We start from the raw sequence: 64,482 nt of genomic DNA on the forward strand, positions 1-64,482 counted from the left end.
AGATAAAGAAATATAAGGGGACAAAGAGGTTGGAGGGAGAATATGTTGGCATTAGAAAGGAATTCTTTAAAAAGAACAGAAAGGCGTTAAGAAAAAATGAATGCTAAACAATCAAAAGTAATGCTGATCGGAAGAAAATATCTAGAGTTAAGAAAATAATAGAGCAATAAAAATACATACTAGAGAAGAAATGATGCAAGAAAGAACGTCAAAGCTCTTATTCATCACTGAGCCCTCCGTCGCTCAACCGTCCGCTTCCGTCTGTCACCTCAAACACTTCTTCTATTGGGACAATTCACCTTTTGGCCTCACCGTGTGGCTGTGTCTCTGGGGGGGGGTCCTCTGGGGGGGGTTCTGGAGAGATCTTTGGAGGTCTCTGGAGGGTTTCTGATGGGTCTTGAGGGGTTCTTTGGAGGAGTCACTGGAAGGTCTCTGGAGGGCCTCCTGGGATTCTCTGAATGGTCTCTGGGGTGTCTTTGGAGGAGGTCTCTGGGGAGGACTGGGGAGTCTCTGGGGGATCTCTAGGGGTTCATCTGGGGTGTCCTTGGAGGAAGTCTCTGGGCAGGACTGTGGAGTCTCTGGAGGATCTCTAGGGGTTCTCTGGATGGTCTCTGGGGTGTCCTTGGAGGAGGTCTCTGGGGAGGACTGTGGGGGTCTCTGGTGGTTTTGTTGTGGGGTCTCTGGAGGGTCTCTAGGGGTTCTCTGGAGAGTCTCTGGGGTGTCCTTGGAGGAGGTCTCTGGGGAGGACTGTGGGGGTCTCTGGTGGTTTTGTTGTGGGGTCTCTGGAGGGTCTCTAGGGGTTCTCTGGATGGTCTCTGGGGTGTCCTTGGAGGAGGTCTCTGGGGAGAACTGTGGGGGTCTCTGGTGGTTTTGTTGTGGGGTCTCTGGAGGGTCTCTAGGGGTTCTCTGGAGAGTCTTTGGAGAGTCTCTGTGGGGTCACTAGAAGGTCTCCGCTGTGGGTCTTCGGGGGGTTGGGTCTTTGGAGAGGTGGTCCGAATTGTCCATCCTGAATGTTTCTGCTGGCTGATGTCAAATCAATCCCTGAGTTGTGTCGTCCAGAGGGCAGACGGATCCTCGCCCTCCAGTTTGTCTTTGCATAAACTTTATACAGTGAAAGAAGACGGTGAAGCGTGGTGGGGCGACCAGGGCGACCAGGGTGACTAGGGTGACCAGGGCGACCATAGCAACCAGGGTGACCAGGGCGACTAGGGCGACCATGGTGACCAGGGCGACCAGGGCGACCATGGTGACCAGGGCGACCAGGGTGAACAGGGTAACCAGGGTGACCAGGGCGACCAGGGTGACCAGGGTGACCAGGGCGACCAGGGCGACCAGGGCGACCAGGGCGACCAGGGTAACCAGGGTGACCAGGGTGACCAGGGCGACCAGGGTGACCAGGGCGACCAGGGTAACCAGGGCGACCAGGGTAACCAGGGTGACCAGGGTGACCAGGGCGACCAGGGTAACCAGGGTAACCAGGGTGACCAGGGTAACCAGGGAGACCAGGGTGAGAGGAAATAGAAAAGAGTGGTAGAAACCAGGGCGTAAAAGTGCTTCTAGAAAGAGAACATTGTGTGTATTTACAGTGAGGAGGAAGGAGAGCTGTAAACAAGAGCAGGAAACTCTTTCACAAAGTGCTGCATTGTCTTCACACACCATCACCTCCCACAAGACTGCTGGGACTTCCTGAGAGAACACCAAGGCCCCGCCCACTCCCTTATGGGACCCGCCCACTACCAGGTCCCACTCATTTATAGGCCCCGCCCACAAACAGGCCCTGTACCCTTGTTTAACAGTCCTGCTGACTGTGCAACAGCACCAGTCTGCCTCCACTGACCCACAATCTGTCCCATGTGTGCGTATACTGCCCCGCAGGGGGGCAGCAGGGTGTGGGGCAGTGGGGTGGTTGGGAACCGTGAGAGGGGCAGATCACAGCCCCTCCCTAAACGGCAGGGTGGGGGGAAGTTTGGGGCGGTTTGTGGGAGTTTGGGACAATTTGTGGGTAGTATGGGGCAGTTTGTGGGCAGTATGGGGCAGTTTGTGGGCAGTATGGGGCAGTTTGTGGGCAGTATGGGGCAGTTTGTGGGTAGTTTGAGGGCAGTTTGTGGGCAGTTTGTAGGTAGTATGGGGCAGTTTGTGGGCAGTTTGTAGGTAGTTTGTGGGTAGTGTGGGGCAGTTTGTGGGCAGTTTGTGGGTAGTTTGAGGGTAGTTTGAGGGTAGTTTGAGGGCAGTTTGTGGGCAGTATGGGGCAATTTGTGGGTAGTTTGTGGGTAGTGTGGGGCAGTTTGTGGGCAGTTTGTGGGTAGTTTGAGGGTAGTTTGTGGGCAGTTTGTGGGCAGTATGGGGCAATTTGTGGGTAGTTTGTGGGTAGTATGCGGCAGTTCGTGGGCAGTTTGTGGGTAGTGTAGGGCAGCATGGGGCAATTTGTGGGTAGTTTGTGGGTAGTATGGGGCAGTTCGTGGGCAGTTTGTGGGTAGTTTGTGGGTAGTGTGGGGCAGTTTGTGGGCAGTTTGTGGGTAGTATGCGGCAGTTCGTGGGCAGTTTGTGGGTAGTGTAGGGCAGCATGGGGCAATTTGTGGGTAGTTTGTGGGTAGTATGGGGCAGTTCGTGGGCAGTTTGTGGGTAGTTTGTGGGTAGTGTGGGGCAGTTTGTGGGCAGTTTGTGGGTAGTATGGGGCAGTTTGTGGGTAGTTTGTGGGTAGTATGGGGCAGTTTGTGGGTAGTTTGTGGGTAGTGTGGGGCAGTTTGTGGGTAGTTTGTGGGGAGTGTGGGGCAGTTTGTGGACAGTTTGTGGGCAGTTTGTGGGTAGTATGGGGCAGTTTGTGGGTAGTTTGTGGGCAGTTTGAGGGCAGTTTGTGGGTAGTTTGTGGGCAGTTTGTGGGTAGTTTGTGGGTAGTTTGTGGGCAGTATGGGGTAGTTTGTGGGTAGTTTGTGGGTAGTTTGTGGGCAGTTTGAGGGCAGTTTGTGGGTAGTTTGTGGGTAGTATGGGGTAGTTTGTGGGTAGTTTGTGGGCAGTATGGGGTAGTTTGTGAGTAGTTTGTGGGTAGTTGGTGGGTAGTTTGTGGGTAGTTTGTGGGCAGTTTGAGGGCAGTTTGTGGGTAGTTTGTGGGTAGTATGGGGTAGTTTGTGGGTAGTTTGTGGGCAGTTTGTGGGTAGTGTGTGGGCAGTATGGGGTAGTTTGTGGGTAGTTTGTGGGTAGTGTGGGGTAGTTTGTGGGCAGTTTGTGGGCAGTATGGGGCAATTTGTGGGTAGTTTGTGGGTAGTATGGGGTAGTTTGTGGGTAGTGTGTGGGCAGTATGGGGTAGTTTGTGGGTAGTGTGTGGGCAGTATGGGGTAGTTTGTGGGTAGTTTGTGGGCAGTTTGCACGTAGCAAGTGTTCTAGGAGCTGGCGGGCGGAGGTCCTGGCTCGGTGTGTCCGTGGTCCTGGGAGGAGAAGCAGTCGTCGGAGTGGACGAAGTGCAGCGCGCTCTGGTTGTAGGTGAGCAGCGCCTGCTGGCGCTCCTCGGGGCTGAAGTCCAGGGAGTGGGGGTGCACCTGCTGGATGTGCCTCTTGATGGTGCTCACCTTCAGCGTGGCCAGCGTGGCGCTGCACACCATGCAGATCAGGCCGTGCCTGCGGCAGTCGTAGTCCATCAAGTAGTCCAGCCTCCAGCGCACCTGGTAGTTCCGACGCTGGTCCTTCCCGGGGTAGTGGCCCTGTCGGGGGGGTGCGAACGCCCCGCTTCCTTCCCCCCACTTGCCCCACCCGCCACCTCCACCTTCATCCTTCTTCAGCTGACTGCTGCCCGTCATGTCGTCGGGGGAGGCATCACCAGCGTCAGTGGGGAGGGTTTCTGTCGGGAGAAGATCTGAACCTCAGCACAGGTTTTAATGTTTCTCCAGGAACTGTGACTCACATGTGTGGGGCAGTTTGTGGGCAATATGCACATTGTATTCTGTGTCCTGATTGGCTAGGGACTGTAGCCTCTTGTCAATCAACCTCCGTGCCTCATGTCTCATGGACGTCAATGCGTTGGACTTGCATATTTAAATTTACATACATTTACATAAAACATTTACATAACGCCCCCTGTGTATGCCTCAGAAGCATTTATCTCATTACGCCAATCCTGATTGGCTGGTGAGTGCGACGCCCACGTCAGGGTGGAGCCACCAACCCTTAAGTAGCTCACGCTTACTGCGCAGCGTCACCCCCAAACGCCTCTTCAAGCGCTAGCTAGCTTAACTGTTCACAGACCAGAGCTAACCCGGCTCGGTCGCCAAGCACTAGCTGCCACACTGCAACCCTCCATCCTTCACCATAGCTTGGAGAGTCGCGCCTGACCACACCACGGGAAGGTTACACGGTTTAGCACACCAGCTAACACCACCCTGAGCAATTAGCACACCAGCTAATTCACGGCACCTCTGGATTAGCACCACAGCTAACCATCATGGATGCCCACGCTCCTCACCCCAGAGGAGATGGAGGCTCCGGGGCCCGGCTCTGTACCTCGAGACTCCCGGCTCACGCGTGCGCTGCGCCTGGTTCATCATGAAAAGTCTCTGACGACGACTAGCACGCCAAGCTAGCTCGTCCTGCCAGGACCCGTTCTTGTCCTTCAGTGACACACCAGTTACCAGCGAGGCCAAGGACGGGAATGACGTGGACAGCGGAGCGAGACAGAGTTGCAGCTCTGCCTCTGCCCACGTGGAAGACGTGCTGGAAGTGGATGATGAGGAGTGCGAGGATTACACCTCAGAGCTCCTCATATCTGACGATGAGAGTGAGGATGATATCCTCATTCCATCACCTCAGTTCGCCACACCAGACACTGTGGCTGTCCTCGGTGATGAGGAGGGACGCGCCACGCTTCCCCCTCCATCAGGATGGACATGCAGTCGGTGTACAAACGCGCTGCACACCAGCTGGCCTGAAGTAATAACGGAGACCGCCTGGTCCCGTTATGAAGGGAAGAAATGACCCCAGGCTACGAGGACGGCGAAACAGCAGCTCCCTGTCCTCGACGAGCTGCCGTCCTCATGGAGGGACGGCCCATTCAGCGGCAGAAGCCCGGTACACGGAGCTTCCTCCCTGGACTGTGAGGGCATGGAGAAGCTTGGTATTCTCCGTATGCCCCCCATGGAGCCGTTAGTCGCCGCACACCTGCACCTGCGACTGACCGCCTCCTCTAGGACCCCCGCACTGCCGTCCAAAGCAGACCGCTTCCTGTCCAACATGACGGAGCGCGCTTACAAGGCGACGGCGCTGGCCGTCAGGTCTCTTAACATGTCCTCTATGCTCACCGCTTAGCAAGTGGAGCTATGTGAGGACATGACGAGCAGACCTGAGCCAGCGGTGTGGGACGAGATTACCGTGATAACCCACATCTGCCTGCGTGTGCAGCGCTGTGCGGTCCAAGCCACGGGAAAATCTCTCGGGATGATGGTACTGCAGGAAAGAGCCAGATGGCTCAACCTGACCCGCCTGTTGAACAGGGAGAAGGAGGACGTTTTGGACATGCCGGTCACACCAGACAGCGTCTTCGGCTCGGCCCTCGCGTCAATGCAGCAGCGATGTGAAGCCAGGAAGAAGGAGGACGAAGCTCTCAAGCTTGCTTCCCTCCCTTGCAAAGCCGAGTGTGGGATTACATCCCAACTCCGGACCCGGCAATCCACCAAAGCTGTCAATGCACTAACATCCAGCGCATGCGCAATGTCGCACAAGGGTCAGGACCGTATCCCTCCACTCAGGAACCCCATAACACAGTTATTGGAGGCTCCAATAACAGGGAGCGTGTCAGATGCTGGCTGGCTCAGCCTGGGTTTTCAGAACGATATCACGAGGTTACAGTTTGCCGCCATTCCCCCTCGTTTCTCTGGCGTAGGGCATTCTCAAGTGCACAGAGAGTCAGTTCGTGTTCTTCAGGAAGAGATTCACTCACTGTTGATAAAGACAGCAATATGCGTAGTGCCTCCCGAACAACGTCAGAGCGGCTTTTACTCCAGGTATTTCCTGGTCCCCAAACAAGGAGGGACCGGGATTCGCGCAATCCGGGCAAATACCTCAGAACATACAAATTCAAGATGCTCACACCTGCATTGCTGCTGCGTATGTTGCGTCAGAACGACTGGTTCACGTCAGTCGACCTGAAGGACGCATATTTTCATATCCCGATATATCTTCCACACCGGAAATATCTGAGGTTCACATTTCAGGGTGTTTGTTACGAGTACAGAGTCGTCCTCTTCGGCCTATCTCTGAGCCTGAGGGTATTTGTGTGCTATACCAAGGCAGCCGTTGTGTTGCTACGGCGACAGGGCATCAGGCTGGTCACGTATTTGGATGACTGGCTCCTCCTGGTGCGGTCCAGAGAGGAAGCCATAGTGCAAACCCATACTCTCATAAAACACCTGGTCGACTTGGGTTTCATGATAAACTGTGTTATCCTCAGAACAGAAAATAATCTTGGGTTTACCACTGGACTCGGTGTCTCTCACAGCTCGTCACTCAGCCGCGAGGGTGAACGCTTTCAGAGCCTGTCTCTCACGCTTCAGCCTGCACAGCCTGGTCCCCTTCAGATTGTGCCTCCAGCTACTGGGGCTGATGGCCTCAGCCACCCTGGTAGTCTGGTAGCTGATGGCCTCAGCCATCCTGGGAGTCTGGTAGCTGATGGCCTCAGCCATCCTGGGAGTCTGGTAGCTGATGGCCTCAGCCATCCTGGTAGTCTGGTAGCTGATGGCCTCAGCCATCCTGGTAGTCTGGTAGCTGATGGCCTCAGCCATCCTGGGAGTCTGGTAGCTGGTGGCCTCAGCCATCCTGGGAGTCCGGCTCGGCCGTCTGTACATGAGGGATTTTCAGCGTTGGGTGTCGTCCCTCCGGCTGGACCCCGTGTGTCATGGCACATGGAGAGTTATGGTCAGTGTGCAATGCGTAATGGGGCTGTACTGCTGGCGCCACCCGGCTTTCCTGGTGAAGGGGGTCCTGATGGGAGCTGTTCTGTCCCGGAAGGTGGTCACAACAGACGTGAGCATGTCAGGCTGGGGCGGCATATATGAGACCCGATGTGTGAGACCCATATAAACTATCTGGAGCTCCTCGTGGTGTTTCTCATTCTGAGACGCTTCCTCCCATTTCTCAACGGACATCATGTCCTGGTGAGAACGGACAATACAATGACGGTGGCATATATCAACCATCAGGGGGTCTGCGCTCACAGCAATTACACATGCTGGCAGCACAGCACCTCCGGTCTCTGATGGCCACTCATGTCCCAGGCAGGGGAAGCAGTACTACACCCACACCCGGAGCGTCTGGCCCTATGGGCCTGGCCCGTGAGTGGGGTAACTTAAATACTACAGGGCTCCCTCAAAGTGTGATTACCACTATACAGAGCGCTCGGGCGTCCTCCACTCAGTCTCTTTAGGACTGTAAGTGGAGGGTGTTTGAGGTGTCAGCAGAGAGGACACACCTCCTTTCAGGGCACAGTTGGTGTCATTTAGTCGTTCCTGCAGAGCTTGACTGACAAACAGAAAGCCTTCTCCACAGTTAAGGTGTACCTGGCTGCCATTGCGGCATGCCATGTGGAATTTGAAGGAATAACAGCCAGCCAGCATCCTTTGGTCTGCCGTTTCATGAAAGGGGCCTGCAGGCTGCTTCCTGTTTCCAGACCGCTGGCCCCCCCATGGGACTTGGCAGTGGTTTTGGATGGGCTCTCTGGGGCTCTATTGGAACCACTGGAGGAGGTCAGCAGCTGCTGGCTTTGGCCTCTGCCGGGCATGTCAGTGACATCCAGTCACTCTCAGGGTGTCACTGAAGCCCCACCTTGCTTTTTGCCCAAGATGATTGGCTCCAACTCCCCCATTGTTCTTACAGCATTTTCTCCACTGCCATTTTCTTCTTGTGGAGAACAGCAGTTGCACATGCTGTGTCCAGTCCAGGCCTTACGGATTTATATGGCCAGAACAAAGGGATTTCAGAAGAGTGACCAGCTCTTTGTGTCCTGGGCCAGCTCCTGCAGGGGCCCGTCACAATGCAGCGGCTCTCCCACTGGATTGTGGGAGCCATTGCTCTGGCCTCCACGTCTCAGGGCCAGCAGGCACCAGTGGGCCTATGAGCTCATTCTACACGGGGCCTGGCTGCATCCTGGGCCCTCTGTAAAGGGGTCTCAACTCAGGAGATTTGTGCAGCAGCAAGCTGGTCTTCACCTCTCACCTTCTATAAGCTGGAGGTCTCTGCTCTGAGCCTCATGCAGTACTGCCTGCTGGGCCCGCTTAAAGCAGAGGGCCACTCCTGGAGTGTTGGTGGTTGACTTGAGATAAGCTTGTCTGGCAATACGGGAGCGTCCATATCCCACAGTGAGACATCGAAACCAATGCTATGAATGAGAACTCTAGGCTACTTACCGTCACCCCGGTTCTCAGAGTAGCATGAGTGAGACGTCTCACCAGACGCCCTTCTTGTTGGGCGAAGCCAGAAGACGTGCTAATTTTGAGTGACGCTGCGTCGTAAGCACGAGCTACTTAAGGGTGGTGGCTCCACCCTGATGTGGGCGTCGCGATCACCAGCCAATCAGGATTGGCGTAATGAGATAGATGCTTCTGAGGCATACACAGGACGCGTATCCCAGAGTGAGACGTCTCACTCATGCTACTCTGAGAACCGGGGTTACGTTAAGTAACCTATCCATTTCGCTTATTGCGGGTTATTTTTAGAACGTAACCTCTGCGATAAACAAGGGACCACTGTATTTCTAGTTTCTATTATAAGCATGATATATTATATATTTCTAGTTTATATTATAAGTATGATATATTATATATTTCTAGTTGATATAATTAGTATATAATGCAAGCGTCCTCCTGAAACCGGGCAGATGTTTATATGTCGGCTGCAACATGAAGGGTTTTGCAATGAATGAATTTTATAATTCATCTTCAGTAATAAAAACTATGTCTTTTAATAGAATAATAAAGTTTTCATCGTTTTTAAGTATATCTAAATACTTTTTTTAATGCCTTTTTTTACCGGTTGCTAAGCAACGACATTTGGTTGCCAGTTCCTCACTGTGTGATGTCCTGCAATGACAATAAAGAAAGTCCAATCTCTTTGAAATCCTACCGAATAGTGCTCCCACTGAGGCTGCGTGGTGTCCCCATGGAGGGGCCCGCTCCACATGTTGAGAACCACAACGTTAACCTGAGGGTCTTATTTACTTTATTTCGCCCTTTTTAAAACAACCTGTACTCCCTCTAGAGTCTAGCGCTCCTTCATGGTGTGGAGAGTTTCTCCTGCCAGTGGCGGGGCACTCACCGTCCCTGGGGGAGTCTTTGGTCCAGGCTGCAGCCATGGCCTCCCGGTCCTCCCGGCTCAGGGTGGTGGTCTCGGGGTGACACTCCTGAATGTGGCGCCGGAAGCTGCTCACCTTGGTCTGGGGCAGAACCTGAGAACACACCATGCAGAAGGTGCCCTGCGCTCGGGGCCCATAGGCCACCAGGTAGTCCAGGCGGAGCCGCCACGGGTCGCCCCCCCGCAGACGCCTCTTCTTGGGCTGGTGGGGGGCCGGGGGACCCAGCTGGAAGGCCCCCACCCCTCCGTCCTCCCCAATGAGGCAAGTGTCCTGAGTTACAGTGTTGTCCCCCTCTGAGAACAGCTGGGTGTCCACTTGTAGAGTCTTCACGTCCTCACTGAAGGGGTCTGTCTGGGTTTCTTTGGTGTTGGGCTCTGATTGGACAGAGTTCTCCGACTCTTCTGTCACAACACACAGAGACAGAGACAACATCAGAGACATCAACATCAGAGACATCAACATTAGAGACTTCAACAACATTAGAGACTTCAACAACACCAGAGACATCAACATCAGAGACATCAACAACACCAGAGACATCAACATTAAAGACATCAACAACATTATCCAACAACTCAGCCTTAAGGTCCCTGCAGACTTTCTGAACCCAGAAGAACAAGAACCTTCAGCAGTGACGTCAGCCAGCGGCCGAAATTAATGCTTTTTCTGCAGGACTGTTCATACTCTGATAAGAAGCTGTCAAACTCACAGGCCACGCCCCTCACAGCAGGACACTCCCCCTCACAGCAGGACACTCCCCCTCACAGCAGGACACTCCCCTCACAGCAGGACATGCCCCCTCACAGCAGGACACTCCCCCCCACATCAGGACACGCCCCTCACCACAGGACACTCCCCCTCACAGCAGGACACTCCCCCTCACAGCAGGACACGCCCCTCACATCAGGACACTCCCCTCACAGCAGGACACTCCCCCTCACATCAGGACACTCCCCCTCACAGCAGGCCACGCCCCCCACAACAGGCCACGCCCCTCACAGCAGGACACGCCCCCTCACCTCAGGACACGCCCCTCACCACAGGACACGCCCCCTCACAGCAGCCACACGTCTGAGAAGTGGCGTTTTAACTTCAACTGCAGTTTCTGTCTCTCCTCCAGAACTGACAGAAACATTCCTCTGAACTGTTTCAGTAATAAAAGAGTTTGTGTCCGAGCCGCCATGTTGGTCTGGTTTGAACTGCAGGAGCTGACAGCTTTGAGTGATGCGTTCAGGTGCATCAGGACATTTTAACGAGCTGAGAGGCTCAGACAGTAGCGATGCTACAAGCTAAATATGACTGATAGTGATTAGAGAGCTGGAACACGTCAGAGCAGAAGTTTCAGCAGAGCAGCTCCGACACAGTTCCACCAGGACACTTGGAACAGTCCAGACTAATTGCAGGTCATTTTGTTGGGCAGGACTCTGTAGTACTGCCAGGCCTTCTTCCTGTTCTGATGGAGGATGAATCGGCCTGCGGTCTGCTCTACTGGAGCTGTGAAGGCCTGAAACTGGCTTCTCAGAGGTTCTCAGACTGGGTACACTGCTTTGCTCACTGAGTGTAAGACTTTCTTCAAACTGATTTCTCATTGACTGTTAGAGTTTGTTTCTACTGGCCTCTTACTGGTTCCTGGACTTTGTTTGGAGTCATGTGGTTCTATTCTGGTTTTTAGAACCTTTTTTAATGGTAAAAAAACAAAAAATATACATTTCAAGGAGTATTGGTTATTATTATTATTATTATTAGGCCCTGGGATGGGTCAATGACTGGCAGCGATATTGAATTTGGTGCATATTTACTTTTATTGCAGTGTCAGATTTAAGGAAAACATCCCTTATTTGCCCCTTTGGCCAAAAAACGTCACTCTCGCAAAAACTGCTCTAAAAATATCGTACATTCATATTTTTTTCCACTTTAAACGCTTCAGTCTTCTAAAACTACTTCAGCCTGTAAAATACTTATCAAATATGAATTTTTTGTATTTTTAACCCTTTAAATGCCAGCATGTTTACATAAATCTGCTCACATAAAACCGATTACCCCAACCCTAACAGTGAAGGAGAGACAGAGTGTCTGGGCGTCAGAGTCCAGCTCAGGTGGAGCAGAGGCTGCAGGTGGAGAGAGACTGCAGGTGGAGCAGAGGCTGCAGGTGGAGCAGAAGCTGCAGGAGGAGCAGAGGCTGCAGGTGGAGCAGAAGCTGCAGGAGGAGCAGAGGCAGCAGGTGGAGCAGAGGCAGCAGGAGGAGCAGAGGCAGCAGGTGGAGCAGAGGCTGCAGGAGGAGCAGAAGCTGCAGGAGGAGCAGAGGCAGCAGGTGGAGCAGAGGCTGCAGGAGGAGCAGAGGCTGCAGGTGGAGCAGAAGCTGCAGGAGGAGCAGAGGCAGCAGGTGGAGCAGAGGCAGCAGGTGGAGCAGAAGCTGCAGGAGGAGCAGAGGCAGCAGGTGGAGCAGAGGCTGCAGGAGGAGCAGAGGCTGCAGGTGGAGCAGAGACTGCAGGAGGAGCAGAGGCAGCAGGAGGAGCAGAGGCAGCAGGTGGAGCAGAGGCAGCAGGAGGAGCAGAGGCAGCAGGAGGAGCAGAGGCTGCAGATGGAGCAGAGACTGCAGGTGGAGCAGAGACTGCAGATGGAGCAGAGACTGCAGGTGGAGCAGAGGCTGCAGGTGGAGCAGAGACTGCAGGAGGAGCAGAGGCTGCAGATGGAGCAGAGGCTGCAGGTGGAGCAGAGACTGCAGGTGGAGCAGAGGCAGCAGGAGGAGCAGAGGCAGCAGGAGGAGCAGAGACTGCAGGTGGAGCAGAGGCTGCAGATGGAGCAGAGACTGCAGATGGAGCAGAGACTGCAGGTGGAGCAGAGGCTGCAGGTGGAGCAGAAGCTGCAGGAGGAGCAGAGGCTGCAGGAGGAGCAGAGGCTGCAGGTGGAGCAGAAGCTGCAGGAGGAGCAGAGGCTGCAGGAGGAGCAGAGGCTGCAGGAGGAGCAGAGGCAGCAGGTGGAGCAGAGGCAGCAGGAGGAGCAGAGACTGCAGGAGGAGCAGAGGCTGCAGGTGGAGCAGAGGCAGCAGGAGGAGCAGAGGCTGCAGGTGGAGCAGAGGCTGCAGGTGGAGCAGAGGCAGCAGGAGGAGCAGAGGCAGCAGGAGGAGCAGAGGCAGCAGGTGGAGCAGAAGCTGCAGGAGGAGCAGAGGCTGCAGGTGGAGCAGAGGCTGCAGGTGGAGCAGAGGCTGCAGGTGGAGCAGAGGCAGCAGGAGGAGCAGAGGCAGCAGGAGGAGCAGAGGCAGCAGGTGGAGCAGAAGCTGCAGGAGGAGCAGAGGCTGCAGGAGGAGCAGAGGCTGCAGGTGGAGCAGAGGCTGCAGGTGGAGCAGAGGCAGCAGGAGGAGCAGAGGCAGCAGGAGGAGCAGAGGCTGCAGGTGGAGCAGAGGCTGCAGGTGGAGCAGAGGCAGCAGGTGGAGCAGAGGCTGCAGGTGGAGCAGAGGCAGCAGGAGGAGCAGAGGCTGCAGGTGGAGCAGAGGCAGCAGGAGGACAGACTATGGTCCTTGCAGATTTGCAGCAGTGCTCCCAGTTCTTCTCTTTGTCTCTACAAAGGTCCCACTGCCTCCTGCACTAACTTTTAGCGATGCCAACAGGACCTGCAGATGTGTGACTGATGTGGCTGATGAGTGAGGAAGACGCCTTCTCTTCTGGATGTGTGGGTCACCAGCATTTCTCCCTCCTCTTGTGTGGTTTCTGCTGGTTTGAGCTTGACGTCCACAGGACCAAGGCGTTGTAGAGTGACACCTCACCAGGTTGAGGAAGAGGGCCAGTGGCCCCCGACTGGTTCTCCTCCTGCAGGAGGAGGTGCTAACAGCCTAACACACCTGCAGTCTCCAGGCGTGTTCTGACATCACAGGTTGCCCATATCTTTATTCCATATGTCGCCGGCCTGTACTGCCTGAAGCAGCCTTTGATGGGGACGAGGTGTTCCTCCACCCAGACGTCCTGGGGACGAGGTGTTCCTCCACCCAGGTGTCCTGGGGACGAGGTGTTCCTCCACCCAGGTGTCCTGGGGACGAGGTGTTCCTCCACCCAGACGTCCTGGGGACGAGGTGTTCCTCCACCCAGACGTCCTGGGGACGAGGTGTTCCTCCACCCAGACGTCCTGGGGACGAGGTGTTCCTCCACCCAGGTGTCCTGGGGACGAGGTGTTCCTCCACCCAGACGTCCTGGGGACGAGGTGTTCCTCCACCCAGACGTCCTGGGGACGAAGTGTTCCTCCACCCAGGTGTCCTGGGGACGAGGTGTTCTCCACCCAGACGTCCTGGTCTGGACTGAACATCGTCAGCAGGCGGTTCCTCCTCTTTTCCCAGACTGTGTGGAAAACAGCCAATTTGTCATCATGTCATCGGGGTCAGGATAGTTTGTCATCAAACCACACTGTTTGGCTGATTTGGTGAAGTCTCTTGTGGGACATCGTAGCTCGGTCCAGATGTCTCACTCCAGATGTCTCACTCCAGATGTCTCACTCCAGATGTCTCACTCCAGATGTCTCACTCCAGAGGCTGAGGGCAGATTCATGTTTGACCTGTAAACGCCGGCCAAAATGAGCAACCCTGTGTAAGTCTACAGTTCCTCTGTCCACGTCTCTCCAGTCTGGAGACATGTAAGTGTGTCGTGTCCACAATATGCTGCAGGAGTTCCTCGGTCAACAGGAATACACAGCTGGACGTGGGGTCACTGATTGGGGCAGCAGCATAGTGTGTCGGTCCGGGAATCAAACCTGCGGCTGTACCGGAGTGTCACACTATTTGTTGGAGACCAAAATGTTTTTCCATTTTTTGAAGTCTGTTCCTGCTCATCTGCTTCATACATCTCCCCTTTGTTCTCATCTTCACATGAGTCTTTACATGAGTCTTCAGATGAGTCTTCACATGAGTCTTCAGATGAGTCTTCACATGCGTCTTCAGATGAGTCTTTACATGAGTCTTCACATGAGTCTTCAGATGAGTCTTCACATGAGTCTTCACATGCGTCTTCACATGAGTCTTCAGATGAGTCTTCAGATGAGTCTTTACATGAGTCTTCAGATGAGTCTTCACATGCGTCTTCACATGAGTCTTCAGATGAGTCTTTACATGAGTCTTCATATGAGTCTTCACATGAGTCTTCACATGCGTCTTCAGATGAGTCTTCAGATGAGTCTTTACATGAGTCTTCATATGAGTCTTCACATGCGTCTTCACATGAGTCTTCAGATGAGTCTGCAGATGAGTCTTTACATGAGTCTTCATATGAGTCTTCACATGCGTCTTCACATGCGTCTTCAGATGAGTCTTCAGATGAGTCTTTACATGAGTCTTCATATGAGTCTTCACATGAGTCTTCACATGAGTCTTTACATGATTCTTCACATGAGTCTTCAGATGATTCAGTGGCTGGTCTGTTTCTACCTCTGAGACTTCCTCCATGTCAGCCTTGGAGTCTTCAGTGTCCTGGGAGGAGGAGGAGGAGGAGGAAGAGGAGGAAGAGGAGGAAGAGGAGGAGGAGGAAGAGGAGGAGGAGGAGGAACCATCCTTGCACTCAGATTGCATGATGATGTCCAGATCCTCCTGTGTGCAGAAACATCCTGCATCTCTAAAACGATGCTCCTCCTCCACTGGTCACATTTAGAACCTTGGACTCAGTGCAGCTGCAGGAACAACCGGAGAACGTCCAAACAAAGACCCATTTTGCACACACACACACACACACACACACACACACACACACACACACACACACACACACACACACACACACACACACACACACACACACACACACACACACACACACACACACACACACACACACACACACACACACACACACACACACACACACACACACACCAATAGTGACACACACATTTCATTTGCAAGGCACCCTTGAAGAAAAACGTAAAAAAATGGACAATTTGCTGCATGGTTTGAAGAGGAAAAAGTAGCACCACATCAAGTGAGCAAATATAAAAATTTAAAGATGAAAGACAGGAGGACAAAATTAAATCTTAAGAAAAAGGAATGCACTAGTTTATGTCAAAATAAACGGGGGAGTCAAAAATGGCATTTTCAATGGTTTTCAATGGTTTTCAGTAGTTTTCAATGGTTTTCAGTGGTTTTCAATGGTTTTCAGTGGTTTTCAGTGGTTTTCAATGGTTTTCAGTGGTTTTCAATGGTTTTCAATGGTTTTCAGTGGTTTTCAATGGTTTTCAGTGGTTTTCAGTGGTTTTCAATGGTTTTCAGTGGTTTTCAATGGTTTTCAATGGTTTTCAGTGGTTTTCAGTGGTTTTCAATGGTTTTCAATGGTTTTCAGTGGTTTTCAATGGTTTTCAGTGGTTTTCAGTGGTTTTCAATGGTTTTCAGTGGTTTTCAATGGTTTTCAGTGGTTTTCAATGGTTTTCAATGGTTTTCAGTAGTTTTCAATGGTTTTCAGTGGTTTTCAATGGTTTTCAGTGGTTTTCAATGGTTTTCAGTAGTTTTCAATGGTTTTCAGTGGTTTTCAATGGTTTTCAATGGTTTTCAGTGGTTTTCAATGGTTTTCAGTAGTTTTCAATGGTTTTCAGTAGTTTTCAATGGTTTTCAATGGTTTTCAATGGGGCACGTTTGGCCGAAGAGACGAATAAGGCGGTTTTTGCTCAGCCATTTTAGGCTAATTTAAGGAACTGACACCAATATTCTTAAGTTCTTAGAAAATGGATATCTTATACCAAAATGGTTTGAAAATAAAAACTGGAATGGCACAAAATGTTCCTAAGAGCGTATAAGTGTTAAATGAAGGGTTTTATTAATGAGGAAGAAAACATCCAAAGCTCCGCCGCCCCGTAACAACTGGTTGATCAACGCTTCGCAGCAACTACCTCAGTCAACTCTTTTAAAAGCTGTGGAGGAACTTGGACCACTCAGCGTCACAGGATTGTTGTAGTTCAGCCACATTGGAGGGTCTTTAACGTCCTGCCACAGCGTCTCAGGAGGACGGAGGTCAGGACTTGGACTTTCCACTCCAAAGTCTTCATTTCGTTTTTCTCAAGCCGTCCAGATGAGGAGCTGCTGGTGTTCTGGACCAGTGTCCTGCTGTAGAACCAGGTTCTCTTCAGCTTGAGGTCAGGAACAGACTGGACATTGTCCTTCAGGATGTTTTGGTGGACGGCAGGATTCATGCTTCCATTGATCACAGGAAGTCTTCAGGTCCTGGAGCAGCAGGACGGCCCCAGACCGTCACACTGCCACCGCCAGGTTTTACTGTTGGTGTGAGCTTCTTTTTCCTGACACGTTCTGGAACTTTACTCCAGATGGAGTCCAAAAAGTTCAGTTTTTGTCTCGTCAGTCCTCAGAACATTTTCCCAAAAGTCTTCATCAAGATGTTTTCTGGCAGAAATGAGACGAGTCTTAAAGTCCTAGTGAAATGAAGGTTCCACCTCCAAAACTCTCTGGTGTCTCTTCTAGAACATTTTCCTGCTAACTGGCTGAAGGGTCAAATGTTAAAACACGACAATCTGCGGGAAAATAGCTGATAAACGGCGCTATTTCCTCTGCTGGGTGGAGCTTCTGACAATAACAGAGTGACATCACGAGTTGTGCACACGCCCAAGTTGTGTTTACATTATGGAGGATCAGAGTTTTGACCACGAAGAGGCGGAATTGAACCATATTTCATCATCATGGTCATTTCAAACCCAGTGATTGATGAAGAAGACACAGAAGGTGGTTCTGCCATCGGTGACCCCGTCTGGAACATGTTTGAGGAAGCAGAAGACGCTTCGTCCTCATTCGTCCTCGTCTCCTCGCCTCAGCAGCCGCCACTTTTCACCTTTGAGGCTTTGAGGCTCCTGACTTTTAGCAGAACGACCGGCTTCCTGGATCCAACATGTCCAAGAGCTAGAAGACTGAATCACTGAAGATGAGTCCAGGTGTTACTTGATCGTCTACTAGCCACCCGAGCTAGTGGCTCCCACTAGCAACTAGCTTCCCGAGCTAGCCGCTCCCGCCGCCCGTGCTCCTTTTCTCCTCTCTGGTCTCTTCCAGGCTCAATCTTTCATCAAGGCTCATAAAACTCCGACTAGAACTTCAAAACACTGTAAAAACGTTGATATTTAAGAGGAAACAAGCCGATATAAACACAACAGATGGAGATCTGCACAACTCTTGACGTCACGCATAGGCTCCGCCCACAACGCTCATGAAGGAGAAGGATTCCCCCGACTTCCTCGGCTGGAGATTCAAAATTCCAATAACTTTGTTATGCGACAACAGTGGTGGGGCAGAGTCGGAGGAACCTTAGAAGTAGAACCCCAACTATCGTTTTTTGCAAAGTAGTGGTTTACATTTCACTAGGCCTCTAATGTTCTTGTTACTCAGCAGTAGTTTTGTTTCCCCGTCTCTTTCTCCTGGTGGAGTAGTGAGCCCTGACCTGACCTGAGGTCAGTGACGCCTGCAGGTCTTCACAGGTTCTTGTGGGTCTTCGGTCCCCTCTTGGACAGTCGTCACTGCTCTTGGGGTGATTGAGGTCGGCCGGCCACTCCGGGGAAACTTCACCACTGTGATAAAGGTTCTCACTGCGGTTCTATAGAGTCCCAAAGCTTCAGAAACGGCTCTAGAACCTTTTCCAGACTCATAGATTTCAATGACTTTTTTTCTCATTTGTTCTTGAATTTCCTTGGACGTCAGCAGGACATCTAGAGCTTCTAGGGATCTTCTGGTCTCGGTCACTCTGTCAGGCCGGTCCGACAGGTGTGTATTGATCAGGTGTGTAGTGATCAGGTGTGTAGTGATCAGGTGTGTATTGATCCGGTGTGTATTGATCCGGTGTGTATTGATCAGGTGTGTAGTCACCAGGTGTGTAGTGACCAGGTGTGTAGTGATCAGGTGTATATTGATCAGGTGTGTAGTGATCCGTCCTGGGAGTGGCTGCAGACGCTGGACTCAGACCAAGTGTACAATCACCTGGTATGTGAATAAACGGTGATATTTCCCTGCGTTTGGGTTCATTTACACATAAACAGCTCCGACTCTCCACAAACCATGATTCCTGAAAACTCCGTCCTCAGAGGACATCTGGACAAAAACGGTCTCTGTTTGCATCTAAAGGAGGGGAGGTGGAGATTTACGTCACAATTCATAACGTCCTGTTTTTTTTCCAGGATTCTGATTGGCTATCAAGGCTTCATGCTTCTCGCTGCCCCCTACAGGGCTGGCTGCTCATAGCAGCTCTGAACCAGGTGGACATGTCCCACGTATCCAGCTGGTGGAAATGAAGAGGGTTTTTTCCAACGTAGTGAGGGAAATATCTGCTTCTTTTTTTTTAAACTGTGTAGGTGGAAACATGGCCTCAGGTGTGACCAACCAGTTATGTTTCAACAGGAGCTGAGGGCAAACACCTTTTCACACAGGGCCATGGAGCTTTGGATCGTTTTCTTATTATTATTAATATAATCCTGCATTTTGTGTTTACTTGTGTTGTCTTTGACTAATGTTTACATTTGTTTGATGATCAGAAACCTTTAAGTGTGGAAACATGCAAAAAAGTGAAAAATCAGGAAGGAAGCGAACACTTTTTTACACCAGTTATTTTCAATGCATTTGGACCAATTCTGAACTGGTATTAATCTGGTCTCACTGGTGTTCAGACTGAGATTAATCTGGTCTCACTGGTGTTCAGACTGGTATTAATCTGGTCTCACTGGTGTTCAGACTGAGATTAATCTGGTCTCACTGGTGTTCAGACTGAGATTAATCTGGTCTCACTGGTGTTCAGACTGGTATTAATCTGGTCTCACTGGTGTTCAGACTGGTATTAATCTGGTCTCACTGGTGTTCAGACTGAGTTTAATCTGGTCTCACTGGTGTTCAGACTGAGATTAATCTGGTCTCACTGGTGTTCAGACTGAGTTTAATCTGGTCTCACTGGTGTTCAGACTGAGATTAATCTGGTCTCACTGGTGTTCAGACTGAGATTAATCTGGTCTCACTGGTGTTCAGACTGAGATTAATCTGGTCTCACTGGTGTTCAGACTGAGTTTAATCTGGTCTCACTGGTGTTCAGACTGGTATTAATCTGGTCTCACTGGTGTTCAGACTGAGATTAATCTGGTCTCACTGGTGTTCAGACTGAGATTAATCTGGTCTCACTGGTGTTCAGACTGGTATTAATCTGGTCTCACTGGTGTTCAGACTGAGATTAATCTGGTCTCACTGGTGTTCAGACTGAGATTAATCTGGTCTCACTGGTGTTCAGACTGAGATTAATCTGGTCTCACTGGTGTTCAGACTGGTATTAATCTGGTCTCACTGGTGTTCAGACTGGTATTAATCTGGTCTCACTGGTGTTCAGACTGAGATTAATCTGGTCTCACTGGTGTTCAGACTGGTATTAATCTGGTCTCACTGGTGTTCAGACTGAGATTAATCTGGTCTCACTGGTGTTCAGACTGAGATTAATCTGGTCTCACTGGTGTTCAGACTGAGATTAATCTGGTCTCACTGGTGTTCAGACTGAGTTTAATCTGGTCTCACTGGTGTTCAGACTGAGATTAATCTGGTCTCACTGGTGTTCAGACTGAGATTAATCTGGTCTCACTGGTGTTCAGACTGAGATTAATCTGGTCTCACTGGTGTTCAGACTGAGATTAATCTGGTCTCACTGGTGTTCAGACTGAGATTAATCTGGTCTCACTGGTGTTCAGACTGAGTTTAATCTGGTCTCACTGGTGTTCAGACTGAGTTTAATCTGGTCTCACTGGTGTTCAGACTGAGATTAATCTGGTCTCACTGGTGTTCAGACTGAGATTAATCTGGTCTCACTGGTGTTCAGACTGAGATTAATCTGGTCTCACTGGTGTTCAGACTGAGATTAATCTGGTCTCACTGGTGTTCAGACTGAGTTTAATCTGGTCTCACTGGTGTTCAGACTGAGATTAATCTGGTCTCACTGGTGTTCAGACTGAGATTAATCTGGTCTCACTGGTGTTCAGACTGAGATTAATCTGGTCTCACTGGTGTTCAGACTGAGTTTAATCTGGTCTCACTGGTGTTCAGACTGAGATTAATCTGGTCTCACTGGTGTTCAGACTGAGATTAATCTGGTCTCACTGGTGTTCAGACTGAGTTTAATCTGGTCTCACTGGTGTTCAGACTGAGTTTAATCTGGTCTCACTGGTGTTCAGACTGAGATTAATCTGGTCTCACTGGTGTTCAGACTGAGATTAATCTGGTCTCACTGGTGTTCAGACTGAGATTAATCTGGTCTCACTGGTGTTCAGACTGAGATTAATCTGGTCTCACTGGTGTTCAGACTGAGTTTAATCTGGTCTCACTGGTGTTCAGACTGAGATTAATCTGGTCTCACTGGTGTTCAGACTGAGATTAATCTGGTCTCACTGGTGTTCAGACTGAGATTAATCTGGTCTCACTGGTGTTCAGACTGAGTTTAATCTGGTCTCACTGGTGTTCAGACTGAGATTAATCTGGTCTCACTGGTGTTCAGACTGAGATTAATCTGGTCTCACTGGTGTTCAGACTGAGATTAATCTGGTCTCACTGGTGTTCAGACTGAGATTAATCTGGTCTCACTGGTGTTCAGACTGAGTTTAATCTGGTCTCACTGGTGTTCAGACTGAGATTAATCTGGTCTCACTGGTGTTCAGACTGAGATTAATCTGGTCTCACTGGTGTTCAGACTGAGATTAATCTGGTCTCACTGGTGTTCAGACTGAGTTTAATCTGGTCTCACTGGTGTTCAGACTGAGATTAATCTGGTCTCACTGGTGTTCAGACTGAGATTAATCTGGTCTCACTGGTGTTCAGACTGAGATTAATCTGGTCTCACTGGTGTTCAGACTGAGATTAATCTGGTCTCACTGGTGTTCAGACTGGTATTAATCTGGTCTCACTGGTGTTCAGACTGAGATTAATCTGGTCTCACTGGTGTTCAGACTGAGATTAATCTGGTCTCACCAGTCACTGGACTGCATCCAGACTGTTGAGGATGATTTCAGACTGTTTTGTGGACTGAAGTCCTGCTGGTCTAGTATTGTGTACTGATTCCCTCCAGTTCCTGGTTCTGGTTCTGGCCTCTCCTCCCTCTCCTCAGTCTGCAGGGACTTTAATGGACCAGACTGTGACTGCAGGTTCATGTTTCTCATGTTTCTCAGATTGCGGTTCTTGTCTCAGGACACGTGGTCTCGGGGGGGGTCTCACCGTGAGTCTGGGCCCAGGCCTGCAGGATGCAGTGCTTCTCCTCGGAGCTGTAGACCAGGGAGTTGGGGTGTGAGTCCAGCACGTGGCTCTTGATGTGGTCCAGGTGTAGGGAGGGCAGCTCCGAGCCACAGACCATGCACAGCAGCCGGCCCGCCTCCGCCTCGTACTCCATCAGGAACTCCTGGCGGAACCAGGCGTGCAGCGAGTCGTTCAGGTAGCGCTCCAGGGTGCGGGCGGACGGGCCGGACGGGTCCGGCTCCTCCTCCTCGCTGGCCGGGGGGGCTTCGTCCTCCACGGAGGAGGGGGGCTGCTGGGGCAGCTCCTGGGGGGACGGGGGGTCTGCGGGCTCTCCTGACGGACAACAAACACAGAGAGCAGGGAACTCACAACCTCTTGTCCATGGTATGCCATTCTAAACAAACAGAGGCAGACGCGCACCTTGTCGGTAAACAAAAACAACAAAACAAATGTGATTCAGTGGTTTCTGGGAAACGTTTCAAGAAGAAAAAGAGCCGAGTCAGCATGACTTCATTCATGTATTTGAAATACATTGTAGGACTTCATATAAAAGTGGGCGACCGTGGCTCAGGTGGTAGAGTGGTCGTCTTTCAGAGTGAGAGGTCGGAGGTTCGATCCCAGTCTACACCAGTCTATGTGTCGAAGTGTCCTTGGGCAAGACACTGAACCCTAAATTGCTCCCAGTGGTCGACTAGCACCTTGCATGGCAGCTCTGTCCCATTGGTGTGTGAATGTGAGCGTGAATGGGTGAATGACTGATATGTAAAGCGCTTTGGGACTACCTCAGTGTGGTTAGAAGGCGCTATATAAATCTAGACCATTTACCATTTACCATAAAGTCTGTAACTGTAACTGTTCCACACTAAAGTTATTTTATGATTTCACTTTGTCTTCATGGGCGACACAGTGCTGTAGTGGTTTGTATTCTTGCCTGATCGTCAGACGGTCCTGGGTTTGAGTCCAGGTCGGGATTCCATGTCTTCACATGCTCTTCCTGTATGGCTGAGTTTCTTTACTGGGTAGACTTGGTTTCTAACTGATTCCCCAGTTCACTGAGTTTATGATTTTATATGTGTGTGTGTGTGTGTGTATGTGTGTATGTATGTATGTATGTATGTACGTACCGTATTTTCCGGACTATAAGCCTCTACTTTTTTCCAACGCTTTGACCCCTGTGACTTATAACAAGATGCAGCTAATTTATGGGTTTTTACAGGTTAACAGGCTTCATGCCACCAGATTCTACTTCCGCATGCAGATACATGTTTTTAGCCTCTGCTTCTCCTAAACTTGCCTTAAAAGTGACATTTCTGCTCTTGGTGAGCTCGTCTTGTGCTGCTTCCTGTGGTCTGGAGCTCCAGCAGCTGACTGCTGCGTGTTGCGTTCAGGTGCATCATGTAAACCAGAGCGCTAGACTCCGATGCTGAGCAATCTTCCTTCTCAGAATCACAATCAGCAAATAACCAATAAAATACTTTATCAACAGAGATAAAATGCTTCCTGATTATGTATCTGTTTCTCTGTGTCTCTCTATGTGTCTCTCTATGTGTCTCTCTCTCTCTGTGTCTCTCCCTCTGTGTCTCCCTCTGTGTCTCTCCCTCTGTGTCTCTCTATGTGTCTCTCTCTCTCTGTGTCTCTCTATGTGTCTCTCTATGTGTCTCTCTATGTGTCTCTCTCTGTCTCTCTATGTGTCTCTCTCTCTGTGTCTCTCTCTGTGTCTCTCTATGTGTCTCTCTCTCTGTGTCTCTCTATGTGTCTCTCTCTCTCTGTGTCTCTCTCTCTGTGTCTCTCTATGTGTCTCTCTCTCTCTGTGTCTCTCTCTGTGTCTCTCTCTCTCTGTGTCTCTCTATGTGTCTCTCTCTCTGTGTCTCTCTATGTGTCTCTCTCTGTGTCTCTCTCTGTGTCTCTCTCTGTCTCTCTATGTGTCTCTCTCTCTCTGTGTCTCTCTATGTGTCTCTCTCTCTGTGTCTCTCTATGTGTCTCTCTATGTGTCTCTCTCTCTGTGTCTCTCTATGTGTCTCTCTCTCTCTGTGTCTCTCTCTGTGTCTCTCTCTCTCTGTGTCTCTCTATGTGTCTCTCTCTCTGTGTCTCTCTATGTGTCTCTCTCTGTGTCTCTCTCTGTGTCTCTCTCTGTCTCTCTCTGTGTCTCTCTCTCTCTGTGTCTCTCTATGTGTCTCTCTCTCTGTGTCTCTCTATGTGTCTCTCTCTGTGTCTCTCTCTGTGTCTCTCTATGTGTCTCTCTATGTGTCTCTCTCTCTGTGTCTCTCTATGTGTCTCTCTATGTGTCTCTCTATGTGTCTCTCTCTGTCTGTCTGCTGCTGTGAATGTTGTGTTCAGGCGAACACAAACACAAACACAAACAAAGGAAGAAAACTGTTTGCCACCTGCACTGCACACGGCGGAGGATAGACCTGGAACATCACCGCTCCCGACAGCGATAAAGTTCGACACACCTTCCCCAGACGGCATCGAAACCTTGCATGAAGAGATCATGTCGGGTGCTTTGGCAAGGACACCACACAGCCATACTGGCTGGATACTGGGCTAAACAACCGGGATGGCGCTATGGAGAAAGCTGGAGCATCAGAGATACAGACGAGTTCAGACTGTTAACCATGCAAAAGTACTACGGGAGCCTAAGGTTGAACCTCAAGGTGTATTTGGGGACACCTACACGTAAAAGTGCTGGATCACAATCGGAACAAATAGGAAAGTTGCTGACACATTCTAACCTCAGAGACTTTGCTAAACCTCCACCTCAGAGTGCCGTTCACACTCCAGGCTACGTCGCCTCCAGGCTACGTCGCCTCCAGGCTACATGGCCTCCAGGCTACATGACCTCCAGGCTACATGGCCTACAGGCTACATGGCCTCCAGGCTACATGACCTCCAGGCTACATGGCCTCCAGGCTACATGACCTCCAGGCTACATGGCCTCCAGGCTACATGACCTCCAGGCTACATGGCCTCCAGGCTACATGACCTCCAGGCTACATGGCCTCCAGGCTACATGACCTCCAGGCTACATGGCCTACAGGCTACATGGCCTCCAGGCTACATGACCTCCAGGCTACATGGCCTCCAGGCTACATGACCTCCAGGCTACATGACCTCCAGGCTACATGGCCTCCAGGCTACATGACCTCCAGGCTACATGGCCTCCAGGCTACATGGCCTCCAGGCTACATGACCTCCAGGCTACGTGACCTCCAGGCTACGTGACCTCCAGGCTACGTGACCTCCAGGCTACATGGCCTCCAGGCTACATGACCTCCAGGCTACATGGCCTCCAGGCTACATGACCTCCAGGCTACATGACCTCCAGGCTACACCAGGCTACATGACCTCCAGGCTACGTGGCCTCCAGGCTACGTGGCCTCCAGGCTACGTGACCTCCAGGCTACATGACCTCCAGGCTACATGACCTCCAGGCTACATGACCTCCAGGCTACATGGCCTCCAGGCTACATGGCCTCCAGGCTACATGGCCTCCAGGCTACATGGCCTCCAGGCTACATGACCTCCAGGCTACATGGCCTCCAGGCTACATGACCTCCAGGCTACATGGCCTCCAGGCTACATGGCCTCCAGGCTACATGGCCTCCAGGCTACATGACCTCCAGGCTACATGGCCTCCAGGCTACATGACCTCCAGGCTACATGGCCTCCAGGCTACATGGCCTCCAGGCTACGTGACCTCCAGGCTACGTGACCTCCAGGCTACGTGACCTCCAGGCTACGTGACCTCCAGGCTACATGGCCTCCAGGCTACATGACCTCCAGGCTACATGGCCTCCAGGCTACATGACCTCCAGGCTACATGACCTCCAGGCTACATGACCTCCAGGCTACATGGCCTCCAGGCTACATGACCTCCAGGCTACGTGGCCTCCAGGCTACGTGGCCTCCAGGCTACGTGACCTCCAGGCTACATGACCTCCAGGCTACATGACCTCCAGGCTACATGACCTCCAGGCTACATGGCCTCCAGGCTACATGGCCTCCAGGCTACATGGCCTCCAGGCTACATGACCTCCAGGCTACATGGCCTCCAGGCTACATGACCTCCAGGCTACATGGCCTCCAGGCTACATGGCCTCCAGGCTACATGACCTCCAGGCTACATGGCCTCCAGGCTACATGACCTCCAGGCTACATGGCCTCCAGGCTACATGGCCTCCAGGCTACGTGACCTCCAGGCTACGTGACCTCCAGGCTACGTGACCTCCAGGCTACGTGACCTCCAGGCTACATGGCCTCCAGGCTACATGACCTCCAGGCTACATGGCCTCCAGGCTACATGACCTCCAGGCTACATGACCTCCAGGCTACATGACCTCCAGGCTACATGGCCTCCAGGCTACATGGCCTCCAGGCTACATGGCCTCCAGGCTACATGACCTCCAGGCTACATGGCCTCCAGGCTACATGACCTCCAGGCTACATGGCCTCCAGGCTACATGGCCTCCAGGCTACATGGCCTCCAGGCTACATGACCTCCAGGCTACATGGCCTCCAGGCTACATGGCCTCCAGGCTACATGACCTCCAGGCTACATGGCCTCCAGGCTACATGGCCTCCAGGCTACGTCGCCTCCAGGCTACGTCGCCTCCAGGCTACATGACCTCCAGGCTACATGGCCTCCAGGCTACATGACCTCCAGGCTACATGGCCTCCAGGCTACGTCGCCTCCAGGCTACATGACCTCCAGGCTACATGACCTCCAGGCTACATGGCCTCCAGGCTACGTCGCCTCCAGGCTACGTCGCCTCCAGGCTACATGACCTCCAGGCTACATGGCCTCCAGGCTACATGACCTCCAGGCTACATGGCCTCCAGGCTACGTCGCCTCCAGGCTACGTCGCCTCCAGGCTACATGGCCTCCAGGCTACATGACCTCCAGGCTACATGGCCTCCAGGCTACGTCGCCTCCAGGCTACATGACCTCCAGGCTACATGGCCTCCAGGCTACATGGCCTCCAGGCTACATGACCTCCAGGCTACATGACCTCCAGGCTACATGACCTCCAGGCTACATGGCCTCCAGGCTACATGACCTCCAGGCTACATGGCCTCCAGGCTACATGGCCTCCAGGCTACATGACCTCCAGGCTACATGGCCTCCAGGCTACGTCGCCTCCAGGCTACATGACCTCCAGGCTACATGGCCTCCAGGCTACATGGCCTCCAGGCTACATGGCCTCCAGGCTACATGACCTCCAGGCTACATGACCTCCAGGCTACATGACCTCCAGGCTACATGACCTCCAGGCTACGTCGCCTCCAGGCTACATGGCCTCCAGGCTACATGGCCTCCAGGCTACATGACCTCCAGGCTACATGACCTCCAGGCTACATGACCTCCAGGCTACATGACCTCCAGGCTACGTCGCCTCCAGGCTACATGGCCTCCAGGCTACATGACCTCCAGGCTACATGGCCTCCAGGCTACATGACCTCCAGGCTACATGGCCTCCAGGCTACATGGCCTCCAGGCTACATGGCCTCCAGGCTACATGACCTCCAGGCTACATGGCCTCCAGGCTACATGGCCTCCAGGCTACATGGCCTCCAGGCTACATGACCCTGGACGTGGCGAAGTGGGCGGAGTAATGATCTGTGTCCAGGACAGTGTTCAGTGTTGACAAATGGAGGGAGCGGGAGATGCTTTGGAATGGGTGGGGATAAAAACTAAACCGTCTCCTCAAATGTCATTTGCTCTTCTTGTTTTGTGAAAGCCTCCGACATGAAATACTGTATTTTTTGATCACCTTACTGACATCCTTAAAAAATGTGATGCAAAAGAATGACTTCTTATGGGGGATTTTAATGTAAATTGATTCAATAAACAAGGTAGAAAAATACTAAAGGCGCTTTCTCAAAAACTTAATTTTACACAAATGATTGAAAAAGCAACTGGGGTTCCTCTCAGACACTCATAGATCTAGTTTTTACCAACAAAGCTGATCGTATCAGTAAAGTTTACATTTAAAAACAGGTCTTTCTGGTCATAATTTAACATTAGTTGCAAGGAAACTGTCGTCAAGGAAAGGTGCGTTACCAAAATTGAAATAAAGTTAATTGTAATGAATCTCTGTTCTATATCCCCAGGAAAGATATTGAGCTGTTTGATAATGAAATAAAAAAGGTCAATTGGTTTGCAATAGTAAATGATGAAGACAGCAATGCAGCTTGTGGTGAGTTAATAAAGATGTTTCAACAGCTTGTTTCTCAACATGCTGAAGTGAAAAAGGTAAAGCCTAAAGGCAAAAGCCTTGGAGAAATGATCACTTATGGAAATTGATGAGAACTCGAGACTCAACATTTAAAACGTCACATAAAACAGGACTTACAACTGACCGTCTGATCTACGAAGGACTTCAAAATAAAATCACTCAACAGCTGAGACAAGCTAAATCAATGTTTTTTCTTAATATAATTAATCAAGCAAAAGCTCATTCTAAACGACTTTGGAAAGCTACAGACAAATTAACTGGAAAAATGCAAACGAAGAGTGGAATGACAGAGCTGAAAATAGATGATAAACATCACAAGAATGGTCCAACACTTTCACACTACGTTAATAATTCTTTTATTGATTCAGTGAAGAAAATGCCTCTGGATTGTCTTATCCTCGTTCCCCACCTCAGCCCTCCACTCATGACGAGCAGGTTTTGTGTTTTAAACACATTGAACATTGTAAAACAGATCAAATAATACAGTCGTCATCCAACTCAAAAGCTCAGCATTTCTGGGGAATTGATAGTTCTCTCATTAAAAACACAGATTTTAACACCAGCTATTAATCATGAATAACTCTACGGTTATATGAATAGCTCCCCAGTGTATTTCAAACAGCAGTCATAACCCCAATTCACAAATCTGGAAGCAAAAATGAAACGTGCAACTACAGGCCTATTACCGTATTTTCTGCACTATAAGGCACCGGATTATAAGGCGCACCTACATTAATTGACATAATTTACAACTTTGTTCATATATAAGGCGCACCACATTATAAGGCACATGGAATAGACCAGTGGTCATAACCTTTATAGCTCAAAGCCATTAGGTTACATTTTCCACTGATTCTAACACCCAGAGAGGTGCATGCACTTTATTTTGATAGTCCTACCTGCAGCCTATGCCAGTACCACACTACACACAAAACCTTCTTCACTGCTGGTTGACAACTTACAACTACCGGTAATAATAATAACAATAATAAACTAAACTACATGAACTAAGCAACAAAAACACAACACAACACAATTATTACCGACACCACAAACCAAATAGAACCCCCAATCATTGCATTTAAAACACCACAAACAGAAACTCCCATAATGCATTGCAGCTATCGGCTGCACTGAGGAGCTCAGGATGCAAGGCATGATGGGAATTCATGTTTTGTGTTGTTGGAGGTTATTGTGGGTTGTTGTTGGGCTTGGTGTTGTGTTGATTGTGTTTATGTGTTTTTGTTCCCCAGTTTAGGGAGTCATTATTTCATCTAGTTTATTTTGGTTTGTTAGAATGTTGGTGTGCAACCATGAGTGATGGATGTGTTGTGTGGAGTGTCGTCCGCTCTGAAGATCCGGTTGAGAAGTTAGAGTTGTCAAAATAAAAGCTTCTGGTTGTTCAGCTGTCAAATAGCAGTCTAGAGTAGAGCAATTCTTCCATATATAAGGCGCATCGGGTTATAAGGAGCACTGGCAGCTTTTGAAAAAATTTGGGATATTTAGGTGCCTTATAGTGCGGAAAATACGGTAGTAAACTCTTGATAAAGCCTCCAGATCAGTTAACCCTTGAGTGTCATTGGGAGCAGAAACGTCCACTAGGAGTCATTTCTCCTCTTAATTTGACCAGAACTTTCACTGTATTGGCTCAAATGGCATGATTTTTGCTGAGGAAGCTTTACTTTTACATGCAATTTAAACATTTGAAGTTGGCAAAAAAACTGCCTTTGGTGGCGTTCGTGGCTGTTTTCATCCACTAACTTTGACCCCTGTAAAAAATATATCAGATAAATATTTCTTTAAAAAAAAATGTTGGCATAAATCTGCCAACTACCAAATATTTTTTTAACCCTTTAAATGCCCATTTAGAAGATAAAGGCACTGATATGGGAAAAAATACACACAAAATGACTCATTTTCAATACAAAATGTGATTGGACATTGGATTTTTTTTACATGTTATTACAGTCTTGGATACGTCAAAGACGAGTAATGTAATTGACTTTGAAGCATATTTAGTTTTTGTGCAAAAACAGATTTTCAAAAAAACTCCCTTTGGTGGCGTTGGTGGCTGTTTTCATCCACCAACTTTGACAGCCATCAAATTAGATCAGAAGAATGGTTTTTTCAACTTTTTTTTTGCATAAATCTGTTAAATCATAATCATTTGTTACGTCCAATGCAGTGCGCTTTTCGACGCAGCCTAACTCACTCTTAAAGTTCAACTTGGACAGAGGCGGGTGCCGTGTTTCTGGACTTGCCACGTTAACACCACCGTGTTCTCCTGGCTAAGATTTCTCAGTATAATTTGTCCGTGGATACAATCATATTTCTCGAATCGGTCCTCACTGAAGGCCTGAACCACTGGGGTCCCACAAGGATCCATTCTGGGACCCTTGTTGTTCAGCATTTACATCAGTGATCTTCCGGCGTCCCATGGACGCTGTCCTCTGCAACTATCTTCAGCTCTGGACACAATAAGTAACTGGCTTATATCTTCTTGTTTGACACTAACTTAAAAAAAGGAAACAGTTGGAATGTTTTTCACTAAGTCCAATAAAACTAAAGATGTGCCGAACATCTATGTTAATGGACAAAAAATCAACAGCCTCATGACTGAGGTGTACATTTGGACTAAACTCTGAGCTTTAAAAAGCATATTAAAAGAATGTGCAGTTCCATTAAATAGAACAGCTCCAGCTTTAGACACATCAGAAATAGTTTGACAACTGAAGCATCTTTCATTTAGTTTAATGCCACGATTTCCCCACACATTACTCACTGTCTGTCCTGCTGGTCTCACACTCACACCTCGTAGTTCAGTCTGGAATCAGGCCTTAAAGGCGCTTCGCCATCATCACTGCAATATTCTCAGTAAATATTAAATATTAAGCTTTGACAACCTAATTCGACATACAAATTTAAGAACCCTCTTCAAAGCTGTTAATAATTCTGCTCCACCTCCAATGAAACAATTCATAAACTTTACTCTGCATGTATGTATGTATGTGTGTGTGTATGTATGTATGTGTGCATGTATGTATGTATGTATGTATGTATGTATGTATGTGTATGTATGTATGTACGTGTGTGTGTGTGCGTGTATGTATGTATGTGTGCATGTATGTATGTATGTATGTATGTATGTATGTATGTATGTATGTATGTATGTATGTATGTATGTATGTATGTATGTATGTATGTATGTATGTATGTATGTATGTGTGCATGTATGTATGTATGTACGTATGTATGTACGTATGTATGTATGTGTGCATGTATGTATGTATGTGTGCATGTATGTATGTATGTACGTATGTACGTACGTATGTATGTATGTATGTATGTATGTATGTATGTATGTATGTATGTATGTATGTATGTATGTATGTATGTATGTATGTATGTATGTATGTATGTATGTATGTATGTATGTATGTATGTATGTGTGCATGTATGTATGTATGTATGTATGTATGTATGTATGTATGTATGTATGTATGTGTGTGTGCATGTATGTATGTATGTATGTATGTATGTATGTATGTATGTATGTATGTATGTATGCATGTATGTATGTATGTATGTATGTATGCAACCAGCTTTCTGCAAAAACGCAGGACATCTTCAGCGATGACTTGTCATCATCAAAGGACCAATCAAGTAGCGTTTAGGAAGTTAATGACTAACTTTGCGTTTGCAAAGCACCGACATCAAAGCTCCAGTCAGACATGAGAGGTAGAGCGTCCGGGACAGAACCTTGTCTTGCTGTTGGAAAGTTCCTAATGTCACCATTTTACATGTGTCGTTTGTTTGAGAAAATGATTGTTGTTCTTATGTAAACCAAGTCACAATGTTGGTGGGAGTGTCAACAACCCCGAGCACATTTTTCTATCTGCTAAAGTCAACTTCCTGTTTCGTGTGTTGATGCTTTTATTTTGAAAGCGCAACTTCCTGCTCTAGAGAGTAAGACTGTAGTTTAACGGCAAAGGACACGGAGAAGATTGTAGTTTTCACGGAGCATTAGAATGTAAGACTGGCCTTGATGGAGCCACACGCTTCGTTTGCCTGCTACACTGAAATTACTGAACACGTTTGTTTTTACATACCATGAATTCATATTTACATCAACGACACATGTAAAGATGCATTTCTATATTTCATTCCAATTGTAATTAATGACACATTTAAATAATATATTAACAGTTTATTTATTTAACTTTGGAATATTCAGACCATGAAAAAGTAATAAGAAATGTGTCTATTATTTTATATCTACGCATGCAGCTCGAGACAGCTTGCGCATTGGTCATTGCCCCCTGAAGGGCCCCACCATGGCCCTCCATAGGGCTGCAGCCACAGAAGGGCCCCACCATGGCCCTCCATAGGGCTGCAGCCCCAGAAGGGCCCCACCATGGCCCTCCATAGGGCTGCAGCCACAGAAGGGCCCCACCATGGCCCTCCATAGGGCTGCAGCCCCAGAAGGGCCCCACCATGGCCCTCCATAGGGCTGCAGCACCAGAAGGGCCCCACCATGGCCCTCCATAGGGCTGCAGCACCAGAAGGGCCCCACCATGGCCCTCCATAGGGCTGCAGCAGCACCCTGAAGGGCCCCACCATGGCCCTCCATAGTGGATAGTGGATAGTGGATTATCCAAGATGGCGCCGTCCTAGCGGCAGCCTGTTGCAGCAGCTCCTGGTCTATTTTTATTGCGTTTGTATTTATTGCTATTTTTGCACTGTCCTGCGCATCTTCGCAAAAGCACAACGGCAAGATGCTTTTCCAACAGATTGGACACTTTTTCTTCTTTTTAATTGCACTCGGGTCTCTTGGGATCACTGGGAGTCATGCCTGCAACACCGCCGGCATTGTTTACACTGGCGACCAGCTGATGGCCCTCTTGGCCGGAGAGAGACCTGCCGTACCGGAGGAGCTAAAGAGGAGACGGCGAGGCTGCAGAGCGGGGCTTAAACGGAAGGTGAAAAAGAGACGGTTTAAGCCGCACATCCCCGCAGTCATCACGGGAAACGTACGCTCTCTGGCAAATAAGATGGATGAGCAGGAAGCGCTCGTCAGGACGCAGAGGGAGAACAGAGAGTCCAGTATGATGTGCTTCACGGAGACGTGGCTGCACGAGCAGACACCGGACTCTAACGTCACCATTCCCGGCTTCCAGACGGTCCGAGCGGACAGAGACACCACAGCGACCGGTAAGAAGAAAGGAGGGGGACTCGCAGTACTCGTAAACAACAGGTGGTGTCACCCGGAGCACGTCACCGTTAAAGAGAGAGTCTGCAGCCGGGACGTCCAGCTCGTCGTCGTCGGACTCCGTCATTATTATCTGCCGAGGGAGTTTACCTGTGTCATCGTCATCACTGTTTATATTCCTCCATCTGGTAATGCTGAAGCAGCGTGCGATACCATCCACACTGTGACTGCTAGACTGCAAACCAAACACCCCGGGGCCTTCATCATCATCACAGGTGACTTCAACCATGCTTCTCTCTCATCCACTCTCCCTACCTTCTACCACTTTGTGACATGCACCACCCGTGAACAGAAGACTTTGGACCTGCTGTACGCAAATGCTAAGGATGCGTACAGCTCCACTGCCCTGCCACCACTGGGCAGGTCAGACCACAACCTAGTCCTGCTCTCATCATCATACAAGCCTGTGGTTCAGTGAGGACGGTGAGGAAATGGTCTCCTGAGGCCATGGAGACACTGCGTGGAGCGCTGGAGGCCACAGACTGGGATGCTCTGTATGAGCCACATGGCGGAGACATCGATGGCCTGACTGACTGTGTCTCTGAGTACATTGGGTTCTGCATAGACAACACCCTCCCCACTAAAGAGGTCCGCTGCTACCCCAACAACAAACCGTGGGTAACCAGCGACCTGAAGGCCCTTCTTAATGAGAAGAAGAAGGCCTTCAGATCTGGGGACAGAGCAGAACTCAAACGGGTACAAAGGGAACTGAAACGCAGCATCAGGGAGAGCAAGGACAACTTCAGATGAAAAGTGGAACCCAAACTGGAGGAAAACAACAGCAGGGACGTCTGGAGTGGGATGAGAGAGATCCCCGGCTTCCAGCGGAGAGGTGGGACTGCAGCTGAGGGGGAGGAACGACGCGCCAACGAGTTGAACACATTCTTCCATAGGTTCAACACCTCCACGCCCGGCGGCCCCTCTACTGCTCCTACTAGCTACAACCCCCCCACCGCCCCCATCACCCCTAACACCTCCCTGCCCCCTGCTGACATCCACCACAGACCTTTTCACACCTCCCACCAACTGGACATCCTCCCAGCCACCACAGCTCCCCACCACCTCCTGCAGTGGACAGCCCCCTGCCCCACCCTCATCACCTCCAACTCATCCACCTTCCACCTCAGACACTGCCATATCCCCCCCCCACCCCCCCGTCTGGACTCCACATCACATCCAGCCAGGTGAGGAGAGAGCTGGAGAGGCTCAAACAGAGGAAAGCTGCCGGACCGGACCGCATCAGCCCTCGCGTGTTGAAGGCGTGTTCCATCAGCCCTCGCGTGTTGAAGGCGTGTTCCATCAGCCCTCGCGTGTTGAAGGCGTGTTCCATCAGCCCTCGCGTGTTGAAGGCGTGTTCCATCAGCCCTCGCGTGTTGAAGGCGTGTTCCATCAGCCCTCGCGTGTTGAAGGCGTGTTCCATCAGCCCTCGTGTGTTGAAGGCGTGTTCCATCAGCCCTCGCGTGTTGAAGGCGTGTTCCATCAGCCCTCGCGTGTTGAAGGCGTGTTCCATCAGCCCTCGTGTGTTGAAGGCGTGTTCCATCAGCCCTCGCGTGTTGAAGGCGTGTTCCATCAGCCCTCGCGTGTTGAAGGCGTGTTCCATCAGCCCTCGCGTGTTGAAGGCGTGTTCCATCAGCCCTCGCGTGTTGAAGGCGTGTTCCATCAGCCCTCGTGTGTTGAAGGCGTGTTCCATCAGCCCTCGCGTGTTGAAGGCGTGTTCCATCAGCCCTCGCGTGTTGAAGGCGTGTTCCATCAGCCCTCGTGTGTTGAAGGCGTGTTCCATCAGCCCTCGCGTGTTGAAGGCGTGTTCCATCAGCCCTCGCGTGTTGAAGGCGTGTTCCATCAGCCCTCGCGTGTTGAAGGCGTGTTCCATCAGCCCTCGCGTGTTGAAGGCGTGTTCCATCAGCCCTCGCGTGTTGAAGGCGTGTTCCATCAGCCCTCGCGTGTTGAAGGCGTGTTCCATCAGCCCTCGTGTGTTGAAGGCGTGTTCCATCAGCCCTCGCGTGTTGAAGGCGTGTTCCATCAGCCCTCGCGTGTTGAAGGCGTGTTCCATCAGCCCTCGTGTGTTGAAGGCGTGTTCCATCAGCCCTCGCGTGTTGAAGGCGTGTTCCGGCCAGCTCTGTGGAGTTCTGCAGCACCTCTTCAACCTGAGCCTACACCTTCAGAGAGTGCCAGTGCTCTGGAAAACATCCTGCCTGGTCCCCGTGCCCACAAAAGGACGCCCTGCTGCACTGAAGGATTCCAGGCCGGTGGCTCTGACCTCTCACATCATGAAGGTCATGGAGAGACTGGTCCTGGCACACCTCAGACTGCTGGTGTGCCCATCGCAAGACCCCCTGCAGTTTGCATATCAGCCCCATGTTGGGGTTGATGATGCAATCATCTACCTGCTGCAGAAGGCGTTTTCCTCCCTGGACAGACCCAACTCCTCAGTCAGGATCATGTTCTTCCACTTCTCCAGCGCCTTCAACACCATCCAGCCCAGACTGCTGAAGGCCAAACTGGAGAACATGAGGTTGCTGCTCCCCTCATCACTTGGGTGGACGACTATCTGACGGGCAGACCGCAGTTTGTGACATTAGTCTGATCAGTAACGTCGGGGCCCCCCAGGGAACTGTACTGTCCCCCTTCCTCTTCACCACATACACATCTGACTTTAAGTACTGCACTGAGTCGTGTCATCTGCAGAAATTCTCTGATGACACGGCCATTGTGGGGTGTGTTGAGGGCGGGGGGGAGGCGGAGTACAGGGTCCTGGTTGACTGATTTGTGAAGTGGTGTGGGGAGAAGCACCTGCTGCTGAACGTGGAGAAGACCAGGGAGATGGTGGTGGACTTCAGGAGGAACCAGCCCCTGCCCTCTCCAGTCAGCATCAGTGGGAAGGACGTGGACTTGGTGGACTCCTATAAGTACCTGGGTGTCACACTGGACCATAAACTGGACTGGTCCACCAACACACAGGTTCTACAAGAAGGGCCTGAGCCGGCTCTACTTCCTGAGGAGGCTCAGGTCCTTTAATGTCTGCAACAAGATGCTGCACATGTTCTATCAGTCTGTCGTTGCAAGCACCATCTTTTTTGCTGCAGTGTCCTGGGGTGTCCTGGGGTGTCCTGGGGTGTCTAGCGGTGTCCTGCGGTGTCCTGGGGTGTCCTGGGGTGTCCTGCGGTGTCCTGGGGTGTCCTGGGGTGTCCTGTGGTGTCCTGGGGTGTCCTGGGGTGCCCTGGGGGGTCCTGGGGTGTCCTGGGGTGTCCTGGGGTGCGGACATCAAGGCAAAGGACGCCAACAGACTGAACAAAGTGATCAGGAAGGCAGAGTCTGTTGTCGGCTCCAAGCTGGTCACCTGGAGGAGGTGGTGGAGGACAGTCATGGACAATCCCCCCCCCCCCCTCCACAAGACACTGGACCAGCTGAAAAGCAGCTTCAGCAACAGACTGATCCAACTCCGCTGCTCGAAGGAACGTTACAGGAAGTCCTTCCTCCCCACGGCAATAAGACTTTTCAACTCGTCGTCTACCTCCGTCAGAGCCTCAATATAACTACTCATGCTTATTTCTAAGTGCCCATGTTCAGTTCTGTGTTTTACTAAATTTATGTCCTACCCAGATATTTTTATATTTGTATATTTTTATTTCCTACTTTTATATTCTATTCTATTGTATTTTGTAACATTCCTAGGTACCAGATTGCTGCAACAAAACAATTTCCCTTCGGGGATGATTAAAGTTATTATCTATCTATCTATCTATCTATCTATCTATCTATCTATCTATCTATCTATCTATCTATCTATCTAACTATCTATCTATATCTATCTATCTATATCTATCTAGGGCTGCAGCAGCACCATGAAGGGCCCCACCATGGCCCTCCATAGGGCTGCAGCACCATGAAGGGCCCCACCATGGCCCTCCATAGGGCTGCAGCACCAGAAGGGCCCCACCATGGCCCTCCATAGGGCTGCAGCACCAGAAGGGCCCCACCATGGCCCTCCATAGGGCTGCAGCACCAGAAGGGCCCCACCATGGCCCTCCATAGGGCTGCAGCACCAGAAGGGCCCCACCATGGCCCTCCATAGGGCTGCAGCACCATGAAGGGCCCCACCATGGCCCTCCATAGGGCTGCAGCACCAGAAGGGCCCCACCATGGCCCTCCATAGGGCTGCAGCACCATGAAGGGCCCCACCATGGCCCTCCATAGGGCTGCAGCACCAGAAGGGCCCCACCATGGCCCTCCATAGGGCTGCAGCACCATGAAGGGCCCCACCATGGCCCTCCATAGGGCTGCAGCACCAGAAGGGCCCCACCATGGCCCTCCATAGGGCTGCAGCACCATGAAGGGCCCCACCATGGCCCTCCATAGGGCTGCAGCACCAGAAGGGCCCCACCATGGCCCTCCATAGGGCTGCAGCACCAGAAGGGCCCCACCATGGCCCTCCATAGGGCTGCAGCACCATGAAGGGCCCCACCATGGCCCTCCATAGGGCTGCAGCAGAACCTTGACCTCCAATAAACTGTGTATCAAGCAAAGATAAAAAGGAGGACATGTTTCACACAACCACATTACTTCTTCAGGGGACGTGTTGAAACATGTTGAAGACGTTGGCTGTTGACCCGTATCGAAATTGTACTTGGAGTATTTGGCTGATTCTGAAAGATTGCATGAATGGTTTCCTTGATGTGGCCAGGGGCTGAATGGAGGGACCGGTACCAGGGACTGAATGGAGGGACCGGTACCAGGGACTGAATGGAGGGACCGGTACCAGGGGCTGAATGGAGGGACCGGTACCAGGGGCTGAATGGAGGGACCGGTACCAGGGGCTGAATGGAGGGACCGGTACCAGGGGCTGAATGGAGGGACCGGTACCAGGGGCTGAATGGAGGGACCGGTACCAGGGGCTGAATGGAGGGACCGGTACCAGGGGCTGAATGGAGGGACCGGTACCAGGGGCTGAATGGAGGGACCGGTACCATGAGGGAACTGCTCAGTCCTCTAGACCAGTGTTTTTCTACCTTTTTGAGCCAAGACACACTTTTTTCTTTGTAAAACTCTGGAGTCACACCTCCACCTGAACATGTTAAACTGTGAAACTCTGCAGCCTCTATTAACAATATAAAGTCTTTCTCATCAAAGTTTGATCAACAGGAATCCAGTAAATCCAGAAAGCAAGGACTTTTTTTAATAGTGCCTCCCTCAGTGTGAAACCTGGACCTGATGGATGAAGAGCTGAGATCCTGGTTTTCAAAAACTTCTCCATCACTGTCACTGACACAGTACTTTGATACAAGATGGTAGCAGGAGGTGGAGATGAACCACACTGACGTCTGTCACTTTACATTTCACCGGCAAAGTTCTGTGCTGCCCTCTAGTGGTGAAGAGTATTTATACAGGATTACTCTGCAACACACTGTCACTGTGAGAGCAAATGATTTTTAGAAAAAAAAAGTGAAATTGGAGTAGTCAAATAATATGAATATAAAAACAAGATAATAACCTGACTATAATATATCATGATACGACTTCCGGTTAGCGAGTTGATGGCGTAGACGTGTTGTGCGAGTGCTCCCATGAATATCTAACTTTTTAAACCACCTAGCCCTCAAACTTTCAAGACAAACGGAATTCCCTCTTCCTTTTCTCTCTTTTCTCTTTTTGTTTCGCCGACACAAGCCCCGCTACCTCTGAAATGGCTGCGAAAAGCGGCAAGTCCAGCAAAAAAGAAGAAGCTAGCGCTAGCTTAACATTAGCAGCCATCACCGAGCTGCTTGAGGAACATCGTGCAGCGTTAGCCACCGAGTTCAAGACATCATTCAGTCAGCTCGACTCGAAACTTGACCAAACGCGGCTCGCAGTGGAGGACCATGGCCAACGTGTCTCGTCCCTCCAACTTGCTACAGAAGACCTCAGTCAACGAGTCGTCGACCTTGAAGGCATTTGCTCGACTCTACGCGATGATAATGCTAGGCTAAAGGCTAAAGTTAACGACTTGGAGAGCCGAAGCAGGAGGCAGAACATACGAATCCTGGGTCTACCGGAGTCCATTGAAAGTGGATCTCCTACCGAGTTCTTCTCGAAGCTGCAGTGCGAGATATTTGGGAATAACACACTGCCCTCACCACCAGAAATCGACAGAGCCCATCGCTCTCTAGCATCCAAGCCGGCCCCCGGACAGCGACCACGGCCAGTCATCCTCCGCCTACACCGGCACCAGACCAAGGATCTTCTCATCAGAGAGGGAAACTTGAATATCACGGCCAGCCGGTTCGCGTTGTGGAGGACTACAGCCCCGAAGTTCTCAGTCAGCGATCAGAATACTTTGGAGTAATGGCAGAACTTTACAAACTGGGTCTGAAGCCTGCTCTCCTCTACCCCGCCCGGCTCCGTCTCACGCTGTCCGGTAGGGCCAGAAAGTGGATCAGCTCCGTGGACGAGGCGCAGAACTACATCGAGACCCTCCGCAAGTCTCCGAAGTCGCCATAATAGCACGGTTTAACAACTCACTACCGTTCACGACCCTGCCATTCTGCAGGTTCAGTACCATTTTAGTTGGTGTGGTTTGTTTACATTACATAGGTGGGCATGTTCACTCATCTGGTTAGTACGTGAGTATCTATTCCCCGCTCCCCTTTGCGGACAACTATCACCGATCATTTTTTATTTATTTTTTTACTTATTTTTTCTTTCTCTCTTTTTCTTTTCTTCAAATTTGCGAACAAATCTTGTGCTGTTTGGACAATCTGCATTGACACTGTGCTTGAAGCTTGATTTGTTTTGATTCTGCCATTACGTGTACCTTCTGAGAGCATCATAAGTTCTACCACTTTACCTGCTGGCTCTGTCATAATTTTGGTTGACAATTTTAATACTACATTATTTGGGCCAGGAATTTGTATCTGCTTTATCTTTTTGTAATCATATTTCAGAGCTCAAATCAGGGTGTCAAAGTCCTATTTTGGAAAGGGAATCCCTTCTTTTACTAACTTACTTTTTACTATTCCTCTTAAGTATACACGTTGGTTTTAAGGTTCTAAGTCCATAAATGTTCATAATATAGGAGCAATAGTTAGTTTAGTGCTAGTTAGGAAGATGTGTTGTTGTGTAATGTTGGTTCTGAAGAGCTTGCTGCTTTTCTTTTTAGCAGCTGTCTTGGTCGGGGAGGGCGGGGGGGGGGGGATATGTCATTGCCAGAAGCGTTTCAATTATTCTTTTGAAATTAATACTTTACACTAGTTCTATCCATTTCTTTTCAGTTTTTTGTCCAGGTCACTGTGCTCACACCATAACTTTTCATGTCAAACGCTATGAGTAGACATTTGAAGCTGGCGAGCTGGAATGTTAAGGGCCTAAATCACCCTGTTAAAAGAAGAAAGGTCTTTTCACATCTAAAACAACATAAAACAGAAATAGCCTTTCTACAAGAAACCCATATTCGCAGTTCAGACAATAACCATCTACTTTCAAGATGGTCGGGACAGGGATTCCATTCCTCATTTCAAGCCAAAGCCCGAGGAGTTTCAATCCTTATCAGTCAAGATGTATCATTTGAACTGCATAGTGTGATCTCTGATAAATTTGGTCGATATGTGATTATCTCCGGTAAATTATACAATACACCAGTCGTACTTGTAAATGTTTACGCCCCTAATATAGATGGCGTAGTCTTTTTTGAACGATTGTTCTCCCTGCTCCCAGATCTTAATACATATTCTCTCATACTTGGTGGCGACTTTAACTGTTGGCTTGACCCGGTTTTGGACCGATCCTCTACGAACCCCGGCACAGCGAGTAGGTCAGCCCGTTTTATTCAGGCTTTTCTTTCTGACTATGGTGTCTGCGATGTGTGGCGCTCTCTGCATCCATGCGACAGAGAATACTCCTTTTTCTCACATGTTCATCACACATACTCGAGGATCGACTATTTTTTCATTGATAATAAATTGATTCCCCTGGTTCACTCCTGTGCCTATCAGAGCATTGTCCTCTCTGACCATGCTCCTATTGCCCTAACCATGTCCCTTCCCGACCGGCCACAAAGAGCCAGACAGTGGCGATTCAATTCAACTTTGCTGTCTGTTGATAATTTTGTTAAATTCATGGAGAAGGAAATAGCTTTTTTTCTTACTACTAATCTGTCTCCAGACATATCCAGTCTAATTGTTTGGGATTCCCTCAAGGCTTATATCCGGGGACAGATTATATCTTACACTGCGCAAGTGAGGCGAGAGTCCTAAAAGGAGCGATCAGACCTTGCCCACCAAATTAAAGAGATCGATAAACAATACGCTCAGACAAAGTCTACAGATCTATACAAAAAGCGGCTGGAACTTAAGACCAGATTTGACCTGCTTACCACTCATTCAATAGAACAATCACTCTTAAAAAGTAAAACCATGTTTTATATATATGGAGACAAATCAGACAAATTATTAGCTAACCAACTTAAAGGCTCCAAGGCTAAACAAAATATCTCCAAAATCCGGTTACCAAGCGGCCATGTAACTACAGATCACTTACAAATTAATGATGCATTCAGGGACTTCTATACCCAGCTATACACCTCGGAATCTCAGACTGATTGCGATGATATTTCTGATTTTCTAAACGGTCTTAGTATTCCCAGTCTCTCACCGGACCTAAGGAAGAAATTAGAGGAACCTATATCCCAGGCAGAAATAGCACTAGCCATTTCCTCAATGCAGTCTGGTAAGTGTCCAGGCCCTGACGGCTTCCCGGTAGAATTTTTAAAGAAATTCTCCTTGCTGCTTTCCCCATCACTATGTTCAGTTCTCTCAGAATCCTGCAGACAAGGCTCCCTCCCTTCTTCATTTTCTGAGGCCTGTATTACTCTCATTGCTAAAAAAGGTAAAGACCCGATGGAATGCACCTCGTACAGGCCTATCTCCCTCCTAAACACAGATGCTAAAGTTTTAGCCAAGGTCCTGGCCCATAGATTGGAGAATGTCCTCCCTACAATCATATCCAAAGACCAAACAGGCTTTGTTAAAGGCAGGCAGTCCTACTTCAACATAAGACGACTGCTTAACATTGTTTACTCTGCCTCTGAAGATGTCCCTGAATGCGTTGTTTCCCTTGATGCGGAGAAGGCATTCGATCGCGTTGAATGGAACTACCTATTTACTGTGCTGAGTAAATTTGGCTTTGGTCCAAATTTTACTTCATGGATTAAACTATTATATTTGCATCCCACAGCCTCAATTCGCACCAACTCTCAACGGTCAGGACCCTTTAGTTTACATCGTGGAACCCGTCAGGGGTGTCCCCTCAGTCCCATGCTCTTCGACATGGTTATTGAACCACTTGCCATAGCACTTCGCTCTTGTAAGGATGTATCTGGTGTCTGGAGAGGTCACATTGAGCATAAAGTTTCACTTTATGCAGACGACCTGCTGCTCTTCATTTCCTATCCAGCAGCTTCATTGCCCCCTGTTCTGTCGCTGCTTAGTCAGTTCGGTAAACTTTCAGGCTACAAATTGAATCTCAGTAAAAGTGAGCTTTTTCCCATCAATAATGAAGCATGTGCCTTAGACCTCAGCAGTTTTCCTTTTAAAATTGAGAACAACAAATTTTCCTATTTAGGCATATCTGTGACAAGGAAGCATAAAGATCTTTTCCAGGAGAACCTTATCACATTGTTAAATCAAACTAAACAAATCCTAACACAATGGTCGTCCCTGTCGATGTCGTTTGTGGGCCGTATCAATTCAATCAAAATGACCATTCTACCTAAATTTCTGTACCTCTTCCAGGCCTTACCACTCTTTATCCCCGGATCCTTTTTTCAACTTCTCGACTCAGTTATTTCCTCATACTTATGGCAGGGTAAGCGACCACGTTTGAACAGGATTCATCTTCAAAAGACCAAGGCGACGGGGGGTCTGGCCCTTCCAAATTTTCGCTTCTATTACTGGGCTGCTAATTTACGCTGCCTTGCATTCTGGTCCTCCTGTTATGGCCAGCCTGACTGTCCTGACTGGGTGGCGATGGAGTTACAGTCAAATAACAATTTGTCAATTCTTGCACTCCTTGGATCCTCACTTCCACTTCCCTCACTTAGATCAATCGGAAATCCAGTGGTTAAACACTCTCTAAAAATCTGGGCCCAATTTAGGAAGTATTTTGGTTTTCATAGCTTTTCCCTGCTAAGCCCCATTGCATCAAACCATCTTTTCAAACCATCCTGTCAGGACTCAGTCTTTCAAGAATGGCACAGGAAGGGGATTGTACGTTTCAAGGATCTGTTCATAGATAACAGTTTGGCATCATTTGAGCAGCTCAGTAGAAAATTCAGCCTTCCAAAGTCAAATTTCTTCAGGTATCTTCAGGCAAGACATTTTCTTCTCTCACAGACGACCAGATCTGTAACAGCAGCGGATTTGACCATCGTTGACACTGTCCTCTCTATAGACCCACTTAAAAAGAGGCTAATTTCGGCTTTTTATGGCAAGCTACTAGATCTTAGGAGTGCCCCCACAGAGAAGCTCAAAACAGCATGGGAGGAGGACTTGGGTTTTCCTTTACCAGAGGATACTTGGCTTTCCATTCTTAAACTGGTTAATTCAACCTCCCTCTGTGCACGTCAATGTTTAATTCAGTTTAAGGTGGTACATAGGGCTCATATTTCAAAAGCCAAACTGTCCTCCATGTACCTGGATATTAGTCCATACTGTGTCAAATGCAAACATGCGGAAGCTTCTCTTATTCACATGTACTGGTCCTGCTCAGGCCTGGAGAAATATTGGAGGGAGGTTTTTCATACACTTTCTCGGGTGTTAAACATCAAACTGGAACCAAACCCATTGACTGCTCTGTTGGGGGTCATGGGAGGGGTGAAAGAGTTAACTCTAGCAAAGCAACACACTCTATCCTTTGCCTCCCTTTTGGCTCCACGAGCAATTCTGCTCAGGTGGAAAGACACTTTCCCTCCCACTCAGGCGCAATGGCTGGGAGATATCATGTCCTGCTTAAAACTGGAGAAAATTAGACACTCACTTCAGCATTCAAATCAGAAGTTCCAGAAGGTGTGGAGCCCCTTCCTAAAAGAATTCCAGACCCTTTAAAGGCTTGGTCCTCGAGTACAGCTCAGCTATGCCGCACACTTGCTACACACTCCGAGCTTTTGGTTTAACAGTGACTTTATGCTACAACCAGTAATCTGGCAATGACATGGGAGGGATTATTTTGTTTTCTCTTTCCTTTTCTTTTTTTTTTTTTTTTTCTTTTAAAATATTTCTTTCTTTTCTTTTTTTGTCTTTGTTTTTATATATCCTATTTGTGCATGATGTGATTGATATACACCCACGTCTACCTCATGTCTCTGTAATGACTATTCAGCACTGCACATTTGTTATAATGAGAAAATGTTAATAAAAAGATTTTGAATTGATAATATATCATGATACAATGTGTGTGTGTGTGTGTGTGTGTGTGTGTGTGTGTGTGTGTGTGTGTGTGTGTGTGTGTGTGTGTGTGTGTGTGTGTGTGTGTGTGTGTGTGTGTGTGTGTGTGTGATGAGTCCTCACCGGTCAGCTGCCCTGCCGGCTCCAGGTCGGCTGTTGCTGTAAAAGAGTTGGATGTTTGGAGTTATTCTCATCACAGGCATTCACTTCTGTTGTGAAATAGTGTCTGAATGAAACAGTGAGCAGATTCACCCTAAATTAATGTTCTCACACACATTTCTATGCAACGTTTGACAACAATCAGTCGGTGTGCATTTCCCTTCTCACAAACAACTTTCAAGCTTGTTGATGAGATATTGTGAAGAATAAAGTTATCTTATGTTACAATCAACATGTTGAAATCACAACATTCTCTAAGTAACTAACAGACATCATGTCTGAGTACTTTCACATTATGAGTACTTTCACATTATGAGTACTTTCACATTATGAGTACTTTCACATTATGAGTACTTTCACATTATGAGTACTTTCACATTGAGTACTTTCACATTATGAGTACTTTGACTCCTCCCAGATAAGAAGACAAAGTTCTCATGAAGCTTTGAACTTGCTCTGCTCACTGAACCTTCACCCTGGTGTGTGTGCTGTCCCGCTGTACCCACTGAAGAGAACCTTCACCCTGGTGTGTGTGCTGTCCCGCTGTACCCACTGAACTAAACCTTCACCCTGGTGTGTGTGCTGTCCCGCTGTACCCACTGAAGAGAACCTTCACCCTGGTGTGTGTGCTGTCCCGCTGTACCCACTGAAGAGAACCTTCACCCTGGTGTGTCTGCTGTCCCGCTGTACCCACTGAAGAGAACCTTCACCCTGGTGTGTGTGCTGTCCCGCTGTACCCACTGAACTAAACCTTCACCCTGGTGTGTGTGCTGTCCCGCTGTACCCACTGAACTAAACCTTCACCCTGGTGTGTGTGCTGTCCCGCTGTACCCACTGAAGAGAACCTTCACCCTGGTGTGTGTGCTGTCCCACTGTACCCACTGAAGAGAACCTTCACCCTGGTGTGTGTGCTGTCCCGCTGTACCCACTGAACTAAACCTTCACCCTGGTGTGTGTGCTGTCCCGCTGTACCCACTGAAGAGAACCTTCACCCTGGTGTGTGTGCTGTCCCACTGTACCCACTGAAGAGAACCTTCACCCTGGTGTGTGTGCTGTCCCGCTGTACCCACTGAACTAAACCTTCACCCTGGTGTGTGTGCTGTCCCGCTGTACCCACTGAACTAAACCTTCACCCTGGTGTGTGTGCTGTCCCGCTGTACCCACTGAAGAGAACCTTCACCCTGGTGTGTGTGCTGTCCCACTGTACCCACTGAAGAGAACCTTCACCCTGGTGTGTGTGCTGTCCCGCTGTACCCACTGAACTAAACCTTCACCCTGGTGTGTGTGCTGTCCCGCTGTACCCACTGAAGAGAACCTTCACCCTGGTGTGTGTGCTGTCCCACTGTACCCACTGAAGAGAACCTTCACCCTGGTGTGTGTGCTGTCCCACTGTACCCACTGAAGAGAACCTTCACCCTGGTGTGTGTGCTGTCCCGCTGTACCCACTGAACTAAACCTTCACCCTGGTGTGTGTGCTGTCCCGCTGTACCCACTGAACTAAACCTTCACCCTGGTGTGTGTGCTGTCCCGCTGTACCCACTGAAGAGAACCTTCACCCTGGTGTGTGTGCTGTCCCGCTGTACCCACTGAAGAGAACCTTCACCCTGGTGTGTGTGCTGTCCCGCTGTACCCACTGAAGAGAACCTTCACCCTGGTGTGTGTGCTGTCCCGCTCTACCCACTGAAGAGAACCTTCACCCTGGTGTGTCTGCTGTCCCGCTGTACCCACTGAAGAGAACCTTCACCCTGGTGTGTGTGCTGTCCCGCTCTACCCACTGAAGAGAACCTTCACCCTGGTGTGTGTGCTGTCCCGCTGTACCCACTGAAGAGAACCTTCACCCTGGTGTGTGTGCTGTCCCGCTCTACCCACTGAAGAGAACCTTCACCCTGGTGTGTCTGCTGTCCCGCTGTACCCACTGAAGAGAACCTTCACCCTGGTGTGTCTGCTGTCCCTCTCTACCCACTGAAGAGAACCTTCACCCTGGTGTGTCTGCTGTCCCTCTCTACCCACTGAAGAGAACCTTCACCCTGGTGTGTGTCCTGTCCGACTCTGCCCACTGAAGAGAACCTTCACCCTGGTGTGTCTGCTGTCCCGCTCTGCCCACTGAAGAGAACCTTCACCCTGGTGTGTCTGCTGTCCCGCTCTGCCCACTGAAGAGAACCTTCACCCTGGTGTGTCTGCTGTCCCGCTGTACCCACTGAAGAGAACCTTCACCCTGGTGTGTCTGCTGTCCAGCTCTACCCACTGAACTAAACCTTCACCCTGGTGTGTCTGCTGTCCCGCTCTACCCACTGAACTAAACCTTCACCCTGGTGTGTGTGCTGTCCCGCTCTACCCACTGAACTAAACCTTCACCCTGGTGTGTGTGCTGTCCAGCGGTACCCACCATTGGCATGCAGCAGCAGGGCGTCCTGGGCGCCCCCCCCGTCCAGAGGGGGGGTGTGGCCCCCCCCGGAGAGGCTGAGGTGGCTCTCCCAGCCGGAGCGGATGACGTCCTTGTCGGCGGGGCTCCACAGCAGGGAGTCGGGGTGCTTCTGGCGGATGTGCCTCTTGATGGTGCTGAGCTTCAGCGTGGCCAGCGAGCTGCCGCACACCATGCAGATCATGCCGTGCCTCTGGGGGTCGAAGTCCATGAGGTACTCGCTGCGCCAGTACTCGTGGTAGTAGCGGCGGTGGTCGCGGCCCGGGATGCGGCTCAGGCCCGGGCGGGAGGCGCGCTGCACCCGGGGCTTGCGTCCAGAGGGGCCGGGGGCCGGGGACAGCAGCAGCGGGTGGTCCGGGCCCCCGCTGATGCTCCAGTAGCTGGTGCCCGGCGAGCGCACCGGCGTGGTCATGCCCGACCCAGAATCCTCTGCACCGTGGCCGTTAGCAACAACCTCCTCTGGCAACACAGGACGACACGTCGGTCAGGAAGTAGTCCCAGTTACTCCACAAAGTAACTCAGTACTTGTAACTGAGCCTCCCTATCCGGAGCGCGGCACGGCGGTCTGCACCGTAAGGATATTGTTTCTGAACTGGTTCTCTACTGAATGAGCAGTGGTGGAGGGTTCTAAACCTTTTTCATTATTAGTCATTATTATTCCATTTCAAAGTTAACTTCATTTAACTTTATATACCACATTACAATAATATTGCCTTTTTAGATTGAGAGCCCCCTAGTGGTGAAACATTAGAGTTCTTTTAAACAGCTAGTGAATAGAGAGCCCCATAGTGGTGAAACGTTATAGTTCTTATAAACAGCTAGTGAATAGAGAGCCCCCTAGTGGTGAAGCGTTTTAGTTCTTATAAACAGCTAGTGAATAGAGAGCCCCCTAGTGGTGAAACATTATAGTTCTTTTAAACAGCTAGTGAATAGAGAGCCCCCTAGTGGTGAAACATTATAGTTCTTTTAAACAGCTAGTGAATAGAGAGCCCCCTAGTGGTGAAACATTATGGTTCTTTTAACCAGCTAGTGAATAGAGAGCCCCCTAGTGGTGAAACATTATAGTTCTAATAAAAAGCTAGTGAATAGAGAGCCCCCTAGTGGTGAAACATTATAGTTCTTATAAACAGCTAGTGAATAGAGAGCCCCCTAGTGGTGAAACATTATAGTTCTTATAAAAAGCTAGTGAATAGAGAGCCCCCTAGTGGTAAAACATTAGAGTTCTTATAAAAAGCTAGTGAATAGAGAGCCCCCTAGTGGTGAAACATTATAGTTCTTATAAAAAGCTAGTGAATAGAGAGCCCCCTAGTGGTGAAACATTATAGTTCTTATAAAAAGCTAGTGAATAGAGAGCCCCCTAGTGGTAAAACATTAGAGTTCTTATAAACAGCTAGTGAATAGAGAGCCCCCTAGTGGTGAAACATTATAGTTCTTATAAAAAGCTAGTGAATAGAGAGCCCCCTAGTGGTAAAACATTAGAGTTCTTATAAAAAGCTAGTGAATAGAGAGCCCCCTAGTGGTGAAACATTAGAGTTCTTTTAAACAGCTAGTGAATAGAGAGCCCCCTAGTGGTGAAACGTTATAGTTCTTTTAAACAGCTAGTGAATAGAGAGCCCCCTAGTGGTGAAACATTATAGTTCTTTTAAACAGCTAGTGAATAGAGAGCCCCCTAGTGGTGAAACGTTATAGTTCTTTTAAACAGCTAGTGAATAGAGAGCCCCCTAGTGGTGAAACGTTATAGTTCTTTTAAACAGCTAGTGAATAGAGAGCCCCCTAGTGGTGAAACGTTATAGTTCTTTTAAACAGCTAGTGAATAGAGAGCCCCCTAGTGGTGAAACGTTATAGTTGTTTTTAACAGCTAGTGAATAGAGAGCCCCCTACTGGTGAAACGTTATAGTTCTTTTAAACAGCTAGTGAATAGAGAGCCCCCTAGTGGTGAAGCGTTTTAGTTCTTATAAACAGCTAGTGAATAGAGAGCCCCCTAGTGGTGAAACATTATAGTTCTTTTAAACAGCTAGTGAATAGAGAGCCCCCTAGTGGTGAAACATTATAGTTCTTTTAAACAGCTAGTGAATAGAGAGCCCCCTAGTGGTGAAACATTATGGTTCTTTTAACCAGCTAGTGAATAGAGAGCCCCCTAGTGGTGAAACGTTATAGTTCTTTTTAACAGCTAGTGAATAGAGAGCCCCCTAGTGGTGAAACATTATAGTTCTTTTCAACAGCTAGTGAATAGAGAGCCCCCTAGTGGTGAAACATTATGGTTCTTTTAAACAGCTAGTGAATAGAGAGCCCCCTAGTGGTGAAACATTATGGTTCTTTTAAACAGCTAGTGAATAGCGAGCCCCCTAGTGGTGAAACATTATAGTTCTTTTAAACAGCTAGTGAATAGAGAGCCCCCTAGTGGTGAAACATTATAGTTCTTTTAAACAGCTAGTGAATAGAGAGCCCCCTAGTGGTGAAACATTATGGTTCTTTTAAACAGCTAGTGAATAGAGAGCCCCCTAGCGGTGAAACATTATAGTTCTTTTAAACAGCTAGTGAATAGAGAGCCCCCTAGAGGTGAAACGTTATAGTTCTTTTTAACAGCTAGTGAATAGAGAGCCCCCTAGTGGTGAAACATTATAGTTCTTTTAAACAGCTAGTGAATAGAGAGCCCCCTAGTGGTGAAACGTTATAGTTCTTTTTAACAGCTAGTGAATAGAGAGCCCCCTAGTGGTGAAACATTATAGTTCTTTTAAACAGCTAGCGAATAGAGAGCCCCCTAGTGGTGAAACATCATAGTTCTTATAAACAGCTAGTGAATAGAGAGCCCCCTAGTGGTGAAACATTATAGTTCTTTTAAACAGCTAGTGAATAGAGAGCCCCCTAGTGGTGAAACATTATAGTTCTTTTAAACAGCTAGTGAATAGAGAGCCCCCTAAGCCCCCTAGTGGTGAAACATTATAGTTCTTTTAAACAGCTAGTGAATAGAGAGCCCCCTAGTGGTGAAACATTATAGTTCTTTTAAACAGCTAGTGAATAGAGAGCCCCCTAGTGGTGAAACGTTGTAGTTCTTTTAAACAGCTAGTGAATAGAGAGCCCCCTAGTGGTGAAACATTATAGTTCTTTTAAACAGCTAGTGAATAGAGAGCCCCCTAGTGGTGAAGCGTTATAGTTCTTATAAACAGCTAGTGAATAGAGAGCCCCCTAGTGGTGAAACGTTATAGTTCTTTTAAACAGCTAGTGAATAGAGAGCCCCCTAGTGGTGAAACATTATAGTTCTTTTAAACAGCTAGTGAATAGAGAGCCCCCTAGTGGTGAAACATTATAGTTCTTTTAAACAGCTAGTGAATAGAGAGCCCCCTAGTGGTGAAACGTTATAGTTCTTTTAAACAGCTAGTGAATAGAGAGCCCCCTAGTGGTGAAACATTATAGTTCTTTTAAACAGCTAGTGAATAGAGAGCCCCCTAGTGGTGAAACGTTATAGTTCTTTTAAACAGCTAGTGAATAGAGAGCCCCCTAGTGGTGAAACATTATAGTTCTTTTAAACAGCTAGTGAATAGAGAGCCCCCTAGTGGTGAAACATTATAGTTCTTTTAAACAGCTAGTGAATAGAGAGCCCCCTAGTGGTGAAACATTATGGTTCTTTTAAACAGCTAGTGAATAGAGAGCCCCCTAGTGGTGAAACGTTATAGTTCTTTTAAACAGCTAGTGAATAGAGAGCCCCCTAGTGGTGAAACGTTATAGTTCTTTTAAACAGCTAGTGAATAGAGAGCCCCCTAGTGGTGAAACGTTATAGTTCTTTTAAACAGCTAGTGAATAGAGAGCCCCCTAGTGGTGAAACATTATAGTTCTTTTTAACCAGCTAGTGAATAGAGAGCCCCCTAGTGGTGAAACATTATAGTTCTTTTAACCAGCTAGTGAATAGAGAGCCCCCTAGTGGTGAAACGTTATAGTTCTTTTAAACAGCTAGTGAATAGAGAGCCCCCTAGTGGTGAAACGTTATAGTTCTTTTAAACAGCTAGTGAATAGAGAGCCCCCTAGTGGTGAAACGTTATAGTTCTTTTAAACAGCTAGTGAATAGAGAGCCCCTAGTGGTGAAACGTTATAGTTCTTTTAAACAGCTAGTGAATAGAGAGCCCCCTAGCGGTGAAACGTTATAGTTCTTTTTAAACAGCTAGTGAATAGAGAGCCCCCTAGCGGTGAAACGTTATAGTTCTTTTAAACAGCTAGTGAATAGAGAGCCCCCTAGCGGTGAAACGTTATAGTTCTTTTAAACAGCTAGTGAATAGAGAGCCCCCTAGTGGTGAAACGTTATAGTTCTTTTTAAACAGCTAGTGAATAGAGAGCCCCCTAGTGGTGAAACGTTATAGTTCTTTTAAACAGCTAGTGAATAGAGAGCCCCCTAGCGGTGAAACGTTATAGTTATTTTAAACAGCTAGTGAATAGAGAGCCCCCTAGCGGTGAAACGTTATAGTTCTTTTAAACAGCTAGTGAATAGAGAGCCCCTAGTGGTGAAACGTTATAGTTCTTTTAAACAGCTAGTGAATAGAGAGCCCCCTAGTGGTGAAACGTTATAGTTCTTTTTAAACAGCTAGTGAATAGAGAGCCCCCTAGCGGTGAAACGTTATAGTTCTTTTAAACAGCTAGTGAATAGAGAGCCCCCTAGTGGTGAAACGTTATAGTTCTTTTAAACAGCTAGTGAATAGAGAGCCCCCTAGTGGTGAAACATTATAGTTCTTTTAAACAGTTAATCTGAGTTTATGGAAAAATAAATAAATATCGTAGATGTTTTCAAACAACACAACAATTCATCTTTCAAAGGGTTTCAGAATGCTTTGAAAGGAACCTTCAGAATTGAAAGATAAACTGCTTTTGAAAGCCCTTAGATTTTGTTTTTAGCCATAATAAGTATGATAATGAATATGAGCATGTCTAATCATTTATAAACATTAACTAACCCGGACACATTTCTGTTTGTGTGAATTCCCAGTACGCAGTCGCTCACCGTCGGCGTCCATCATGTCAACAAAGACCCGCTGAGCTAAATCTGACACTGCATCGACTCTCCTTCCTCCTAATGTGTGGTAAATACAGTGGACGAGATATGATGCTGCAAGACACTTTGTCTCAGAAGCTGGTATTTACAGATAAATAGACATTAAAACTGTAAAATGAAAAGCTTATTTTGCTGGTCTGCCAACATATTGACTTTATAGCTTCCATCTGACTGCGCCTGCACCAGATTGGACATTTGTGTAAGATGGTGTCGAGTATTGAGATAAACGGAAGATTGAAAGTGGAGCAGAATAAGGTCACTAATTAACTAAAACATTTATTTTGTAAAGGAACAGAGTATTTACAGATATGTAGTTACTAAATATAGGTTTCAGTTTAAAGTTGCTGTTTGTTATCATAAAGTCTATTGTGATGGAATAAACATATCGTTTTTTATTTGTCATATTTTGAATAATATATTTCCATAGTTGTGATTCTACTTTATTATATTTATTATATTATATTATTATATTATATTATAATAATATAATAATATATTATATATATAATATTATTATATTATTCCAACCAAACAGCCGGGAGAAAACTGCCTGAAGGCTGGAGCTCAGGTGAGGGGGGGGCAGCAGGGTACTGCAGTGTGCCGGGGGGGTCACCTGAAGGCTGGAGCTCAGGTGAGGGGGGGGCAGCAGGGTACTGCAGTGTGCCGGGTACTGGCGGGGGGCGGGGGGCGGGGGGGGGGGCGGGGGTCACTCACCACTCACACACATGAGAAAGAATTCCCAGCAGATGCAGATTCAGGACTAAATCAACAGCGACTGGATTTTATAGAACAGATAAACAAAGGCGGTGACGTAAATATGAAGTGAAGGAAAAGTCGACCAGCAGAGGACCAGGGAACCTTCCAGATGTGCAGGACTGGTCCACCTGGGACATTAACTGGTCCAGTATCACACCTGGTAGATAAACTGGTCCAGTATCACACCTGGGAGATAAACTGGTCCAGTATCACACCTGGTAGATAAACTGGTCCAGTATCACACCTGGTAGATAAACTGGTCCAGTATCACACCTGGTAGATAAACTGGTCCAGTATCACACCTGGGAGATAAACTGGTCCAGTATCACACCTGGGAGATAAACTGGTCCAGTATCACACCTGGTAGATAAACTGGTCCAGTATCACACCTGGTAGATAAACTGGTCCAGTATCACACCTGGGACATAAACTGGTCCAGTATCACACCTGGGACATAAACTGGTCCAGTATCACACCTGGGAGATAAACTGGTCCAGTATCACACCTGGGACATAAACTGGTCCAGTATCACACCTGGGACATAAACTGGTCCAGTATCACACCTGGTAGATTAACTGGTCCAGTATCACACCTGGTAGATTAACTGGTCCAGTATCACACCTGGGAGATAAACTGGTCCAGTATCACACCTGGTAGATAAACTGGTCCAGTATCACACCTGGGAGATAAACTGGTCCAGTATCACACCTGGTAGATAAACTGGTCCAGTATCACACCTGGGACATAAACTGGTCCAGTATCACACCTGGGACATAAACTGGTCCAGTATCACACCTGGGAGATAAACTGGTCCAGTATCACACCTGGGACATAAACTGGTCCAGTATCACACCTGGGAGATAAACTGGTCCAGTATCACACCTGGTAGATTAACTGGTCCAGTATCACACCTGGGACATAAACTGGTCCAGTATCACACCTGGTAGACAAACTGGTCCAGTATCACACCTGGTAGATAAACTGGTCCAGTATCACACCTGGTAGATAAACTGGTCCAGTATCACACCTGGTAGATAAACTGGTCCAGTATCACACCTGGGACATAAACTGGTCCAGTATCACACCTGGTAGATAAACTGGTCCAGTATCACACCTGGGACATAAACTGGTCCAGTATCACACCTGGGACATAAACTGGTCCAGTATCACACCTGGTAGATTAACTGGTCCAGTATCACACCTGGTAGATAAACTGGTCCAGTATCACACCTGGTAGATAAACTGGTCCAGTATCACACCTGGTAGACAAACTGGTCCAGTATCACACCTGGTAGATAAACTGGTCCAGTATCACACCTGGTAGATTAACTGGTCCAGTATCACACCTGGTAGATTAACTGGTCCAGTATCACACCTGGTAGATTAACTGGTCCAGTATCACACCTGGTAGATAAACTGGTCCAGTATCACACCTGGTAGATAAACTGGTCCAGTATCACACCTGGGACATAAACTGGTCCAGTATCACACCTGGTAGATAAACTGGTCCAGTATCACACCTGGGACATAAACTGGTCCAGTATCACACCTGGTAGATAAACTGGTCCAGTATCACACCTGGTAGATAAACTGGTCCAGTATCACACCTGGTAGATAAACTGGTCCAGTATCACACCTGGTAGACAAACTGGTCCAGTATCACACCTGGGAGATAAACTGGTCCAGTATCACACCTGGGAGATAAACTGGTCCAGTATCACACCTGGTAGATAAACTGGTCCAGTATCACACCTGGGAGATAAACTGGTCCAGTATCACACCTGGTAGATTAACTGGTCCAGTATCACACCTGGTAGATAAACTGGTCCAGTATCACACCTGGTAGATAAACTGGTCCAGTATCACACCTGGGAGATAAACTGGTCCAGTATCACACCTGGGAGATAAACTGGTCCAGTATCACACCTGGTAGATAAACTGGTCCAGTATCACACCTGGGAGATAAACTGGTCCAGTATCACACCTGGTAGATAAACTGGTCCAGTATCACACCTGGGAGATAAACTGGTCCAGTATCACACCTGGTAGATAAACTGGTCCAGTATCACACCTGGTAGACAAACTGGTCCAGTATCACACCTGGGAGATAAACTGGTCCAGTATCACACCTGGTAGATAAACTGGTCCAGTATCACACCTGGGAGATAAACTGGTCCAGTATCACACCTGGTAGATTAACTGGTCCAGTATCACACCTGGTAGACAAACTGGTCCAGTATCATACCTGGTAGACAAACTGGTCCAGTATCACACCTGGGAGATAAACTGGTCCAGTATCACACCTGGGAGATAAACTGGTCCAGTATCACACCTGGTAGATTAACTGGTCCAGTATCACACCTGGGAGATTAACTGGTCCAGTATCACACCTGGTAGATAAACTGGTCCAGTATCACACCTGGTAGATTAACTGGTCCAGTATCACACCTGGGAGATAAACTGGTCCAGTATCACACCTGGTAGATAAACTGGTCCAGTATCACACCTGGTAGATAAACTGGTCCAGTATCACACCTGGTAGATAAACTGGTCCAGTATCACACCTGGTAGATAAACTGGTCCAGTATCACACCTGGTAGATTAACTGGTCCAGTATCACACCTGGGACATAAACTGGTCCAGTATCACACCTGGGAGATAAACTGGTCCAGTATCACACCTGGTAGATAAACTGGTCCAGTATCACACCTGGTAGATAAACTGGTCCAGTATCACACCTGGTAGATTAACTGGTCCAGTATCACACCTGGTAGATAAACTGGTCCAGTATCACACCTGGTAGATAAACTGGTCCAGTATCACACCTGGTAGATTAACTGGTCCAGTATCACACCTGGGACATAAACTGGTCCAGTATCACACCTGGGAGATAAACTGGTCCAGTATCACACCTGGTAGATAAACTGGTCCAGTATCACACCTGGTAGATAAACTGGTCCAGTATCACACCTGGTAGATAAACTGGTCCAGTATCACACCTGGTAGATAAACTGGTCCAGTATCACACCTGGGAGATAAACTGGTCCAGTATCACACCTGGGACATAAACTGGTCCAGTATCACACCTGGGAGATAAACTGGTCCAGTATCACACCTGGTAGATAAACTGGTCCAGTATCACACCTGGGAGATAAACTGGTCCAGTATCACACCTGGTAGATTAACTGGTCCAGTATCACACCTGGTAGACAAACTGGTCCAGTATCATACCTGGTAGACAAACTGGTCCAGTATCACACCTGGGAGATAAACTGGTCCAGTATCACACCTGGGAGATAAACTGGTCCAGTATCACACCTGGTAGATTAACTGGTCCAGTATCACACCTGGGAGATTAACTGGTCCAGTATCACACCTGGTAGATAAACTGGTCCAGTATCACACCTGGTAGATTAACTGGTCCAGTATCACACCTGGGAGATAAACTGGTCCAGTATCACACCTGGTAGATAAACTGGTCCAGTATCACACCTGGTAGATAAACTGGTCCAGTATCACACCTGGTAGATAAACTGGTCCAGTATCACACCTGGTAGATAAACTGGTCCAGTATCACACCTGGTAGATTAACTGGTCCAGTATCACACCTGGGACATAAACTGGTCCAGTATCACACCTGGGAGATAAACTGGTCCAGTATCACACCTGGGAGATAAACTGGTCCAGTATCACACCTGGTAGATTAACTGGTCCAGTATCACACCTGGTAGATTAACTGGTCCAGTATCACACCTGGGAGATTAACTGGTCCAGTATCACACCTGGTAGATAAACTGGTCCAGTATCACACCTGGTAGATTAACTGGTCCAGTATCACACCTGGGAGATAAACTGGTCCAGTATCACACCTGGTAGATAAACTGGTCCAGTATCACACCTGGTAGATAAACTGGTCCAGTATCACACCTGGTAGATAAACTGGTCCAGTATCACACCTGGTAGATTAACTGGTCCAGTATCACACCTGGTAGATAAACTGGTCCAGTATCACACCTGGTAGATAAACTGGTCCAGTATCACACCTGGTAGATTAACTGGTCCAGTATCACACCTGGGACATAAACTGGTCCAGTATCACACCTGGGAGATAAACTGGTCCAGTATCACACCTGGTAGATAAACTGGTCCAGTATCACACCTGGGAGATAAACTGGTCCAGTATCACACCTGGTAGATAAACTGGTCCAGTATCACACCTGGTAGATAAACTGGTCCAGTATCACACCTGGTAGATAAACTGGTCCAGTATCACACCTGGTAGATAAACTGGTCCAGTATCACACCTGGGAGATAAACTGGTCCAGTATCACACCTGGGAGATAAACTGGTCCAGTATCACACCTGGTAGATAAACTGGTCCAGTATCACACCTGGGAGATAAACTGGTCCAGTATCACACCTGGTAGATAAACTGGTCCAGTATCACACCTGGGAGATAAACTGGTCCAGTATCACACCTGGGACATAAACTGGTCCAGTATCACACCTGGGAGATAAACTGGTCCAGTATCACACCTGGGACATAAACTGGTCCAGTATCACACCTGGGACATAAACTGGTCCAGTATCACACCTGGTAGATAAACTGGTCCAGTATCACACCTGGGAGATAAACTGGTCCAGTATCACACCTGGTAGATAAACTGGTCCAGTATCACACCTGGTAGATAAACTGGTCCAGTATCACACCTGGTAGACAAACTGGTCCAGTATCACACCTGGGAGATAAACTGGTCCAGTATCACACCTGGGACATAAACTGGTCCAGTATCACACCTGGGAGATAAACTGGTTTCTCCATACAGACGACATGTTGATGGTGTCAGAACCAGCAGAGGCTCTCATCGTGTTCAACACCTGTCAGTGTACTGCATCATTATACTTTATTACTTAGTATGTTACTTGTTACTAAAAATACATTATTACCTGTCCAATACTTGTTCAACACACTGGATTCTGATTTTACTTCCAAATAAAACATTTCTGTTCTTATTGTTCTAATAATGTTATTATTAGACTCCATTGTACTTTGTTTCATTAAGTCATTTCTAGTGTTTATAACAGGGCCGCCATGCTTTCTCCCTCTGTAGTACGTCCCTGAGAGGGACGGTACGACGGTACGGTACGACGGTACGGTAGGAGGTACGGTACGACGGTACAGTAGGTGGTACGGTAGGACGTATGGTACAACGGTACAGTACGACAGTACAGTAGGATGGTACAGTACGACGGTACGGTATGACGGTATGGTACGACGGTACAGTAAGTGGTACGGTACGATGGTGCGGTACGACGTTTGGTACGACGGTACGGTATGACGGTATGGTATGACGGTACAGTAGGTGGTACGTATGGAGAGCGATACGGCGGTACTGTAAGGCAGTACGGTGGTACGTAAGGCAGTACAGTACAGCGAGTATAGTACAACGGTATGGTAAGGTGGTACGGTGGAACGGTAAGGCGGTACGGTACAGCGAGCATAGTACAACGGTATGGTAAGGTGGTACGGTGGTACAGTAAGGCGGTATGGTACAGCGACTATAGTACAACAGTACGGTAAGGCAGTACGGTGGTACGGTATGGTGGTACGGTAAGGCGGTACGGTAGGTGGTACGGTAGGACGTATGGTACAACGGTACAGTACGACAGTACAGTAGGATGGTACAGTACGACGGTACGGTATGACGGTATGGTACGACGGTACAGTAAGTGGTACGGTGCGATGGTGCGGTACGACGGTTTGGTACGACGGTATGGTATGACGGTACAGTAGGTGGTACGTATGGAGAGCGGTACGGCGGTACTGTAAGGCAGTACGGTGGTACGTAAGGCAGTACAGTACAGCGAGTATAGTGCAACGGTATGGTAAGGTGGTACGGTGGAACGGTAAGGCGGTACGGTACAGCGAGCATAGTACAACGGTATGGTAAGGTGGTACGGTGGTACAGTAAGGCGGTATGGTACAGCGACTATAGTACAACAGTACGGTAAGGCGGTACGGTGGTATATCTGTAATCTGGATTGTAATCCAGATGCAGGATTTAGACAATTAATGAGAATGAAAAAAAAAATGTCAGTTTCAAATTTGATTTGCTCCAATTTCACCATATTTGAAGAAACACACGTGAAACTAGCACACATTAGTCCATTTAGGCTTTTAGTTGTGTGAAATTCACATTTGCTAGGAAAATATAGCTTTTATAGAATTCCAAGGATAGTTTCATTCACATTGAGAAACATTTTTAAATTACACAACATTAAATGTGAGAAACCTTGGTGTTTATTATAATAGATATCAATGATATAAAAAAAGACTTTCAAAAGTTAAAAACTCTAAAATATGACAGTTACTATTTATTATCTCCAGCCTGTTGGTTCCCATGTTGGACTTTAGTTCTGCCAGGGTGGTTCTGGGACCAGACCAGCGTTCTGGAGGACCAATCTTCAAACCAACCACAAACCGCTTCACTGAGTTTTTATCACATTTTAATTAGAGTTTTCTTCTCTGACTGGAAGAATTTCATTTGAGAAACAGGTTGAGGGGTTTGTGCATGTGGCCCCCGCCTGCAGTGTGACCCCCCCCCCACACACACACACACACACCTTTTCCAGATCCCCTCTGTCCACCCCCCAGTCCACCCCCCCTCTGTCCGCCCCCCCCTCCCCCCCTCCAGACCCCCTCTGTCTGGATTCGACTCTGGTCTGACCTCCTGTTTCTGGCTGCAGTACCGCCGCTGGCCGCTGGGGGCCGTCGTGTGCGGGTTGCGCTGCCTGCCTGCGTGCTGTTGAGCCTTTGTTTATAGGAGCCCCAGACGGAGGGGCCATGCTGCTCCGGGCTTTGTCCCCGACGCGGATTAAGCGCCTGCCTCCCCGGGCCGTGTCTCCCGCTCCCCTCACCCCCTCACCGTCCCACACGAGCCCCGGCGGAACCGAGCGCCTACCTCCCGGGTCGCTGCCGTCCCGCGTCGCTTCCTCCTCCCCGCCTATGATTAATGAGAGCAGCTCGGGCTGCTCGGCGCTCCGGAGCTCCGCGGGCTCCACCGGCTCGCTCTCCCCGGGCTCCTCGTCCATCCCCGGCCCGGCCGCCGCGCGCTGCTGCCCCGCTGCTCTTCCGTCCGTCCTCCCCGTCACTGCAGCCCGGCTCCGGGCATGTCACACGCACAACACTCGCGTGTTCCGGCGGGGACCCGGTTCACGCCGCGCCGCTCGACACGCAGCACCCCCCCCCCCCCCCCGCCCTCCACCCGCCACCGACCCCAACTTAACTTTTCATCCAATCACACCGGCAGGTATCGGGGGCGACGAGCACCGTGGGACGGCGCTGCTTCGGCTGCAAGCCGTTCGGCCCGGGCCTCCGTTCGTGGACTTGAAGGCTCCTGCTTGTCTTCGGGGTGGGGAGCCTGCCTAGGGGCCCCTGGGGCTCCTTAAGGGGCTCCTGGGTAAATTTAAAGAGACAGTAGCAGCGCTGACGGTGCGCAGCCACCCCGGGGGGGCCGCTAATGCGCAGGGGCTGCTGACTCCGGTCCGGAGGCGGGGGAGCGGACCGGGGGCCGGAGTGGCCCCGTGACACCGGCCTGGCTCCTGGTTCCTCATCAAGCAGCAGCTTTGATCGGTTTGGACACCAAAACAAGTGCCCTTCTGCCTGAAACTGATCAAAGTCATAGCATGGTGACAAAAACACCATGCAAAATAGCAAAAAAATAAACAAACAAACAAAAAACAAGGTCTAAAAATAATTATTTGTTCCAATTATTTAATTCAATGAACTTACATAATTTACAAATATCAGAATTAAGGCAATCATATCCAGTTAAATGCTTAAAATGATACTGGCATAATGCCATGAAAGCACAAATCAAAGGCTCCAGAGAGAGAGAGAGAGAGAGAGAGAGAGCAACCTGGGGTACTGTGAAAGCCGCCCCCAAGGAGGCGGGGTTTAGTACTGGTCTCACCAATGACTGATTAACACTATGAATGACAGAAAATTAAACCAATCAGAGTCGTTTGATGTCCAGCCTTGGGGTGCTGGTTCAGTGGTTGGCTTCAAGTCAGTTGTGGTTTGTTCTAGTTTGTAGGAGATGTTGAGATGAAGATAACAGCTGTGAGTCTCTGAAACAACTCTAATTTACCAGTTTGAGGGGAGAAATGTGGCTCAAAAGCTGCAGGTCAGCTTCAACTGTCTCCATCCGACAAACAGCAGTTCAATGTGAAGCAGCAGAGACTGAGATGTGGGCGTGTCTTGTTTTGGTTTCTCCTCATGTCAATCTTCCTGGAGGCGGGGCTTCTCCAGCTCTGTGACGTCATCAAATAGAATCAAGGTGTTGAGCTCCCCCACCAGGTAGAACAGAGAAAGATCACTGTGAACTCAATCTGGAGGGAATCAATGAAAAAACACTTTGGGGATTATATGAACCCCAAATAGAACTTTTATCATGTTTAAAGACCAGAAAAGTCCACTTAGTGTAATATGGCACCTTTAAAAAGAGACTATAGGGGGGTCTCTATTCACTAGCTGTTAAAAAGAACTATAATGTTTCACCACTAGGGGGCTCGCTATTCACTAGCTGTTTAAAAGAACTATAATGTTTCACCACTAGGGGGCTCTCTATTCACTAGCTGTTTAAAAGAACTATAATGTTTCACCACTAGGGGGCTCTCTATTCACTAGCTGTTTAAAAGAACTATAATGTTTCACCACTAGGGGGCTCTCTATTCACTAGCTGTTTAAAAGAACTATAACGTTTCACCACTAGGGGGCTCTCTATTCACTAGCTGTTTAAAAGAACTACAACGTTTCACCACTAGGGGGCTCTCTATTCACTAGCTGTTTATAAGAACTATAATGTTTCACCACTAGGGGGCTCTCTATTCACTAGCTGTTTATAAGAACTATAACGTTCCAGCTGCCACTGAAGGGATGCTGAAGGAAGACAGTCACAAGCTACCAGGGAAAGCAGTTCACCTTAAACACTGGTGGTACCTCCTGAGTCCGGACACTTGTTCCCTCCTGAGTCCTGACACTTGTTCCAGGTCATTGCTCCCCCCTCCTGCTGAATCCTCCGGTCGGCCACCGCACAAAGTCTGCACCTTGTTCTTGCTCCAAAAGGTGGATTTCTGTGACTCTACCACCTGGTGGAAGAGATGTGGTTGCTGCTGTGGTGGGGTCCTGGGGTGAGGTGGACAAGATGGGGCTCATCCATTACATAACGTAATGATCCATAATGTTCTATAACATGACGTAACGATCCATAATGTTCCATAAAGTAACATAACGATCCATTAGGATCCATAACATAATGTAACGATCCATAACGTTCTATAACATGACATAACGATCCATAACGTTCTATAACATGACATAACGATCCATAACGTTCTATAACATGACATAACGATCCTGAACATTAGATAATATAACATAACGATCCATAATGTTCCATAATGTAGCGTCATGATCCATAATGTAATATAACGTTCTACCGCTGCCCAGCGGCAGAACCCCGAAAGCCAGCTGATCCCCTCAGGACCCTGCGTGACTCAGTGTAGTTAAAATTGTGGGCGGTGCAAAGTCGGGGGACGGGCAGACCACCGTTAAGTAGCCTGGACCCCCCACCCTAGGCCCCGTCCACTGGCCCCTATTGTTGAGTGAGGTGAGGTAAAGTAGGGGGACCTTGGGGACCCAGCTGAACCCCCCATACTTCCCCACCCCACCCCCGAGCGGCCAGTGTGGAACATGGGGACCAGCACCCCGACAAGGCACCGCAAGAGGACCTGGGCAGGAACCCCCAACCCCCCCACCCCACCCCACCCAACGACCAAAGAGCAGAGTCTAAGACCTGCAGGGCCCAGAATGAGCCCGGCTGAAAGCCAGCGGTTAGGGACCACCGGACCCCCACACGCACTTACACAAAAACAACCACACACACACCCAGGACCACCTCCCATATTTACGGCCCTGGGGGTCACCCTCAGTTAGCTGTCCATCCAAACCAGCCCCACTGTCCTCCACCCCCCCAGATCCGGGAGACAGGCAGATTGAGCACGGCAACAGGGGCCCACCCCAGCGGGGGGAGGGAGGCAGAGGGAGGACCCCCCTCCCAGCACCGCAGCGGGTATCCCCACCAGAAAGGGGAAGGCACCCAGCCCCCAGGGTCCCAAAGCCCCACACCCACCCGCAGGGCTACATGACGTATTTAATTATTGGGAACCCTATCAACTAAAAATGTGCCAAATGATTTTTCCTGCTGTAATTTTTTTTTGTTCCCACTGTACAGGACGGATCCCGGTTATTTCGTGGTTAGGGTTGGAGCACTACAGACGATTACAGTCAGAGAATCTTTCTACAACTTTATTTGAATCATCAGGTAATATACAGGTCAGTGCTTGCGTGGGGGTGTGTGTGTGGTGTCCGCTCTCATGCCTGAGCACAAACCAAGTAGCACGGCAGCCGCACCCACTGCTCACGGGATGGTACGTTCAAGCATACCTTGGAAAATTCAATACTGGACTAATAGGCTTTCAGACAAGCTCGCCCCCAACTGTCCACATGGCAGTTGGAAAAGTAGGAGAAAGTCTATTAGGTAGTTTCTTCCTCCTCATCGTTGTCTTCAAGATCGGGGAGCAGGATGAGCCGGGCAGCTGGATGGACGTAGGGGCAATCCTTCACCTGGACACTGGCAGTTTGGACGCGTCCATCTGCTCCTGGATGAGTCTGGACAATTCGTCCCATGGGCCACGATGCTAATGGGAGTTGAGGATCCATGATCAAGGCTATGTCCCCTTACTGTCTTTCCTTCACTTACTGCGCTCTTGCAGCCCTGGCAGGTAGTGACTGATGAAGGATGACCAGAAGTGATCAGCGAGGGCTTGGCTGTGTCTCCAACGTCTTCTCCCAAGGTCACTGGGGTCATAGACTGCCTGAGGAAAGTGATGAGTCATGACGGCCCATAAGGAGGAGATTAGGGGTTACTGGGTCCAGATCAGAGGGATCTGAAGACAAGTAGCCGAGAGGTTTCGCATTCATTATGCCCTCGACCTCCACTAGGATTGTCCTCAGAACAGGTTCAGGAACAGCCTGGTCTTAAAGGACGACTCGTAGTGCATTCTTGATTGATTTCACTTCCCTCTCCCAGGTTCTGCCAAAGTGCGGCGCGCTTGGAGGATTGATTCAGACGGAGAGTTGCTCCTTCAACTCAGGTGTCATGGCAGCCAAGGCTTCACGGAACTCTCTCTCCACCGACAAAATTGGTGCCATTGTCCATGAGGAGTTGGAATGGTTTGCCATGTCGAGAGAGGAATCTCCTCAGTGACAGCAGGAAAGCGTCCTGTACTTGTGTCGCACACAAAACTATCTTCTTCTTCTTGTCTTCTTGGTGGGACTTCGTCAACACTCTCCTCGTGGTTGATGTTATCCTGACCTCTGCTGGTCACAGAGAGGAACTACAACACACTTCAACCAGTCTTTTAATATTAAACTTCATGTTGCGAAAGTGTAATGAGCTACGAAAATCTTTTGGAGCGTGTGAACGTGAGCAAAATCACATTGGATTTATAAAATAACTTGTTCTTTGACTGTCATTGTGACTTGACAGAGATGAGAGGTTTACACAGAAAAGCAGAATTCATCTATAAACC

General features: G+C 48.9%; 1 protein-coding gene across 1 annotated transcript; it reads right to left on the minus strand.

Annotated features, from left to right (window-relative positions):
* Positions 1-3,377: 3,377 nt before the first annotated feature.
* On the minus strand, positions 3,378-59,956 carry zfta (zinc finger translocation associated; the record flags this gene model as incomplete). Its single annotated transcript, XM_080519337.1, has 5 exons — positions 59,790-59,956; positions 46,998-47,492; positions 21,519-21,869; positions 9,292-9,729; positions 3,378-3,847 (listed from the first exon to the last, which is right to left on the minus strand). The coding sequence occupies exons 1-5, from the start codon at positions 59,917-59,919 to the stop codon at positions 3,378-3,380; spliced, it is 1,884 nt and encodes a 627-aa protein (XP_080375463.1). The 5' UTR covers positions 59,920-59,956.
* Between the last annotated feature and the right edge of the window lie 4,526 nt (positions 59,957-64,482).

The sequence above is a fragment of the Blennius ocellaris genome (assembly GCF_963422515.1).
Source record: "Blennius ocellaris genome assembly, chromosome: 23".
NCBI lineage: Eukaryota > Metazoa > Chordata > Actinopteri > Blenniiformes > Blenniidae > Blennius > Blennius ocellaris.